Source organism: Podarcis melisellensis (assembly GCF_964234715.1).
Source record: "Podarcis melisellensis genome assembly, contig: HAP1_SCAFFOLD_210, whole genome shotgun sequence".
In the NCBI taxonomy this organism is placed as follows: Eukaryota; Metazoa; Chordata; class Lepidosauria; order Squamata; family Lacertidae; genus Podarcis; species Podarcis melisellensis.
In genome coordinates this window covers 36,936-108,579 of record NW_028112996.1, presented here as the reverse complement: position 1 = coordinate 108,579, position 71,644 = coordinate 36,936, and the positions used below count along the sequence as shown (strand labels likewise).

Genomic DNA, 71,644 nt, shown 5'->3' with positions numbered 1-71,644 from the left:
AAGCCCTGAATAAAATTTAAAATATTAACTGATGCAAAAGAAAGAGGTGGATTTGCCCTGCCAGACCTCAAACTTTACTATCAATCAGCCGCATTTTGCTGGCTGAAAGAATGGCTGCTTCATGAGAACACAGACATTTTGGACTTAGAAGGTTTCAACAATGTATTTGGGTGGCATGCATATTTGTGGTATGACAAGGTCAAAGCACATAAAGCATTTAAAAACCATATTGTCAAGAAAGCTTTGTTTAACGTTTGGATAAGATACACGGATCTGCTTGAAAATAAAACCCCAAGGTGGTTGTCACCAATGGAAGCTAAGGCCTCAATATGGAGGCCAACTGGCCAAAATATTGGGGGATATTGGAACAGGAAGGAGACAGCTTAAAGCTGCAGAGTTTTGAAAAACTAAAAAACAAAGTAAGGGATTGGCTTCATTATTATCAAATAATGGAGGTTTATAATTTGGATAAGAAAATTGGGTTTCAAGTGGAGAAATCAAAATTGGAAACAGAATTGTTAGATCCTAAAACTAAGAATCTGTCAAGAATGTATAACTTGCTGTTGAAATGGAACACTCAGGATGAAACGGTGAAATCAGCTATGATTAAATGGGCTCAAGATGTTGGACATAACATTATGATGGCTGACTGGGAACAGTTATGGACCACAGGTATTAAGTTTACGGCATGCAATGCCTTAAGAGAGAATATAATGAAAATGATATACAGGTGGTACATAACACCAGTCAAGCTTGCAAAAATCTATCATTTGCCCGATAATAAATGTTGGAAATGTAAAGAGATTGAAGGTACATTCTTTCACCTTTGGTGGACGTGCCCAAGGATTAAGACCTTCTGGGAGATGATCTATAATGAAATGAAAAAGGTACTTAAATATACCTTTCAGAAGAAACCAGAGGCCTTTCTCCTGGGCATGGTCGGCCAATTGGTGCCAAAGAAGGATAGAACTTTATTATGTATGCAACAACAGCAGCAAGAATACTCATCGCAAAATACTGGAAGACACAAGATTTACCCACCCGGGAAGAATGGCAGATGAAAGTGATGGACTATATGGAACTGGCGGAGATGACTGGCAGAATCCGAGACCAAGGTGAAGAGTTGGTGGAAGAAGATTGGAAAAAAATTAAAATTTATTTACAGAAACATTGTAAGATCCAGGAATGTTAGAAGGATGTTGGAATGAAGTAATGTGGCTTTAGCAGAAACGATATAAAAGATTAGGTAAAAATTGATTTTTTAATTGGTGAAATGAGAATGTAAAATTATAGTACACTAAGATAAATTATTAGGATAAAAACCAAGCTGGAAAGGATTTGCTGAAATATTTAATTGAACTAGAATACAAAAAAGGGAGGTGTGAGGAGGTCAGGGAAACAAGTAAATGAAAGACAAGACATGGAAAGAAGGAAATGTTTTTAATTGTTTTTATTTTGCTGTATTTTGTATTTTGTGCTCTCTTTTTATTTTTTTTTATTTCTTTTCTTTTCTCATTTTTGTAACTTTTTTGAAACTTTAATAAATATTATTTAATATATATATATATAGCAAGGCCACTGGACCCAAGAAGCCAGTATAATATTCATCTCCTCTTTTTGTGTCTCAATCAAAGCTGAGTTTTCCCTTTTCTTGTCAGGGAGAGATCTGTCGCCGCCTGGAGATTCGGAGGAAAGAGAGAGGGGAAATTCTGGCCTATCAAGCAGACCTGGACAAGGAAAGCAAAGACCTCCTTGGAAGTGTCCCTCTTGTTATTAGTGAGGGAACAAGCACTTCAAGAAGCAAGTCCGGACTGACTTCTCATTTCAACTTCTCCCCATTTCTCCTTTTCCCATATCGGTTTGCTATTTATTTATTATTCTGAAAATGAATCAAATGCTAGGGTGGCTACCCGCCTCCGGCAATGGCGGAGCTCCTCCGATCAGGAGGAACTTGCTCCATGGAAAGCAGGGTCTGACCACCACGGCGAAGGCGGAGACCCACTGAAATCACAAGCGGGAGAAGCTTGTGAACCTGGGATTCGGCTGGCACCCTTTGCGCCTCCCCTACTCGCGGGGAAACCCTGTTTTGGGGATCCAGAGTGACGTGGGGTGAGTGGCGCGGTGCTTCGAATTGACTGCTTCTTTCACGGAGTGAAGCCGCATTGCTGTTGCCGGAGAGCGCTGACTTTTTCCTGTGGACAATTGGACTTTAAACAACTACCCGTGAGTAGAACGGAAAATTGGATCTTTAAATACCTTAATTTGGCACCAAAGCGGGAAGGTCTTAAACAGGAAGTCCGCCTTCCGCTTTTGTAAATACATTGAAGCAAAGACGGTACAAGCTAAAGTCTTTGAAAGCTTTTGGCAAAGGATTAAATTTCCATCGGTTAAAATTACAAAAACCCCCTTGGAAGCAGGACAAGAGGGGGGAAATTTTGGACCTAGCGAGCCTGCAGGAGAGAGTGAAAAATCAAATTACCACTGCTCTGAACCTGGAAAGAAAAGAGTTCATTAACTGCGAACAGACCATATTTGACAGCTAGCTAAATAAGAGAAAGATACTGTTTCCATTGCCCTCTTCTGCTCTTAAAAAGGAGGAAAAGTAACTGAAAATGGAAACTATTTTTATGGTTTGAGTTGTGTTTGAAAGGATTGATACAAGTGGAGACTGTTTCCCTCTAGAGGGAGCTTTTGAAACTGTTACAGGAGTGTAACTGGGGAATCGCCAGCTGCAAGATAAGGAATTGTGAGAACCAGAGATTGACCTTGGACCATTTTAAAATGTTGACAGGAGAAGCCATAGTGACTGTATTATGTAAGATAAGCTATTCGCTGGAACAGCTTCATAAGAAGACGGATGACATGACTTTTAAAATTGATAACTTGGAACAGAAAGTGATTAATTTGAGACAAAAAGTGAGCATCAACACAGAAGTAATTCAGGACTTGGTACAGGAATCTACTTGGGCAGGACAAATTGTGGAGGAGAAGGAGAAAGCTGTTGTTGTTGAACCTAAAGTAATACAAGCGGGATCCTTAGTCTTACAGAAGCAAATTGAGGACTACAAATTGAGGCCTTTTATGATTGAATCTAGAAGAAGTCAGATTTTGAGGATCGGATCCCGGCTTGGACTGAAGAAGGAAAGTTGGAAAGATCCCTCTATGCAGGGATTAACTGACATGGACTTGGGTCTGGAGGAGATTGAAGTTCTGGGGGCCTTTGGATTTGGAGGAATCCTGAAACATGTTCTGAAACACTTTATGGATCTTAGCTTCAAATATGGAAATTTGGCTGACCTGTCCAGAAGGAATAAAAGTATTGTTAGGTTGGAGTTTTCCCGAGATTTGCTCTTTAGCATTAAAGAATATGAAGAAGACCTGCAGAAGGGACCTGGAAAAGAGTTAAGAGCCTCGGACATAAGATCTCCAGGTTGATGGACTATATGGAATTGACGGAAAGGACTGGCAGAATCCGAAACCAGGGAGAGGAGATGGTGAAAGAAGATTAGAAATATTGTAAAATTAATGAGTGATAGAAAAATGGTGGAATGATATTTTATGGCCTTAGCAGAAATGTTATAAAGAGTTAAGCATATATAAGTATTTTAGTTTTAATGGAAAATAAGGTTAAAAAATATGTTATTTATAATATGATAGAAAATAGAGAAAGATGGAAAGGATTTGCTGAAACAATTAATAGAAGTGGAATACAAAAAGGGAGGTGAGAGGAGGTCGAGGAAACAAGGGAATGAAAGATAGAGTATGGAAAAGGTGTGGTGTATGTTTTTAAATTGTTTTTGTTTTGTTTTATTTAGGGTTAGGGTTAGGGATTCGGTTTTGTTTAGTTTAGTTTAATGTGTTTAGTTTAACGGGTTTAGGTTGTGTTTTGTATTGTCTATATATTGTATTGTTTTTTTCTCCTTTGTTTTTTCTCTTTTGTCTTTTTTTTCTTTTCTTTTCCTTTTTTGTAATCTTTAAAAGTAATAAATATTTTTTTTAAAAAAAACAAATGCTAGGGTGGCTACCTTCTCGTATAAATATGTTGATACGTGCTTTACCCTCATAAATTCATTTTTTGTGAACATTACCTGGCTGGGTCAACCTTGAGAAATTCAGAGGTGTGAATTTCAAAAGAATGCTGTTTTGGTCTCCATATTTTCCCAAGAATGGTGAATTAGGTAAGTTCACCTTTGAATGCAGCTAAATGGAGTTTATTTCCCATTGTTGTTTATTATGTGAAAAGCAGTCAAGGAGAAGCCTGAGGACTTGTGAGCTGAGAGGGTGGAAGCAGTTCAATTCAAATCCCAATCCTAATTGTGAGTGGAGAGGCTGAAGACTGTGGAGAAGTTGAGACAACTGCGCCAGTTCCTGGAAGAAGAAGAAGAAGAAGAAGAAGAAGAAGAAGAAGAAGAAGAAGAAGAAGAAGAAGAAGAAGAAGAAGAAGAAGAAGAAGAAGAAAAGCGTCTGCTGAATCATGTGGAAGAGGTGAAGAAGGAGATTGCAGGGAGAAGGGATGAGCAGCTGGCCGGACTCTGCAGGAAACTCTCCTCTCTTGAGAGGATCAGGTGCGCAGGACCAGGTGCGCAGCCTGGGAGTCATTTTGGACTCACAGCTGTCCATGGAGGCACAGGTTAATTCTGTGCCCAGGGCAGCTGTCTACCAGCTCCACCTGGTACGCAGGCTAAGACCCTCCCTGCCCGCGGACTGTCTCATCAGAGTGGTGCATGCTCTAGTTATCTCCCGCTTGGACTACTGCAACGCGCTCTACGTGGGGCTACCTTTGAAGGTGACCCGGAAACTGCAATTAATCCAGAATGCGGCAGCTAGACTGGTGACTGGGAGTGGCCGCCGGGACCACATAACACCGGTTCTGTGAGATCTGCATTGGCTCCCAGTATGTTTCTGAGCACAATTCAAAGTGTTGGTGCTGACCTTTAAAGCCCTAAACGGCCTCGGTCCTGTATACCTGAAGGAGCGTCTCCACCCCCATCGTTCAGCCCGGACACTGAGATCCAGCGCCGAGGGTCTTCTGGCGGTTCCCTCATTGTGAGAAGTACGGTTACAGGGAACCAGGCAGAGGGCCTTCTCGGTAGTGGCACCTGCCCTGTGGAACGCCCTCCCAGCAGATGTCAAACCAATAAACAACTATTTTACTTTTAAAAGACAACTGAAGGCAGCCCTCTTTAGGGATCCCGGGTTCAGCCCCAGATCTCTGGAGCGGAAAGGCTCTTGGGCGTGAATATGAAAGGCAGCACCTGTCAGAATAGGTCATACTGAGCCAGTACAAAACAAAAAAAAATCCTTCCAGTAGCACCTTAAAGACCAACTAAGTTAGTTCTTGGTATGAGCTTTCGTGTGCATGCACACTTCTTCAGATACCTTGCTGAAGAAGTGTGCATGCACACGAAAGCTCATACCAAGAACTAACTTAGTTGGTCTTTAAGGTGCTACTGGAAGGATTTTTTTTGTTTTGACTATGGCAGACCAACACAGCTACCTATCTGTAACTGAGCCAGTACAGATGAACATGACTATTGGTTCGCTTCCTCGGCATCCCAGAACTGTGAAGGTTGCCTCAACTGTTGAGCAACACAGCTAAGGAAGAAGGAGTGGAGTGTCTCTGGGGGGAGCATAGCTCCCATTCCCTTCCAAACACACAGACAGGACAGTGTGGTGGCACCCAGGGAATAGTTGCAGCAGCCGGATGGCTGGCTGAAACACACACCATTGCACTCTTTTTGAATGGGATTCAATCTGAATCAGCCAGTTAGTGAACTTGGTGCTCCTGTGCAACAAACCCACTACAAAACTGCTCTTCCCCGCACACTTCCAGGTCCCTCCAGCTGGGCTTTTGGAGTGTGAAGGGTTTTTCTCACTCCAGAGCAGTTTGTGTTTAAGCTGAAGGTCACCAGGAAAGCAAGGGAGACTTAAAAAATTTGTTAATATAATAAGGTTTTAATAACTCTAATAATGACTAACTGTGGAAATGACTGGAAAAAGAAAAAAAAACGGAAAATCAAGGCTTTCGACTCTTGGTTTCCTGGAAGAAGATGAAAAGACTCCCCTGGACTAGAAGAGACATCTCATTAACAACTGGAGAAATGCCAAAGAACTTTGGATATCTGCTTGGGAAGTTTCTGATGCAGTATTAATTTAACAAGGAGCCAGGAGTGAAACCGAAAGTAGACTGACCAGCTAGCTGAATCCAATTATATTGCTATGGGGTGGGGGGAAGCCTCTAACATTTTACTTTTTGATACTTGTACTTCCAGGGTGAATTGAATGGTTGGGGGGTGGGGTGGAGGAGAGGCAGAAAGAAGAGCTAACTTGTCCGTGACTGGGGGCGCAATCTGGACGGTTCTGCCGGGGCGCAAGATCACCTAACTACTGCTCTGCGCCTCTGGACCAGGGGTGGATGGTGCTCATTGGGACTGGGAGGGTGGAAGGCAAGGAGGCCAACAGTAGGTGGCGCCAGAGCCAAGGAGTGGCAGAGCAAATGTGTTCTGTATCTGAGAAGGAGTGGGAAGGGGCTGGCGGCCACCTTGAGGCATCTAATTATAAGCCTGCATTTTTATCAAAGCTTATATATTTCAATCAAGGCTTGTATTTTAAAATGAGCTTAAAAAAGGATTTTCAAATGTTTCATGCCAGGCAGAAAACCTTGGCTATCCTCCTAGATAAGTGGCCCCCTGATTTATAGCAGGAAAAACAATTCTCAAAGTCGTTAAAAAAAAAGAGGAAATTACAGACTGAGAGCAAGGACACTGATCCTGCATGTTACCAGAAGATAAAAAAGGCTGAGAAAACACAATTAGGAATGGGCAAATAGTAAAATGATACCTTCAGCCTCTCGTTAAACCTTGAGCTAAATTTTCAAAAGCCAGGAGCAAATGGGGAAAAACATCTAGCTGGCTGAATGAGAGCATTTTTGGGAAATCTTTTAAAGCTGTTTCTTTCTTAAACTGAGAGAGTTAAAAAGGGCAATAAATGTTGGGAAAAGGCAACTGGCTTGGCTGGAGAAGAAGCTTCTTTCTACTTTATTTTTAGGCTGGAAAGGGGGGTGAAAGGGGGAGGTGTAAACTGAAGAGGTTTCTTTTTAAAAGCTGTTTTTTACTGAGTTCCTTCCTTTTTACTTTGAGAAGCTTTATTCTTTTAAGAGGCTACCTATGATAATGTATGAAATATAATAGCTTAAATATATTAGCTTAAATGTAATTATGCAAAGGATTTAAGGAATGCTAGATTCTTATTTCATATGGTTGTAAGAGTTGTATTTATCCTGAAATTAAGTCAGCCACCAGCCTAGCCCCCCTGCCAGACAGAAGACGCCATCCAAGCACTCTTGATATATAGTTGTCAGGCATTTGTTTAGAAACCTTAAATGAAGGAAATCTTTCAATGTTGATGTGAACTCAAGATCCTTGACATCTGTTGAACATAAAAATGTAAGATTAAACATTTGTTTTAGAAGGCAATAGGGCAAGGAGGGCAAGAGGTGAGCTGGTAATTAAGATTCCATGTAAGATATATTATTACTTATTTGTCATATATATAGCTCTTTGTCTCCCTTATAAGGGCAAGGAAATGGGTGTATCTTTTGTGGGTGTATCTTTTGTGATTGGTTCTACCAAACAGCCAATAGGAATTTCAACCAGGCTGATTGGACAGAGGCAGCCACAGGAGGAGCAAAGGGGGCTGGATTAAGGGAATATAAGTGCTGGCCAGGATGGCAGGAGGCCAGGCCAGAGCTTGGTAACCATATACCACTGAGCCTCTCATTTATTTGTCTGACAAATAAATTATTATTTTAATTTCTCTATTGCTGCGTTGAATATTTCATTCCAGCTAAGCGTTAACCACAAGCAGAGGTGCTACATTTTATGGTGCCCTGTGACTCGGATAAGTGGTCTGCTGGAACGCAGCCCCTTCGCCCTACTGGGCAGGGTACAAGAGAGAGGATCTCTAAACTGCTTACCCAGCGCGCACTGGTAAATTTTTCCAGGGGGAACGCAGAAGTCTCGTCTGTCTGATACCCTGCTCACTGGCGGCGACGGACCGGGGGAAACAGGGAACCAACCAAGGGTAAGTGCACAAAGGGATTTTTGGCCCTCCAATTAATTGGGAGGAAGAGAAGTCTTGATCAAACTTCTGCGTCTCAGTAAGGGGAAACTGAGTACGCTAGGTGGTTGGGTACATCAGATGGTGGTCTGGTGGAGGAAAAGGGAAAATTGGGAGGTAGAGTGTGGTGAAGTATCCAGCGCATTGTATGTGTGAGAAAGTACAGAGCAATCTGTAGCTGACCTGAGTGTGGAGTGGGCAGTACTTCGGTTCCTAGTGAGGCGACTCCATCTAGGCAAGGAAACCCACAAAGCGCGTCTGTGAGTGACTGAGTGGATACTTCACAGGGCCATACAATGGGAGTTGGGGGTTCAAAGGGGGAAAATACACCTCTTGAGTGTATGTTAAATAATTTTAAGAAAGCCTTCTCAGGGGCATATGGAGTCAAAATGACGCCAGAGCGCTTGAGAACGTTATGTGAACTAGAATGGCCAAAACAAATTACTGGATGGCCATCTCAGGGAACCTTTGATATAAATTTAGTAAACAAACTTTGGTCCGATATCGCCAAAGAAACTGGAGGGTGCCCAGAACAATTTTCATATATAGATTCCTGGCTGAGCACATTAAATAAAAATCCTCCATGGATAAGGAAATGCAAAGTCAAACGATGCAAACTATTGGCTGTAAAAGCCGAAGCTAGGAAAGGAATCTTGCCAAATAAACTTAAACCCATTTTTGAGGGGCCAGAGGAAGAGGTGCTTCCACCCCCACCCTATGCTCCACATCGAAGGGAGCCTAATCCAAACACTCCACCAGTTGTAACCCCAAGGCAAGAAAGTGGAATGAATAATGGGGGTGGAGTCACAGAGCTTGATTCCTTGATAGATTATGATAAATATCTTCAGGAGGCATTGGAGTCCTATAATAAAGCCCAAGCAGAAGTGGTTATTCCACCTGTGACTCCTAATAGACCTCCATCTACAGTCTCCTATAGTGGAACAACTGATTGCCCACCCCAAACCCCTGTACATCCAAGTCCCAGAGAAATATTACAGAAGTTACAGGGAGACCTTGATCGGTCAGCAAGCAATACAGCCAGGCGTATAAAGCTGCTAAAAGAACGCCTTGGAACAGATACCATCCCCTATGATTTGAGGCCCCTAGAGCAAAGTGAAGAAAAAGGTCACGTAGTAGCCCCTCTTAGAAGAGTATTTGATGCACTTGAGGAGCCTGTGCTGGTTAATGGGCAACCCGGACCACAGCCACCTCGAACTTCGACCCTGCAATATATTCCATTCACAACTACAGATCTGATGAATTGGAAAACACACACCCCATCTTTTGCAGAAAAACCTCAGGCTATGATGGACTTGGTGACTTCAATAGTAAATACTCATAGCCCTACTTGGACAGATTGTCGCCAGCTCCTAAATACTCTTTTCACCACTGAGGAAAGGAGAGACATAATTGAAAAGGCACAGATATATTTGCGTGAGCAGGCCAGAGTGGGAAATATTTTTAATATTGACCGTCATCTCCAAGACAACTTTCCCTTGGAAGATCCTAATTGGGATCCAAACAATGCAATTCACCTGACCAGACTTACCACCTACCGCCAGACGCTTGTGCAAGGTATCCGCAGGGCATGTCAGAAGCCCACTAATATGTCTAAAGTTTCAGAAGTAGAACAGAAACCAAATGAGAGTCCGGGAGACTTTTTAGAGAGGCTGCAGGAAGCCTATCGTATATGGACTCCTTTTGACCCTGAAGCCCCTGAAAACAGTAGAATGATTACTGCTACATTTGTGGCCCAGTGCGCTTCTGATATTCGTAAGAAAATTCAGAAATCAGAAGGATGGGAAGGGATGCTGATGAGCCAAATTATGGCCATTGCACGCCGAGTTTATCGGAATAGGGATGAGGCTGAGAAACAAGAGAAGAAGAAGTGGCAGAAGGAAAAGATGGTGATGCTAGCCACAGCAGTGAAGCAAGACCACCGCCCCTTAAATGGAGGGAGAGGGCGGGGAAAGAATCCACCATTGGGAAGGAATCAATGTGCAAATTGCAAGAAGGAGGGTCACTGGAAGCGGGAATGTCCTGAACCCTTGAGGTTGGAAGAAGTACGCCCAGGCCCAGGCCCAGGCCCAGGCTCCGGCCCAAGAAACCAGGGACGGGGACGGGGAATGATCCGAGATGGAAGATATCAGAGACCAGGACAGGGACGGAGTAGAGACAATTTCATTGGACTGGCAGAAGAGGATTTTACCCAAGACTAGGAACGACCGGACTCCATAAAGTTAGGCTTCCAGGAGCCCACGGTCACGATTCAATTAGGGAGCCATTTAATAGACTTTATGATTGATACTGGGGCTGAATACTCAGTACTCCCAGAACTATTGCAGAAAAAGGCATCCAAAAGTGTAGTCATTAAAAGTGCCACTGGACAGTCAGCTAAGAGGTCTTTCCTCCAACCTTTGGAATGCCAGATTGGGGGACATCGTTTAACCCATCAGTTTTTGTATATACCTGAGTGTCCAATACCTCTCTTAGGCAGAGATATGCTGTCCAAATTGCAGGCCCAAATCACCTTCACTCCTCGAGGTCCAGAAATGAAACTGCCATCAAAAGCAGCAGGAATAATTACCCTCTCAGTACCTAAGGAACAATCATGGCGCCTAATGTCAGCCTTGCAAGTCCAACCCACATTGGATACAGAATTAAACAAGCTCCTCCGAACTCTACAGGTGCCACCAGGAGTATGGGCCGAAAATAGCCCACCAGGAATGGCTAAGAATATAGCTCCAATTGTAGTAACCCTAAAACCTATGGCTACCCCTGTATCTGTAAGGCAATATCCCTTACCCCGGCGAGCAGCAGAGGGCATCCAGAAACATTTGGACCGCCTATTAAAATATGGTCTGCTTAAGCCTTGCCAATCAGAATGGAACACACCCCTTTTGCCTGTTCGAAAACCTGGGACAGATGAATACAGGCCAGTGCAGGACTTGAGGCTCGTAAACCAGGCTATCGAGACCTTGCACCCAAATGTACCAAACCCATATACCTTGCTGAGTTTGATCCCACCAGAAGCAACATTTTTTACTGTATTGGACTTGAAAGATGCATTCTTCTGTTGCCGGCTGGCACCACAGAGCCAACCTATATTTGCCTTCCAGTGGGAAGACCCTTTGACAGGAACAAAAGGCCAGCTAACCTGGACAAGATTGCCCCAGGGATTCAAAAATTCCCCAACTTTATTTGGCACTGCCTTGGCGAGGGATCTAACAAGTTACCCCTCAATACCGGGAGAAAAGGTGGTTCTGCAATATGTAGATGACCTTATATTAGCGGCAAAAGATTTTGATACCTGTAAAGAAGGGACAGAGGAACTGCTCCACTTGCTCTGGGAAGCTGGCTACCGAGTTTCCCAGAAAAAGGCACAGTTATGTTTAGAAAAGGTCAAATATTTGGGCTTTGACATCTCACACCAACAACGAGCATTGAGACCAGAGAGGAAAGAAGCTATTTGCCTTATCAAGGAACCTACCACAAGAAAACAACTTAGAGGATTCCTGGGAACAGCAGGGTTTTGTAGACTATGGATACCTGATTTCAGCAGTCTGGCCAAGCCCTTACATGAAAGCACTCGAGGTGCAGAAAAGGACCCATTCGTATGGGGACCTGAGCAGAAACAAGCCTTTTTAGTTATCAAACAACGACTTATGGAGGCCCCAGCCCTTGGATTGCCTAATTCGGAAAAACCCTTTCAGCTGTATGTACATGAACAGAATGGGATTGCAGCGGCAGTCCTGACCCAGAGATTAGGAAGTTGGAACCGTCCAGTAGCTTATTTGTCTAAACAATTGGACTCAGTAGCAAAAGGATGGCCTCCATGCCTAAGGGCAGTAGCGGCCACTGCAAGCCTTGTCAAAGAAGCTGATAAATTTACCTTCGGCCAGACGATGTATGTGAATGTACCTCATGCTGTTCTGACACTCATGGAATATAAGGGTAGTTATTGGCTGACGAACCCAAGGATGGCTAGATACCAAGGCCTATTGTGTGAAAATCCCAGGATTCATCTACGAGTAGTGAATATGCTCAATCCAGCGACTTTGCTGCCCCTACCAGAGGTAGATGATGAAGAATCACATGATTGTCTCCAAATAATGGATGAAGTTTATTCCAGTAGACCTGATCTGAAAGATGAGCCATTGAAAAATCCAGATGTTGTATATTATACTGATGGTAGCAGTTACCTGCATGAAGGTGCCAGACGAGCAGGATATGCTGTGGTCACCAATGAGGAAGTTGTGGAAGCTGAAGCTTTGCCTGCTGGCACCTCAGCACAAAAAGCTGAACTTATAGGCTTAACTAGAGCTCTGCAGTTGGCAGCTGGATGTAAGGCAAACATCTATACTGATTCTAAATATGCCTTCTTAACCCTGCATGCACATGGAGCTCTATGGAAAGAAAGAGGTCTAATAGGAGCCCACGGGAAGGCCTTGAAATATGGACCTGAAGTAGAAATCCTGTTAGAAGCAGTATGGGCTCCAGAACAGATTGCTGTAATGCACTGCAAAGGTCATGGACGAGGAAGGGATCCAATAACCAGAGGAAATCATGCTGCTGACAAAGCAGCCCGAGAGGCAGCCCAAAAGCCTGTGGGAGGATTTATAGCAGCCCTCATACCAGAGGTAGTTCCAGAAGAAGTTAAACCTCACTATACCCCAGAAGAGAGGAAGTGGGCTGAACAGGAAGGAGCGGTTGTGAAGGACGGTTGGATGATCCTGCCGGACAATAGGATTTATGTACCTCATCATCTAGCAGGCACAATTGTAAGAAATTATCATGAATCTACTCACCTTGGCGGTACTGCAACCAGAGAGAATCTCAGTCGGAAGTTGTATATTATTAATCTATCACAATTAGCAACTTGCATTTCACAGAAATGTGTTCTTTGTGCTAAAAACAATCCCAGGCAGGGACCGGTACAACCTCCTGGAATTCAGCATGTGGGATACGTCCCCATGGAAAGCCTAATTGTGGACTTCACAGAGCTGGTCCCTTCTAAGGGATTCAAGTATCTCCTTGTGTTTGTAGATACTCTTACCGGATGGGTTGAAGCTTTTCCCACCCGAACTGAAAAGGCACGAGAGGTAACTAAGAGACTCCTCACTGAATTGATCCCGAGGTTTGGATTACCTAGATGCATTGGAAGTGATAATGGGCCAGCGTTCATTGATCAAGTAGTACAAGAAGTATGTCGAGTCCTACAAGTAAAATGGAGACTGCATGCAGCATATAGGCCTCAGAGTTCAGGGAAAACTGAAAGAATGAATCGGACTCTGAAAACCCAATTGGCAAAATTAACCCAGGAAACGGGATTGGGATGGGTAGATGTGTTACCCATAACACTGTTTCGTGTTAGGTGTGCACCCACAAAAAGACTTAAGTTGTCACCTTTTGAGCTCCTGTATGGGAGACCGCCCTCCTTTGTTCAGGATATTCCAGCTGATCTTAAACAAATAGGAGACTATGTGACACAGGGACAAGTGCAATCTCTCTCCCGTGTTTTTGTTTCTCTTAACAGGTGGGCCCTCGAACGCACGCCGTGCAGCATTGCCGAGCCGATTCATCAGTTCCAGGCTGGCGATAGCGTATGGGTGAAAGAGTGGAAACGCGATCCACTTGCACCTAAATGGCGTGGACCTTACACCGTCTTGCTCTCTACTCCAACAGCGGTGAAGGTAGCTGAGGTGACCCCCTGGATTCATCACTCTCGTTTGAAGAAGTCTGAAGGCAGTTGGACGTGCAAAGGTGACCCCTCTAATCCTTTAAAACTGACTCTCTCCAAAAACCCCTGTATCTAGCCCTACCGGGAACGGGCTAGGTCACGGGCAACATTTGACGACCGGCCTGCTGCAGCCACAACCTGGAAGCTGGCTGACCTGCGCACGCCTGAAGCTTGAGGAGCGTCTGAACCAGCGACTGTGAACGGGAAGATTCTCTTATACAATCGATTGACTGCCCCCTTGTGGAACAATTATAAGTGATATTACTCATTGGGGATCCTCGGGATATATGTTTTGGTCTTGGTGGTTCCCCATTTCTGTCACTGGGGGAATTATATTGGGACTAATAATTATTTGCTATCACAATAAGGTAATCTTTTGTGGAAGGAATGCATATGCTAGACATCAACATGATTTCATTATTAATCCTGATCCCTTGGGAAGGGGAAGGGTCCATGAATCTGACCAAATTTGCTAAATATGGATTCCGCCATGACCACAATATGTGGGTAGGCTTAGCTGAGATGGTAGCCAATGTTGCAAATAGGACTAATTGCCTTGTTTGCTCTCTTGGGCCAGATGATTCAGAGGGAGGTATGCCCTTATTACCAATACCATTAAGTGCCATTGGTATGGTAAGCGAAATGCCACACCAAACAGAAGTACAGAATTTCCCCGGTTGGAACTCAACTAAACCAATACGAGTTATACCTGTGCAAGGGGAAATCTGTGTGCATAAATCATCAGATGCAGCTGATCCTACCATGATAGGCTCTTCTCATTGCCACTATACTTGGGATTATATTAAGAATAGTCAAACCTGGGCAAACGGTACTACGTATCGAACTCGGAATACCTTGCCCTGTGCACCTCCTTTTATTCATGCATGGAAAGTGGTATGGAACATAACTGTGACAGAAAAAGGCAATCTAACATACTGCACAGTGAATTCTCTACCCCTTTTGATATTTCGCCTTATGCACTCCACGTACCAAAAACCTCAGACCCGATGGTTGTGGTGGATATGTGGAGAATGGGCATACAAGAAACTCCCTTCCAAATGGAGTGGGACTTGTTTCTTGGGATGGGTATTACCACCAATGTGGATTATGCCCACTAGTTCGGTCAAGCGTACACGAAGAAACGCTGATATTTCTCATATAGCAGGAGGAAGTACCCAAAGTTGGAGCGGTACTGATGATTGGCCACCAGAGTGCATTATAGCCTATTATGATCCTGCCTCCTGGAATCCTGGTGAGCTCATACAAGGGGCACGGGATCCTATTTATAATCTAAATAGAATAATTCGATTGCAAGCAGTAGTGGAACTTGTAACCAATGCAACGGCCCAGAGTTTGAGACTTATTGCACAACAGTTGGATGAAAGTAGAGCTGCCATTTTGCAGCTGAAAATGGGAATGGATTATGTACTTGCCAGGCAGGGAGGCCTATGTGGAGTCTTGAACTTGACAGGGAATGCCTGTTGCTTTAACATTTCAGATAATGGTGAGGCAATCCGTGTGTTGGCCACAAAGATGGAGAATATAGCACATGTCCCAGTACAAACATGGGAAGGATGGGATATGGGATGGCTCACCAATTGGTTACCTAATGTCACAGGACTCAAAGGGATACTATTGTCTTGCTTGTTTTTCTTGACAGTAGTAGTAATGGTTTTATGTATGATGCCATGTATCATTTCATGTTTTAGAAGTACAATTAGCAAGATGGTTTCAAATGAAACTCTACCTCATATCATGGCCCTATACAGAGCTTTACCTCAGGAATATGATGAAGGTCAAGCTATCAAGGACACTTGGGATGAAGGTCCTTGAGCTTGAAAGGGGGGAATGAGGCATCTAATTATAAGCCTGCATTTTTATCAAAGCTTATATATTTCAATCAAGGCTTGTATTTTAAAATGAGCTTAAAAAAGGATTTTCAAATGTTTCATGCCAGGCAGAAAACCTTGGCTATCCTCCTAGATAAGTGGCCCCCTGATTTATAGCAGGAAAAACAATTCTCAAAGTCGTTAAAAAAAAAGAGGAAATTACAGACTGAGAGCAAGGACACTGATCCTGCATGTTACCAGAAGATAAAAAAGGCTGAGAAAACACAATTAGGAATGGGCAAATAGTAAAATGATACCTTCAGCCTCTCGTTAAACCTTGAGCTAAATTTTCAAAAGCCAGGAGCAAATGGGGAAAAACATCTAGCTGGCTGAATGAGAGCATTTTTGGGAAATCTTTTAAAGCTGTTTCTTTCTTAAACTGAGAGAGTTAAAAAGGGCAATAAATGTTGGGAAAAGGCAACTGGCTTGGCTGGAGAAGAAGCTTCTTTCTACTTTATTTTTAGGCTGGAAAGGGGGGTGAAAGGGGGAGGTGTAAACTGAAGAGGTTTCTTTTTAAAAGCTGTTTTTTACTGAGTTCCTTCCTTTTTACTTTGAGAAGCTTTATTCTTTTAAGAGGCTACCTATGATAATGTATGAAATATAATAGCTTAAATATATTGGCTTAAATGTAATTATGCAAAGGATTTAAGGAATGCTAGATTCTTATTTCATATGGTTGTAAGAGTTGTATTTATCCTGAAATTAAGTCAGCCACCAGCCTAGCCCCCCTGCCAGACAGAAGACGCCATCCAAGCACTCTTGATATATAGTTGTCAGGCATTTGTTTAGAAACCTTAAATGAAGGAAATCTTTCAATGTTGATGTGAACTCAAGATCCTTGACATCTGTTGAACATAAAAATGTAAGATTAAACATTTGTTTTAGAAGGCAATAGGGCAAGGAGGGCAAGAGGTGAGCTGGTAATTAAGATTCCATGTAAGATATATTATTACTTATTTGTCATATATATAGCTCTTTGTCTCCCTTATAAGGGCAAGGAAATGGGTGTATCTTTTGTGGGTGTATCTTTTGTGATTGGTTCTACCAAACAGCCAATAGGAATTTCAACCAGGCTGATTGGACAGAGGCAGCCACAGGAGGAGCAAAGGGGGCTGGATTAAGGGAATATAAGTGCTGGCCAGGATGGCAGGAGGCCAGGCCAGAGCTTGGTAACCATATACCACTGAGCCTCTCATTTATTTGTCTGACAAATAAATTATTATTTTAATTTCTCTATTGCTGCGTTGAATATTTCATTCCAGCTAAGCGTTAACCACAAGCAGAGGTGCTACAACCTCAGCCATCCCCTGTCTGCCCTCATGGAGCGGCCAGAATCCACTGGGCAAATGCTCATCTTGCCAGAGTCTGGGTCTTCTGCTGTTGCTCTCTCAGAAACCGTGCCCAGGTGGGATGCTTCGTTTTTCGTAGCTGCTTCATCCCCGAGGAAGTTGGAGGTGACGCAACTCCTGCATCTCTGACGTGGGAAGTTTGGGAGGTATTTCAAATTCCCCCCTTCTCCCTTGGCTCCCTGGAAAGAAGGCATCTTTACATTTTGAGCGCATCTCACAGGCCAGGAGCCCTTCCCAGCCCAAAGGCGTTCCCCTGAGATTCAGCTTCCGGGCTATGGCTAACCAGGTTAGGAGCAGGAATATTGGGAGCGGGAAGGAACTGATGTCATCTGCCAGAGCAGCTGGCTAATTGAAGGGAATGAGGTGATAACAAGGCTTTCAAATCTGAACTCTTGTTTGCGGCTGATTAGGAAAGAGGGAGGTGGAGAACAAGGGCAATCGGAAGCAGACTCTGGGTAGCTGGTTCCTTCTCTTTGTTCGGGTTCCTACGTCACACCTGCAGTTTAAATGGCAACACTCCTTTGCAAGATTGGCCGCCTTTTTAATTCTTTGTTATGGAAAATCAATAAAATGATAAGTTGCCCCTGCCAAAGGGTTGCATGACATCTGGCTGAAGACTTTTTGTGCTAAACGCTGAAGCTATGCTGGGGTGTGTGGGTGTGGGTGTGTCCATCCGTCCATGTGGCCGCTGTGTATTCAACATTCCACCCCCTCCAAAGCATCCTAAGAACCTTACTTTTCCTTTCACAGTGCTACGATTCCCAGCACCCTTAACAAACCATTGTTCCCAGGACGTTTTGGGTGTGGGTGGGAGGAGATGTGCTTTACGTGTGCGGTGTGCAGGCATCTCCCAGCACATCTGTGTGGGGATTCAAGACTGACTCTTATGCTTTTCTTCCTTAGACCAGCTTGACGTTGAACAAGAGGTTCTCTGGGTTGAGGAACACACGCCATTTCACAGCGAAGCAGAACACGGGCCGAATGGTCACTCTGCCATTGCATTTGGTGAAATCAGACTGGCTTTGCAAAGGAGCTTGCCCCTGAAGCCAGTTGGTTGCCTGCCTCTGGCTGGCTGGCGGCCTGGCATCACCAAAACACAAAGAGACAGCCCCATGCAACCTCACACCCAAAGATTTCTGCCCATGCTTCAGACATGCAGCCCTAAGAGCAGCTCTGACTCCCACTCTAGGCCCCTCTGCCCCAGTCTTCCTCCTGATGTAGGCTACAGGATCTGGGAAGTCTGATCCAGCTTTGAGGTGTGGTTCCATATGGCCGTTAGTACTGTTGTGTTTTTGCCAGAGAGCCACGTGGTAAGGAAGATCTCCAAGCACGCTTCCTAGGGGGTCCTCTTTAATCCTCAGATGGGCCCACAAAGGCATGATCCAGCACCCTCATGCCACAGCTGCCTCTGGAGTGACCCTCCCTCCGGTAAGAGGTGTGCCTCACAGCTGAGTGCCTGGTTGTTTGTGTAGGGCGGGGGCAGGGAATCTTGTGGGCTCCCAGATATTGCCAGATCCAATGGCCTTCTGCCTCAGGCAGCATGGCTGACGGTCAGGGGTGATGGAATCCAACAACATCTAGAGGGCCACACAATTCCCCACCCCTGGTCTAGTGAATTTGAGGTTCTTGGTTTCTCTCCCTCTGCCCCCTTTTGCCTGGAAAAGCACTTTGGCAGATTCCTTTGGAGGATTTGGGTGTGACAAGCTGTAGCAGCGCACTGAATAAAACAACTCTGAGAAGCTGAAACACCGGGCTGTTTTCTTTTCTAATAAAAATATGCACTGTGCAGTTCACAGGCACAAAACACAATGTTGATATTGTCCAGGAAATGGGTTTTCAGTTGGAGGGCATGGGTTGTGTGAGAGCATATTGTGTGGGATAACCAGTCTCATATAACCAACATGCTTCAGTCTAATTAGTGCATGAAGGGGTTAACACCATAGAGTAAGCTGTCCTGCCATCTTAGCCATGTCTCTTCCCCTTACCTTGGGAGTGAGTTCTGATCTATTCTGGTATTCACTTCTTCAGCGTTTAATTTTATGAAATAAATAAATAATTTTGAATAAATAAATAAATAAATAAATAAATAAATAAATAGGAAGATGTAAAACCACAACCTCCGAAATCAAAGCTACTGTCCCGCCAGACGGATGTTTTTGCCTGGAGGGGGGCCGTATTCTGCAATGTGCTATCGATGCAATAATAGTGCAGCTTTCTAATGGACTGTCCACGCAAACATCATTCTGCTTTCTCAGTTGCTCTGCAATGCTTCGCCAGGGTTACCACATCATGGCCCCCTGGGGGTGCGCTCCTGTGTTGTAGCTCAGCAAATGCAGGACAACATTCCTCTAGTATGGCTCACAGTGAGGGCTGCTGAGAGTCGGGAGAGATCTCGGAGGCCAAAGAGTTTGCTTTCCGGCTCAGTACAGGGGATCTTGCCAGCTCTTCAGCCCTGACTGGCCGAAGATGCCCATCTCTCATCCATGCAGCTCCACAGCGTGCCTGGATGATGACTCAGATGGAGCTTGACACACCATTCTTGAAGGATGCAATAATCTTGCAATTGTGGTGGACCAACTACATGCCAACAGGATGTCGGACTGAATGGGCCTTGGCCTGAGCCAGCAAGGCTCTTCAAATGCGCTTATGTTCCCCTGACTTTGGGGACGCCTTGCAGGAGTCTCACCCGTCTCATGGCTATTCTTCTAGTGTGGACCAGTTCTACAAGCTCTCCCCCGAAAGCAGGTGCACCATCCAGAACATGCTGGCGCTGTACCTGAAGAAGAAAGCGAACACAGACCAGGAGGCAGGGACTTCTAGGGGAAGCGAGGCCTTCATGCGGGAAGCCTTGACTCCTCACGTGCTCCCCGGGATCAGCTTCGACCCCACCACCCAGTCTTCTGCTGGTGTCACTCTTCCACCTGGCCCAGAACAGGAGGCTCCTTCCCAACATGCAGAATGCCTTGCACGTGATCGATGGGCCTGTGCTCACTGTGACATAGGCAGGGCCGGATTTATGTATAGGCTAAGTAGGCAGAAGCCATGGGCCTCTAGATCTAGGGGGCCTCGCTAGCCTGCCTGCTCCCCAGCGCCGCAGACAGTCTTCCCTCTCCCCAAATTGCAAACCCAAGACTTCATGCAGGGCATTTCTCCCCCATTTCAATGACATTTTGCTTCAAAAGGAAAGGTGGACTTGGAGAAGGCAAGCAAAATGCGAGGGAGATAGTGAAAGATACAGGAAATTGAATGCAGATTTCCAAAAAATAGCAAGGAGAGACAGGAGGGCCTTCTTAAACGAGCAATGCAAAGAAATAGAGGAAAACAACAGAATGGGAAGAACCAGAGATCTGTTCAAGAAAACTGGAGCTATGAAAGGAACATTTCATACAAAGAGTACCATAATAAAGGACAAAGGTGGAAAGACCCTCACAGAAGCAGAAGACGTCAAGAAGAGGTGGCAAGAATACACAGAGGAATTATACCAGAAAGATATGGATGTCTCATACACCCCAGGTAGTGTGGTTGCTGACCTTGAGCCTGACATCCTGGAGAGCAAAGTCAAATGGGCCTTAGAAAGCACTGCTAATAACAAGGCCAGTGGAAGTGATGGTATTCCAGCTGAACTATTAAATTTTGTTAAAGATGATGCTGTTAAGGTGCTACACGCAATATGCCAGCAAGTTTGGAAAACTCAGCAGTGGCCAGAGGATTGGAGAAGACCAGTCTACCTCCTTTAGAGGAAAAGGCCTTGAGGGGAGGACCTCTTGCCTCCACAATCCTTCCTAAACATGCATAAGCTGAGAGGCAATTGTCCGGCAAATGTGGTGCTGTGGGGAGGCAGGAACATTTTCCTGCAGTTAAGTATTTTCTAAGTTCCTTTCCCGAAACTTCCCCAAACGGTTCTGAAGCCTGTTACAGGAAAGTCCGAGGGCTCTCTTGGACAAATGAAGACACCGACCAGAGCAATTCAGAGCAAAACAGCAGCCAGTAGGCTCGGTCTTTATTCAAGAAAAGACTGTCGCGACAGGACTCCCACCGCCCACGAGGTGAAGCAAGATGGAAGCCCCGAACAAAGGGAGACCCTAACTTTTATTAGTTGCTAATCCCCTATGCTACACCCCCAGAATTACATCACATTTACATCATGATTACATTAATATTAGGAGGAGTCGAGGAGGGGCTACACAGGTAATCTGAGTGACCTGACACCTGGTCGGAGCCTCCTCTCCCCTCCCCATATGAGTTATTTACAAGAACAAAAGAGAAGGGCGAAGTTTCCTGCCCCCTGAGGGGAATCCGGTCAGAGTCCTTTTGTGCGAGTCCGCATGGAATACACTAAAGGGTGCAGTTTATTGTGTCCTTGATAGCCTTCTGTCTGAGCCCATCATGATGGCTATCAAGGTAGTCACGTCCGCTGAGAAGGGCCGCTGACTACGTGACCGCTCGGTCAAGGGATTATGGCTGCCCCACATCAGGTCACCCCCCTTTGATAGTCCTTGTAATATGTAGCAAAATAAAAGTGGTCCGGTGAAAATCCGATGTACGGCTGATTTTTGGTGAATTTATAAAGAATATTGTCCTTGAAGTTCAAAGTACTTTCGCCTTTCGGAAGTTACTTACTACATTTTGATTACATCAGTCACGGTCAATTAAACTCGGAAACATTGTATCGAGAGCTGTCAAAAGGTGAGGAAAAGGCGCTTGCAGCCTGCAGTACCAGTGTGGCCGCCGCAAGGGGCGCTGTTTGGCAATGTTGATTGGCTGAGGCGGCCGCCGTTTGACCTAAAGTTCAGGCGGCCGGTCTACTCACAATAAAGATAGGGCGATGTGGAGCGCTGTAGAGAAGAGCTGTCAGACTAGCGCTTCCTTATTTACGGAAGGCTGTTAAGAGATGGCCCTCTAAAGGGACATCTCTGGGGTCAGGGAGGGGAGATGCGTGCATGTGTGAGTGTGGTGCTTGTGCGTTACACGTGTTAATGGAGGGGGGGTGATTTCCGGCGACAAGCCTCTCTAACCTCAGAAGTCTTTTCCTCTCTCGGGAATTCTGGGATTCGAGGATAACTTCATGGAGAAGGAAAGAAACCTGCAGAATCAGCAAATGGGGAGCCTCCACCCCCACCGCTGCCACCAAGCAGGCTGTAAGTTGCCTTAGAGGTGTACTGTGCCCTCCCGCCTCCTTGCTTTGAAGGACTACTTGAGTTGTGTTCTCATCTCCCTGAGGCGTATCCGTGACAAGGAGAGCATGAGCAAGAAGCAACCCCAATGACCCACACTATGCGCCAGCTCTTTGTGCCTTCCACACATCCGCAGTCCGGACAGAGAGAGGGACTCATCCAGCACGTCCTCGCCAAGAGAGAGAAGGAATATGTCAACACCCAGAATTTCAGCTCAGATCATGCCAAAGTGCAAAGACCAGTGGAACCACCACAGCATAAGAGGCCTGAGAGAGGCTTCCGGGACACGGCTGCTGCTGCTGCTGCTTGCGTGAGTGTTGGGAGGACCGCTCCCTCTCCTGCCAACTCCATCCGGCCTAGGGGGCGGGGTCTGCACTACCACTACAGTTTATTTTTTTATATATATATAAATATTTATTAGGGTTTTTAGAAAAAAAATACAATAATAATAAACAGTATTGCTTTGTTTTAACAAAATTTCGTGTCATCCTTGAGCTTCCTCACGCCTCCCGCTCCCATTTACATCGTTAATAAATTTTTGTCAAGCAAATTATCATCTTATTTCCAAATTTTGTGACCACTTATTTAGTTACAATAAAATAGTTCTCCTGCAAATTTGTTTCTCTTAATCTCTCTTATCATCAAATCCTGATCTATTTCAGTGATGGCCAATTGTTTATAACCAAGCATCCTTCTTAACATTCCATTAAATCACAATATTTTTGTAGATAAATCTTGAATTTCTTCCAATCTTCTTCCATCCTTTCTTCTCCCAGGTCTCGGATTCTGCCAGTCATCTCCGCCAGTTGCATATAGTCCATCAGTTGCATCTGCCATTCTTCCAGTGTGGGTAGATCTTGAGTTTTCCAATTCTTCGCGAGTAGTATCCTTGCTGCTGTTGTTGCATACATGAAAAATGTTCTATCTTTCTTTAACACCTTCTGGTCGACAATGCCCAGGAGAAAGGCCTCTGGTTTCTTGGTGAAGGTATACTTAAATACCTTTTTCAACTCATTATATATCATTTCCCAGAAGGCCTTCACTTTAGGGCAAGTCCACCAGAGGTGGTAGAATGTTCCTTCATTTTCTTTACATTTCCAGCATTTGTTATCTGACGAATGGTATATTTTGGCCAGTTTAACTGGGGTCATGTACCATCTATATATCATTTTCATTACATTTTCTTTCAAAGCATTACATGCAGTAAAATTCAACCCAGTGGTCCACAACCTTTCCCAGTCCTCAAACATAATGTTATGCCCAATGTCCTGTGCCCATTTTATCATAGCCGACTTAACCATTTCGTCTTGTGTATTCCATTTCAACAGCAAGTTATACATTCTTGAAAGTACCTTAGTCTTAGGTTCTAACAGTTCTGTTTCCAACTTCGATTTCTCCACCTGGAATCCTAACTTTTTGTCACTTTTAAAAATTTCCTTAATCTGAGCGTAGTGTAACCAGTCTCGCACTTTATCCTTCATTTTCTCCATACTCTGCAATTTCCAATTATCTCCGTCTTTTTCTAACAGTTCCCAATATTTTGGCCAGTAGGCTTCCATATTGGGTCTTTTCCAGGCCTTAGCTTCCAAAGGTGAGAGCCACCTTGGAGTTTTATTTTCCAGTAAGTCTTTGTATTTTGTCCAGACATTAAACACTGCTTTTCTGACAATATGGTTCTTAAAGGCCTTATTGATCTTAACTTTATCATACCACAAATATGCATGCCAACCAAAAGCATTGTTATAACCTTCCAGATCTAACACATCAGTGTCTTCAAGAAGTAGCCAATCTTTTAACCAGCAGAAAGCTGCGGCTTCATAATACAACCTTAAGTCTGGCAGGGCAAAGCCCCCTCTTTCCTTTGCGTCTGTTAGTATCTTAAACTTGATTCTGGGCTTTTTGCCCTGCCAGACAAATTTAGAAATATCTCTCTGCCACCTCCGGAAACACTCTGTTTTGTCCACAATTTGCAATGTTTGAAACAAGAACAACATCTTTGGCAGCACATTCATCTTAATTGCAGCAATTCGGCCTAACAAAAAAAGCTTCAGTTTTGCCCAACTTTCCAAGTCTCTCTTAATTTCAGACCAACATTTTTCATAATTATCCTTAAATAGACTCAGATTTTTGGCTGTTATATTAACCCCTAGGTATTTTACCCTTTTCACCAATGATAATTCTGTTTCTCTCTGAAACCGTTCTGACTCTGTGTCTGTCATGTTTTTCCCTAACACCTTCGTTTTTTGCTTATTTAGCTTAAATCCTGCCACCTGACCAAAATCATGTATCAGTTGTAATACTCTTTTCGTACTAGATTCTGGCTCCTGCAATGTCAAAACTAGGTCATCTGCGAAAGCTTTAAGTTTATATTGTTTCGCTCCGACCTGAATCCCCTGCACCAGCCGGTCACCTCTAATCAAGTTCAGGAGCACCTCCAGAACTGAGATAAATAACAGAGGGGAAATCGGGCAGCCTTGTCGTGTTCCTTTTTCAATTTTAAATTCTTCCGTTACCACATTGTTAACTATCAATTTAGCTTTTTGTTCTGAATATATTGCATCAATCCCATTTTCAAAACCCCGCCCCGCTCCCATTTCTTTTAAATTTCCCTTCATAAATTTCCAAGAGATGTTGTCAAAGGCCTTCTCCGCGTCTATAAATATCAGCACTGCTTTAGTGTTTATATCTGTTTGCAAAAGTTCCAAAATGTCAATAATGTTCCTTGTGTTTGCAAACATATGTCTACCTGGGAGAAAGCCAGCCTGGTCCTTATGAACTACTTCATTCAGAACTTTTTTAAGTCTGCCTGCTAAAACATCAGCAAATATTTTGTAATCCACATTTAAAAGGGAGATGGGGCGATAGTTCTTAAGTTGTGTCTTTTCAGTTTCTGATTTTGGTATCAACGTGATAAAAGCTTCCTTCCACGATTCCGGCGCCTTCTTTCCCTCCAGAATTTCATTGCTGACCTCCATCAAAGGTTGAATCAAATAATCACTCATTGTCTTGTAATACTTGGAGGTCAGACCATCTGGTCCTGGAGATTTGCCCAACTTCATGTTCTGAATGGCATGTTCAATTTCTTGTCGTGTTATTTGAGGCCTTCCTTCTGGGCATGGTAGACCAGAGGATGGTCAAGAAAGATAGAATTTTCTTTATGTACGCTACTACAGCAGCGAGGATTCTGTTGGCAAAGCACTGGAAGACACAAAATTTACCCACATTGGAAGAATGGCAGACGCAGCTGATGGACTATATGGAGTTGGCTGAAATGACTGGCAGAATTCGAGACTCGGGAGAAGAAGAAACGGAGGAAGTTTGGAAAAATTTTAAGGACTATTTGAAAAAGCATTATAAGTTGTATGAATGTTAAAAAATGCTCCTTTCTAGGAAGGTATAGCTTCAGTATCGGCAAATTTCTGAATTGATAAATAAGACACTATAAGACAGAAGTGAGGTAACGAAATATTTTTATTGTGTGGAAATTAAAAATTAATGCAATTGTATCGAAATGTTTACATCAGATAACACGATAAAATGGAAGATATATTGTTATGTACAAAACAAGTCAACAAATTGCTGAGGTTTTGGTTACACAGGGAATGCAGTGCTCGGGAGATGGGGGAAGTCCATTGGATTCATGGAAGTATGTATTTGAAAGTGGAAATTTGTTTATTAAAAACCTAATAAAATATTTATAAAAAAAAAAAAAAAAAATTTCTTGTCGTGTTATTTGACTGTTCAGGAGTAGTCTATTTTCTTGTGTAAATTTTTTAAGACTGTTTTTTTTCAAAAATTGTTCAATCTCAACCTCATTTTGCGGCCCTTGAGTATATAGTTTCTTGAAATATTTCTGAAAAGATTTCCTGATTTCCACAGGGTTCTGAATATTTCTTCCTTCAATTTCTAAATTTGTTACTGTATTCAACTTTTGTCTCTTCTTCAACTGCCAGGCCAGCAGTTTCCCACATTTATTTGCCGATTCAAACGTTTTTTGTTTCATTGACTTAATCTTCCATTCTATTTCCTGATTTATCAGTTTAGAATATTGTGCCTGATGGAGTTTAATTTCTCTCAGAATCGGCTGCGACTTCGGGTTTCCTCTTAGCTTCTTTTCTAATTCTTTTATTTTTCCCAAAATCTTATCTTTCTTTTCATTTTGTTTCCTTTTCTTGATAGCATTCTGTTGTATTAAGAACCCTCTCATCACAGCTTTGCTTGCGTCCCAAATTGTTCTTTTTTCCACCGTTGTGTTCAAATTTATTTCAAAATAGTCTTTCAAAACTTTTTGGGCCTTTTTAATAATCTCCTGATCTCTAAATAAATTGTCATTCATCTTCCATCGAAAGGAGCCGGTTGGTAGTAATGTCAAATCCATTTTCAAAGCGTTATGGTCGGAGCAGGTCTTTGGGCAGATTTCCACTTTTCTGACCTTAGGTGCCAGACATCTAGTAATCCATATTTGGTCGATTCTTGTCCAAGTCAGATGGGCTTCAGAGAAGAATGTTCCTTCCTTTTCCAAGGGGTTTCTCGTTCTCCAAATGTCAATCCAGTCCATGTTGTCTGTCATTTCAAAAAAGGTCTTTGGTAGTCTGCCATCTTTGGTAACTTTTTGACTTTGCGACTTATCCATGTTAGTTGATACAATCCCGTTCATATCTCCCATCATGATGATGTTGTCAAAGTCCAGATATTCCAGCATGCTCTCATGCAACTTCTTATAAAATTCCGATTTCCCTTCATTTGGTGCATAAATTCCTAATAACAAGATTTTTTCTCCTTGATGCTGTATTTCGACTGCCAAAATTCTGCCTTGTTCATCTTTAAATAATAATTTGGGTGAAAGGCTCTCCTTTGCATATATCACCACCCCTCTCTTCTTTACTCTGTCTGAAGATATAAATTCCTGGCCGAGTCTTTTATTTACCAGAATTTTTCTGTGGAGCCTAGTCACATGTGTTTCTTGCAAGCAAATAATGTCCAATTGTTCCTTTTTTAATATGTGAAAGATTTTCTTCCTTTTCTCGGGAATGTTGCAGCCATTTATGTTCCAGCTCAGAAGTTGCAGAGACATCCTGTATAAATCTGGTTATTTTTCAGGGGGTGGTACTTTGTCATCCAAGGGTGCCGGTTCCTTTGGTGCTCCAGGCTCCGGCAATGATCCAAGTCCTTTATGAAGGTCTTCTCCATACTGGTTCAGAAATTTGTCTCTGTCTTCCAATGTTCTGATTTTAATCTTCCTCCCTCTAAAAGTAAACGATAATCCTTGAGGGAAATCCCACCTAAAGATGATTGAGTTGCTCCTCAATAGTTTTGCTAATTCCGAGTATTCGGATCTCAAATCCAACAGCTGTCTAGGAATATCCTTATAAATTTCAATTCTTTTACCCAGAATGTCCAGTGAATTTCTGTAATGTAGGCCCAAAATCTTGTCCCTTTCCTCCTTTGATCTCAATGTTATCAAGCAATCTCTGGGTTTGTCTTTTCTTATCAATCTTCCCAGCCTAAAAGCTGATGTAATTTTAAAGTCTTTTTCCTCAAGTTTCCACTGCACAGAAAATATTTTGGTCAGGAACTCAGCCAGTTTGTCTTCTTCTACTTCAGATACAGATCTTATCCTTAAATTAGTCTCCCTATTCTTCAATTCAATCATCGAAAGATAGGTCTGGTGTTCACCTACTTGTTTGTTGAGTGGTCTTACCTCTTTTTCCAACTGTCCAAGTCTTTGGCTAGTGTCTTCAACCAGTTTCCTGTTTTCCCCTGCAGCCTCCTCCAATTTTGCAATCGATTGAGTGTTCTGTGCCACTTGCCCAGTTATTCTATTTAGACATTCTGTGTTCTGATCTATTTTCGCAGTTTGCTCATCAGCCTTTTTGTCCAAAGATTCCACTCTCTTGTCCAAAGATTCCAATTTTTCATAGATTTTTTCTAGAATGGAAGAGGCTGATCCTGAAGCCATATCCTCCAATTGTAAATCCTCTGTCTCTCCTCCCCCTGCCTGTGGCAAGGAGGCAGCTTCTTCCTCAGAGTGTAAGATAGGCACAGACGATCTACGTTGCTGTAAAGTTGAGGCTAAAGTTGTTTGTCTCGTTCTTGGTCTTTGTTCTTTTTCCTTAGTCTCCTTTTTCTTTGCGCCACTCATTCCAAACTTATCTAATAGTCAAGGTCAAGCTGAGTTGTTCCCATGAGAAAAAGACGGCCCAGGTGCAGCACTCAGCCAGCAGGCCAAGAAATGGAAAGTAAAACAATATCACTGCCGTTAAGTCCAAAAACCTCTAGGGGGAGCCTAAAATGTCTTCTCAGGAAGGATTACCCAGAAATAAAAGTTAAAGTCCAAAAACCTTCCAATGTTAAGTTTTTAGCAGAGTTGGTATTATAAAAACACAATGTCTCAAAACAGTGCTTGCTGGTACTTCAATTGATGTTATAAAGTAACAAAGTCCAAACCTCTCAGGTTTTCCCAGTTTGTGTATCAAAATGCTTGGGTCTGCAAACTGATTGCTACTGTTACCAGGCAGTTCCAGCCCTGGTTTCCTTCTTTAAATTGTAACTTCAGCAGAAAAAGATTTCAAAGTCCATGCTAACACATAATCCAATGCTTAAACTCCTTTTCTGTCTTTAAATACAGCTCAGTAAATGCTCAGATCCAGTCAATAAAAAAATTACTCACAGCCTCCACTCCTCCAGCTCTTTGCGTTCAAGTTCAATGGCGGCGGAAGACGGACTTCCTTTTTCTTTTTCGTCCTCCGCTTTCAGCCAAATTCAATTACTTTGGTCTCAAATTGGTCTCCAATTGATTGAAAGTCTCTATTACTCACGGATTGCTGTCTTTTAAAAGCCAAATCCAGGAAGAAAGGTCGGCGCTCACCGGCAACGGCTTCGCGGCTTCTCTCCGCCGATTGCGGAACGACCCTCAGCACCGCTGCCTCCTCCGCGATCCGGAGCCCCTTACGGGGTTCCTTCAACGTTTCGGGGGCAGCTTCTGGCGCCCGCCGGGTCCCAAGGCTGCAGGCTTCTGCCGCCTGCAGTTTTCCGGTGTGGGTATCCGCTTCGCCGTAGCGGACGACCCGTTCTCGGACGGAGCACCCTTCCCAGTTAGGAAAGGGCAGCCATTACCCTTCGCGCCACCTCCGGAAGTGACTACCACTACAGTTTAGAGCAGCTACCGGCAGCAATGGACACAATGGTTTTAAATGTTTTAATCGCTTTTAATTTGCAGCACTTTAAATGGTGGTTGTTTTTTTTTTTTTTATAATATTATATTATTTCATTACTTTATTTTTGCTTGGGGTGGGATAAGCATTTAGTCAGGGCTATTGTTTCTTGCTTTGTTTTGTTTTGTTCTGTTCTGTTTTGTTTTATTATTATTATTATTCTGTTAAATTATTATATAGTTTGTATTTTGCCTTTTAAGGGGAAGGGTCATGGCTGCCTGGGAGTGGGCCTCAGCCAATAGATTGGGTGGGGCAGGTTCCACAGGGGGAGATGTATTGGGACACCCGATCTCAGTGATCACGGGCAGGAGGAGGAGTTATGCTAAGACCAGACCATGTCATTACCGAGGAGGCAGGTTTAGTCGTTGTTTGAGGACTATCCCTGCCTCCAGGTCTGGTCCTGACCGGAAGGATACAGTAATCAGCAAGGGAAACCCACATGACCTGAAAGTGTTGCTGTGCAATGCCAGGTCAATGATGAATAAAACCACTGCCATCCACGACCTGATTGTGGATGGAGGATTTGATCTGGCATGTGTGACAGAGACCTGGTTGGATGAAGCAGATGGGCCTGTCCTTGCCGCTGCTTGCCCACCAGGTTTCTCTTACGCACAGCAACCCAGGTCATGTGGGCGGGGGGGGGGGGGTTGCAGTGATTTTTAGGAAGTCATTAGTCTGCACCAGGCGTCCTATTGGGAAGACCCAGTTTTCTGAGTGCATGTTCTGGAAGTTGGGCAATAGGGGCAGTACAGGATTCCTACTGGTGTACCGACCTCCCCTCTGCACCAAGGATTCCCTGCCCGAGCTGCTTCAGGTCATGGCGGATATGCTCCTGGAGACACCTAGCTTGGTTGTCCTGGGGGATTTTAACATCCATGCCGACACGACCTTACAAGGGGCTGCTCGGGACTTCGTGGAAAGCATGGCCTCCATGGGGCTGTCCCTGAATAAGTCTGGCCCAACTCATAGCCACGGACATGCCTTAGACTTGGTGTTTACCTCTACGGATGTTGGTGATCTGACATTAACTAAAAGCGAAACAAAAGAAGTGCCATGGTCAGATCACTTCCTGGTGCAACTGGACTTCTCCGCAACCCTTCCCCTACGCAGGGAAGTGGGACCGATTCGGATGGTCCGCCCCCGCCACTTAAGGGATCCAATTGGCTTCCAGAGAGTGGTAGGGGATGCTTTATCCCAAGTTGATGGCCTTTCAGCTGATTCCCTGGTGGCACGCTGGAATGCGGAGTTAACCAGGGCTATTGACTGTCTGGCTCCGAAGCGCCCTCTCCGATTGCATGGAGCCCGGACAGCCCCGTGGTTTTCCCCGGAGCTGAGGGTGATGAAACAATCGTTGAGACGGCTAGAGCGCCGGTGGCGGAAAACTCATTCTGAATCAGACCGGACACGGGTTAGAGCTCAACGTCGAGCCTACCAAGTGGCAATGGCGACGGCGAAGAGGGCCTTCTTCGCCGCCTCCATTGCATCTGCAGAAAACAGCAGCAGGAGACTTTTTCAGGTGGTTCGCAATCTATCAGAACCACCTGTACCACCGGGGCCTGGTAGGGACCCCAAGACCTCCTGCAATGCTTTTGCAAAGTTTTTTGCGAATAAAATCGCTCAGATTCAGAAGGAGCTAGACTCCACCGTGGGAGCAGGGCCAGGGCGGGAGAGTGCTAGAGTTCTGTCTGGTCCTGTTACATGGGATCAATTCCAATCTGTTACCTCCGAGGATGTGGACAGGCTGCTTGGACGAGTGAAACCGACCACCTGTCTCCCTGATCCTTGCCCATCCTGGCTGATAAAAGCGAGCCGGGAAGGGCTGGGTGATGGGCTCTGCGGGGTGGTGAATGGCCAACTATCGCCCAGTCTCAAATCTGCCATTCTTGGGCAAGGTGATTGAGCGGGTGGTTGCTGAACAACTCCAAGCACGCCTGGAGGAAACGGACCATTTGGATCCCTTCCAATCGGGATTCAGGCCTCACCATGGGACTGAAACTGCCTTGGTCGCGCTGGTTGATGATCTCCGGCGGGCTAGGGACAAAGGTGAGAGCTGTTTCCTAGTTCTGCTGGATCTCTCAGCGGCCTTTGACACCATCGACCATAACATCCTTCTGGACCGTCTAGAGGGGCTGGGAGCTGGGGGCACTGTCATACAGTGGTTCCGCTCCTTCCTCCTGGGCCGTGTTCAGAAAGTGGTGGTGGGGGGTGAGTGTTCAGACCCCTGGGCTCTCACTTGTGGGGTGCCTCAGGGTTCTGTCCTCTCCCCCATGCTTTTTAATATCTATATGAAGCCGCTGGGAGAGATCATCAGGGGGTTTGGACTGGGTGTTCATCAGTATGCAGATGACACCCAGCTCTACCTCTCCTTTAAATCAGAACCAGTGAAGGCGGTGAAGGTCCTGTGTGAGTGCCTGGAGGCGGTTGGAGGTTGGATGGCGGCTAACAGATTGAAGTTGAATCCTGACAAGACAGAAGTACTGTTTTTGGGGGACAGGAGGCGGGCAGGTGTGGAGGATTCCCTGGTCCTGAATGGGGTAACTGTGCCCCTGAAGGACCAGGTGCGCAGCCTGGGAGTCATTTTGGACTCACAGCTGTCCATGGAGGCGCAGATTAACTCTGTGTCCAGGGCAGCTGTCTACCAGCTCCAACTGGTACGCAGGCTAAGACCCTACCTCCCCGCGGACTGTCTCGCCAGAGTGGTGCATGCTCTAGTTATCTCACGCTTGGACTACTGCAACGCGCTCTACGTGGGGCTACCTTTGAAGGTGACCCGGAAACTGCAATTAATCCAGAATGCGGCAGCTAGACTGGTGACTGGGAGTGGCCACCGGGACCACATAACACCGGTTCTGAGAGATCTGCATTGGCTCCCAGTACGTTTCCGAGCACGATTCAAAGTGTTGGTGCTGACCTTTAAAGCCCTAAACGGCCTCGGTCCTGTATACCTGAAGGAGCGTCTCCACCCCCATCGTTCAGCCCGGACACTGAGATCCAGCGCCGAGGGCCTTCTGGCGGTTCCCTCATTGCGAGAAGTGAGGCTACAGGGAACCAGACAGAGGGCCTTCTCGGTAGTGGCGCCCGCCCTGTGGAACGCCCTCCCATCAGATGTCAAAGAGATAAAGAATTACCTGACGTTCAGAAGACATCTTAAGGCAGCCCTGTTCAGGGAAGTTTTTAATATGTAATGCTGTACTGTTTTTAACACTGATTGGGAGCCGCCCAGAGTGGCTGGGGAAACTCAGCCAGATGGGCGGGGTATAAATAATAAATTATTATTATTATTATTATTATTATTATTATTATTATTATTATAACCTGTATCAGAGTTGGGGCTGGAGAAAGCGACATCTACATGACAGCTTTATTGTTGGGTGCCAGGCAAAGTCTGTCCTGTTCACTCAGGCCACATGGGTGGGTAATTGAAAGTATTAGTTGTGGTGGGCAATTTCCCTTGGTGCCACATACTGAACCGTGGCTTCATATTATGAGCAGGACGGCAGCCTCTCCTCCAGGTTTGCACACCTCTCCCCCACCCCAAGCCTATTGGGAAGCTTCCACTTGGATTTTAAATTAACCACAGTTTGGTGTGTCCAGATCCTAAGGTGGTTCATTTGACCAGCTTTGTAAACCCACGATTGGAAATGGGCTTGTTTCAAGGAGCCATGGTTCAAATGAAGCGGTTTGTGCAGCTTCAGACATTGTGACAAGATGCAGTTAATCCAAAACTGAAGCAAAACCTTTGGAACTCCTCCTAAAAGCTGTGCTGGAGGAAAGGGAGGTGTGACACCCCCCCCCAACACTTGGTGTGGGTCATCCTTATAATGCTAAGCTTACTACTTCAAACAAAGTTTTTGAGTTTTTGCTTTGGTTATTTCCTCGTACTGTTAGTAGTAAGGTAAAGTTAAAGGGACCCCTGACCATTAGGTCCAGTCGTGACTGACTCTGGGGTTGCGGCGCTCATCTCGCTTTACTGGCCGAGGGAGCTGGTGTGCAGCTTCCGGGTCATGTGGCCAGCAGGACTAAGCCGCTTCTGGTGAACCAGAGCAGCACACGGAAATGCCGTTTACCTTCCCGCCGGAGCGGCACCTATTGATCTACTTGCACTTGGACGTGCTTTTGAACTGCTAGGTTGGCAGGAGCAGGGACCGAGCAACGGGAGCTCACCCCGTCACGGAGATTCGAACCGCCGGCCTTCTGATCTGCAAGTGCTAGGCTCTGTGGTTTAACCCACAGCGCCACCCGTGTCCCACTGTTAGTAGTACCCAGTGGCCATTTGTTTTTCATGTCTCCTTTTATGATATGTTTATCAGTATGTGGTTAGCAGCTTCAGATGCTACTGTTTTACAGAGGCTGTTTAGCTTGCTCTTTTTACCCCTTTACTAGACAGGCTGTATTTCTGTGCTGTTTTCAGAGTCGGGAATGCCCATTCCTTCATGGCCAGCATGGAAACACAGAAGGCTAGCCTTTTAGGAGGTTTGCAAAGAGGACAAGGGTGTTACGGGGTAATCTTCTAGCAAACAAGCTTGGCACAACAGATCTGAGAGGTGGTTTTCTGCTCCCGGAAAGCCAGCCTGGAAACCAGGTTGCCAGGTGAAGGAAGAATGGAGAGATCAACCAACTCACTTGCCTTCAAAGAATTTCTGGTTGCCTGTGGCTACTGGGATAGTGCTTAGATATCAGGCTGGCTGACACATCTTAAAAAATACAAGGGAAAAGCTTTTTTTCTTTCATTAGCAAAGCTCCTTTGGGGCCCCGAATAGCTAAGCTGAGGAAGAAGTGGCTGGTATTACTTGTTTGTTCTTGGTCCTGATCTTGCCTGCCCTTGCACACTCCTGTTGTCTTTGCATATTTGACCAGCACGTCTGTTCCGATTGGAGTCCTATTCCTGCACTTCCACATCCTTCTCTTTGGCACTTGGGCATTCGGTTCCAGGAGCTGGACCTGAGCACAGAGGCTTTCTTCTACTTGGACTCGACAAAGGAGCAAGAGTGGCTGACAGCTGTGGAAAAGGCTTTGCGTTCCAAATCCAAGTACAAGAAAGTAAGTCCAACCCCACCCATTTCTTCAGCAGCCAGACAGCTGTCAGGAGCTGGAGTGAGGAGGAGGAGGAGGAGGAGGTCAGCAAGAAAAAACACCTGGTGTCAGTGGAGTTTTATTCAAAAGAAGCCAACATTCTTTATTCAAAGAAACCCAAACCGTGCAGGCCTCGTGATCACAGAAACCTTTCCCAACAGGTCTTGCCCCAGTGAGGTAGTTGTGAAGGCTGAAGGTTGCTACCCACCCACCACTCTCTGAAGTCTCCTCCTCCCCCTGGTCCTTCCCAAGCATCCTGAGACTCTGACACCTTGCCTGTCTTTGCTCCCTCCTCTTAATTTCTCTGTGTTCTGGGAGACCAGCAGGGAGGGGAGCTGATCGCAGCAGGATGGGGAGACCCCCTGGCTTCTTCAGCAGCCTGCCTGATCTCTGCCTCTTGACCCCCGCCTCCAGCCTCCACTTCTGCCTCGGATTCTGGGCTGCTGTTTGCCACAGAATCTTCCTGCCCTCCTGCCTCTTCAGTTTCCAACACCTCCTCTTGCTCACAGTCTGCTCCCTCTTCTCCCTCGGACGACCCCCCACCAGTTCCCTGGCTCTGAGCCTTCTTCCCTTGGGGGATCCCCAGTTGGTGCCACCTGCCACTCCTATCTGCATCCAGCCGGCCCAGGACAGCAAGCAATGAACAGAGCTGGTAGACATCCCAGTACCTTGCATCTTCTAGGTGCAGCTGGTGCTCATCTTTGTCAGGAAGGACCAGCTCAGCCGCATCAAGGAAGTGATGAGGGAGACAGTGGCCACAGGCATCATGGGGAAGATGGGGAGTAGACCCTGACAGCGGAATTCCCTACGTCGATCTTTCTGTCTGTCTGTCTGTCTGTCTGTCTGTTTTTCTAATCTCTGCCAACCAGTTCCCCCTCTTTCCTGCTTGCTCACTAACAGCCATCTTTGCTCCGCCCCTGCAGGGTAACAAGGGGTATGTGGCCGTGAGGCTTGTCTGCAACAATACCAGCTTCTGCATGGTCAATTCCCACCTTGCTGCCCACGTGGAAGACTTCGGGCGCCGAAACCAGGATTACAAGGATATCGGTGCCCAGATGAGCTTCCTGCCCCCTGACCAGGGTCTGCCGCAGCTGACAATCATGAAACACGAGTGCGTTTCGAGGGCTTGGAGGGAGAGAGCCTTGGCTGATGTAACTTGCTGGTCTCCGCTATCTGGAGAAGCAAATTGAGTCACGTTTCTGTAACTTTCCTGCCTGTGTGTAGCTCAGGGTAGGCAGCATTTGTTGTTGTTTAGTCGTTTAGTCGTGTCCGCCTCTTCGTGACCCCCTGGACCAGAGCACGCCAGGCCCTCCTGTCTTCCACTGCCTCCCGCAGTTTGGTCAAACTCATGCTGGTAGCTTCGAGAACACTGTCCCACCATCTCGTCCTCTGTCGTCCCCTTCTCCTTGTGCCCTCCATCTTTCCCAACATCAGAGTCTTTTCTCTTTTTTAAAGAAATAATTATTAAAGTTTTACAAAAACATAAGTACAAAAATACATGAAAAAATAAAAATAAAAATACAACATACAAAAGACAAAAGACAAAAATAAAATAAGAAAAAATAAAAACAAATCTGTTTTTTTATAACTTTAAACTCATTTGCTTGTTTCCTTGACCTCCTCTCACCTCCCCTTTTTGTATCCCCTTTACATAATCAAATCAGCAAATCCTTACCCTCATTCATTGTCTTATCTCTATATCTTAACATATTATAACTCTTTATTTCCAACCATTATCAATTCATTTTTGCATATTCTTAATAACTTTGTTGCTAATGCCACTTATTTTCAATCCAACATCATTTTAACATTCGTTAATTTTACAGTGTTTCTGCAAATAGTCTTTAAATTTCTTCCAGTCTTCTTCCACCAACTCTTCTCCCAGGTCTCGGATTCTGCCAGTCATTTCCGCCAATTCCATATAGTCCATCACCTTCATCTGCCACTCTTCCAGGGTGGGTAAATCTTGTGTCTTCCAATACTTTGCAATAAGTATTCTTGCTGCTGTTGTTGCATACATGAAAAAAGCTCTATCCTTCTTTGGCACCAATTGGCCGACTATGCCCAGGAGGAAGGCCTCTGGTTTCTTCAGGAAGGTATATTTAAATACCTTTTTCATTTCATTATAGATCATCTCCCAGAAGGCCTTAATCTTTGGGCACGTCCACCAAAGGTGAAAGAATGTACCTTCATTTTCTTTACATTTCCAACATTTATTGTCGGGCAAATGATATATTTTTGCAAGCTTGACTGGTGTCATGTACCACCTGTATATCATTTTCATAATATTCTCTCTCAATGCATTACATGCCATGCCATAAATTTCATACCGGTGGTCCACAATTGTTCCCAGTCAGCAAACATAATGTTATGACCAATGTCTTGTGCCCATTTAATCATAGCAGATTTAACCATTTCATCCTGCGTATTCCATTTTAACAGCAAGTTATACATTCTTGAAAGTATCTTAGTTTTGGGATCTAACAGTTCTGTTTCCAATTTTGATTTTTCCACCTGGAAGCCATTTTTTTTGTCCAAATTATAGGCCTCTCTTATTTGGTAATAATGAAGCCAGTCTCGCACTTTATCTTTTAATTTCTCAAAACTCTGCAATTTCAATTTGTCTCCTTCTTGTTCCAATATTTCCCAATATTGCGGCCATTTGGCCTCCATATTGAGTTTTTTCTGAGCCTTTGCTTCCATTGGTGACAACCACCTTGGGGTTTTATTTTCCAGTAAGTCTTTGTATCTTATCCAGACATTAAACAATGCTTTCCTGACAATATGGTTTTTAAATGCTTTATGTGCTTTAACCTTGTCGTACCACAAATATGCATGCCACCCAAAAACATTGTTGAAACCTTCTAAGTCCAAAATGTCTGTGTTCTCAAGAAGCAGCCAATCTCTCAACCAGCAGAATGCTGCTGATTCATAGTAAAGTTTAAGGTCTGGCAGGGCAAATCCACCTCTTTCCTTTGCGTCAGTTAGTATTTTAAATTTTATTCTGGGCTTCTTGCCCTGCCAGACAAATCTAGAAATGTCTTTCTGCCACTTCTTGAAACAGTCCATCTTGTCCAGAATTTGCAATGACTGAAACAAAAATAACATTTTTGGCAATACATTCATCCATCAGAGTCTTTTCCAGGGAGTCTTCTCTTCTCATAGAATCATAGAGTTGGAAGAGACCACAAGGGCCATCGAGTCCAACCCCCTGCCAAGCAGGAAAGACCATCAGAGCACTCCTGACATATGGTTGTCAAGCCTCTGCTTAAAGACCTCCAAAGAAGGAGACTCCACCACACTCCTTGGCAGCAAATTCCACTGTCGAACAGCTCTTACTGTCAGGAAGTTCTTCCTAATGTTTAGGTGGAATCTTCTTTCTTGTAGTTTGGATCCATTGGCCACTCATGAGGTGGCCAAAGTCTTGGAGCCTCAGCTTCAGGATCTGTCCTTCCAGTGAGCACTCAGGGCTGATTTCCTTCAGAATGGAGAGGTTTGATCTTCTTGCAGTCCTTGGGACTCTCAAGAGTCTCCTCCGGCACCAGAATTCAAAAGCATCAATTCTTCGGTGATCAGCCTTCTTTATGGCAGGCAGCATTGTGCTCTCCAAATGTTGATTGACCAAAATTCCCATAATTGCTAAGAATTGGCCTTGCTGACGGGCTCATGAGAGTTCCACTTCAGCAACACCAGGAGGGTGCAGTGTCGGCGATCCCTGCTGCTGCAGCTGCACCACTAAGGTTTCTACTAGAGCAGCCAGGAGAGAGCAACATAAACCGAGTGGCAGAGATGTATTAGATGAGATTATAGCAAATGTGGGCAACTTCTCCAGTGATCGGGGTGGGAGTTGCAGTTTGTTAAGGGCAGTAACGCGAAAGCAGAGCGGCCATTTTGCATGGAGAAGGTTCCCGGCTCAGTCACCAGTGTGTGCAGCTAGGGCTGGGCATGATCTCTGCCTGAAAGCTGCTGCCAGTCCATGTAGTCCGTCCTGAGCTTGATGGGTCAATGGTCTGCCTCAATATAAGGTCGCTTCCCATGTTCCTGTGTACTACAGCAGGGTTTGGAGGGCCACAAGCGCCCTGCCCATGAATTCAAGAACCAGGGGAAATTCTAAAAGTCTTTGCTGAAAGGACATCAAAGCAGGGGCCAGGTGAACCTCTTTGGGAGATTATTCTGAAAGGTCGGGTGCCATGACTGAAAAGGCCCTGCCATGCTTGAAAGAGCAGGAGTTCCCTGGGAAAGGGATTCTAGTCAGTGGAGAGGCAGTGCAAACATAAGTGGGCCTTCTTCTGGTACCCTTTCCCCAAACCTTGAAACACTTGAAAGGCCAAATGGGATGCTCTGAATTGGGCCTGGAAGCAGTTCAAGAGCCAGTCTAGTTCACAGAGCACTAGCCTAATATGATCATACTGCCCAATCCTAGTTATCAGTCTTACTACATATTGCAGGAAGTGGCAGCAGGCTGCCTCCCGACCCCCGACCCCCGACCCCGTGAGCTAGCCTGTAGCTGTGGTTGCTTTGCTTTTTTCCAGCATTGTCATCTGATCACTAAAAATGAGCTTCAGAGACTTCTGACCTACGACCAGGTGAGAGACATCTTTGTGTTATATGTGGTGGTTTAGGATATTGCCCTGTTTATTTCCTTTGTCTGGGATACCCCAGCCTAGGCTAGAGAAACCACTTTCAGGCAGTTAGGAGCAAAGTGTAGCTATAACATAGGATGACTGCGACTTCTACAAATGCTTTTTAAGGTTGCCGGTTTGTGCAACCTGAATTAGAAGCAAGTCCCAATTAAGTTGGAGGGTTGCCTTGGAATAAGTAGGACTGCTCTGCCGTTTCCCAGTTAGAGGGCTTTCCTAGCTCAGCACACGCTCCAGATGTTGTTGGACTCCCATCAGCCCCAGCATAGCTGCTGTCCAGCAATATCGAAAGGTCTAAGGTTTCCTGCTCTAGGTTTTGCATCTGTCTGGAAAATCTGCGTTGCTCACATGTTCTTATCAGCAGAGACTTCCATTAAGTCCAATTAAATTGCTGGTGCTTTTTGTTTTACATTTTTCTCTCCAAGGTTTGTGTGTTCATCATGTTGACGACCTTTCTCCCACTTGGCATAAGGAGCATTGGTATTTTGTGTTGAAACAGGCCTGATTGCTGCACCTTACGGTGGATTTAAACTCTGTGAGCGTAGTCGTGCCTTAGCCCTTTGAGAAGGATGCTGCAAGGAAGGCAAGGGGGGGACTTCCAACATATGCAAAACCATCATAAAACATTAAAAACTTCCCTAAAGGCTGTATAGTTACTTATCTCCTTGACATCTGACGGGAGGGTGTCCCACAGGGCAGGTGCCACTACTCAGAAGGCCCTCTGCCTGGTTCCCTGTAACTTCGCTTCTCACAGTGAGGAAAAGGCCAGAAGGCCCTCGGTGCTGGACCCTGATGCCTGGGCTGAACAATGGGGATGGAGACACTCTTTCAGGGCTGAGGCCATTTAGGGCTTTAAAGGTTGGCGCCAACACTGAGAATTGTGCTCAGAAACGTCCTGGGAGCCAACGTAGGATGCAAAAGGGTGGTTTTGCAGTTGCTCATAGTGTCGGGGGTGTATTCTGGTGGTTGTTAACAGTTTGTATGGATTATTGGTACATATAAGATTGTCTATTGGAGGTATAGCTAACCTGTGGTCTGCCGGATGTTACTGAGCTGCAGTTCCTGTTGGCTCCAGCCATCATGGCCAGTAATCAGGGATGATGGGAATTGTAGTTCTGCAGCATTGTGAGGGCCACGTGTCTGCTACTCCTGAGTTAGAGGATTTTCCTGTCGTGTGATGCAGCAAAGTAATTTAAGATGACATGGGGCAAAAATGCACAAGCATCCTGTACCTTTAAGAATTGGGTATAAGATAGGATCTCAGCAGGTATACCCCTTTTTTGCACTTGGCTAACCTACTAGTAGGGACGCGGGTGGCGCTGTGGGTTAAACCACAGAGCCTAGGGCTTGCCGATCAGAAGGTCAGCAGTTCGAATCCCCGCGACGGGGTGAGCTCCCCTTGCTCTGTCCCTGCTCCTGCCAACCTAGCAGTTTGAAAGCACGTCCAAGTGCAAGTAGATCAATAGGTACCGCTCTGGCGGGAAGGTAAACGCTGTTTCTGTGTGCTGTTCTGGTTCACCAGAAGCGGCTTAGTCATGCTGGCCACATGACCCGGAAGCTGTACGCCGGCTCCCTCGGCCAATAACGCGAGATGAGCGCCGCAACCCCAGAGTCGGTCACGACTGGACCTAATGGTCAGGGGTCCCTTTACCTTTACCTTTAACCTACTAGTACTTCACCTTGGTCTTCCAGCACAACAGTGGCTGTTAATAGACTCCATTGTCAGGCAACAGGGGGTCTTCTGCTTCTCTGCTGATAAGCGATTTCTTTTTGGCTTTAGCTAAACATTCAGCGTACCCAAAAGACAGCTTTTGCTGATTTCACAGAGGGAGAGATCAAGTTCATCCCGACGTACAAATTCGACTCTAAAACAGATCCTGCTTGATAGTTGAGCCTTTGTAAGTAAGTCCTCTCAATCATTCTTCTGCAAGGCTTGTTTGTTTTTCCTAGTCTGCTGAGATGCTAGTAGTGTCCTGCCTTTCCATCCTCCTGAGCAGGCTAGTAAAACATATATTTTAAACATGGCTTTCTGCTAAGCAAGCTGTTGGAGGAGGGCTAGAGTTGAGGGCTGGACGGACTTCCTTTCCTCTGCAGCCAGAATGGACACCAAGCCACAGAGGAAGAGAGAGATCCAGCTCTCCTTCACCTGCTCACTTTGCTTGCATGGAATTCCCGGTTGCCAAAGGCTGCTAGGCGAGTTGTGAAATGCAAGGCTGTGATATGTTGTCTTCCTCAAGCCATCCCTGCTCAAAGTCTCTGGAAATGCTTTGGCTCCTTTTCCACAAGCAGCCTTTCCCCCACATTTGTCCTGATAATCAGCATCCTGTTTCATGGCGTGTTTAAGCAGAGAATCCTGTTTGTGTCAAGGAAGTCTGGGAATGAGACTTGGTGCTCTCTCAAGATGAGTCTGCCAGGGCATAAGAGCATGAGAGCAGCCCTGCTGGATCAGGCCATTGGTCCATCTGGCCCAGCATCCTGTTCTCACATTGGCCAATGAGATGCCTCTCGGGGAGCCCACAAACAGGACCTGGGTGCAACAGCACGCTCCCCTCCTCCAAGCCATACTGCTTCTCTTGGTGGAGTATGTTCTCTGGCCATTATGGCTAGTAGCCATTGAGCCTCACCATCCAGGATGTGGCATATTCTTGTGGTTCTTGACAACTGTCAGAAGCCACCTAGGCCTGCTAGTTTCATTGCTCTTGCTGTGGTAATGGGGAAATCAAAAGGACAGGCGGAACATGTAGTGACGAAGCCGGAAAACGGCAGGCTCCTTTGGGCAGCATTTCAGGTGCCAGAAAGGGTCTTTTGGATCACTGAAAAAATAGTGTCTGAACAAGAATAACGGGGCCCCTTGCTTTGGGGAAGGATCATCATTTGGTGGTGTGCCATATGCTTTGTATGCAGAGTCTCAAGTTGAAAGGCACCTCCACCTGAAAAAGGATTGGGCCACAGAGAGCTGCTGCCAGCCAGAGGAGACTTAATTAATGAATTGTGGGGTTGGAAGGGATCACGAGGGTCATCTCGTCCAATCCCTTGCAATGTAGGAATCCAAACTGGGGGAGGTCAGAAAATCATTCTGACCTGGTAGAAGGCAGCTTTTGATTTCCTGACAACTCTCTCCATGAGGCAAAATGCCTGCACACCTGCAAGGTCCGCCCCTTCAGAAGTTGGACTCCCAAGCCCCATCATCTCCAGCTCTTGACCGTGGTCAAGATCACAGGCCGTGTGTGGAGCCAAAGTTTGACTGTGTGAGCCTTGTGTGTTGCCTCAGCCAGTCCAACTGTCTCCTTGCAGTGGGAAGTGCCGTGTGCCAGCATGGTGTGAGCCAATCCTCTGGCGAGGAGGCAGCGTGAATCAGCTCAGCTACCGAAGCCACATGGAATTGAAAAGGAGCGACCACAAGCCCGCCAGCTCCCTCTTCCTCACAGGGTAACACCTGCCCTGGCCAGGGCTATCGTCTATTCAGGCTTTTTAGTTGCCTGCTATGTGGCACCTCCTCGAATCTGGGCAGGCCCTGACCAACAACCAGGCCCCTTTCCACAGAGCTCCTCCTTGGCCAATGACTTCCGGTGCAAGGAGTGGGCAGGTTTTGGCTCTGTTAAATCCCTAGGCTTCCATTCTCCACTGTTCTGAGTACACGCTGCTCCTGCAGGCATGGCAGACCACATGGGCTGAACTGTATACCTTAACCGTTGGCTCCATTCATGCAATGGAGCTTCTGTGGTACTTGGCTTGGAGCATTGGGCTTCAGCCCATTGGCTCTGGAAGTCACAGCCGCTGCCATCCTGGGGAAGCTCTCAGAGTTACAGTACTTGCCTCTTTCAGGGCTGGGAACAGGGGGTGCATCAGGCCTTATTGCTCTTAACTCATGCCCCCCCTTTTTAGTCCATAGCCCCAACAAATGTGCTCTGCCCCCCCCCCCCCCGATAGGTGAAGGTTGTGGATGACCGACGGTACCGGAAAGTGATTGAGGATATTGTTCAGTTGATGGACAGGATGGAGAACGAATTCCTTCCCTCCCTGGAGGGAGGTAAGGACGAATAGGATCCTCTCCAACCCCTTAAAGAGGGTTTGCTGCAAAAAGACCAGGGGGGAAAGAAGGCCTTGGCCCATCTAGCTCAGTCTTGAGCGGTTCCCCAGGATTTCCGGGGGATCTCTCCCAGCCCTACCTGAAGATGCTGGGGATAGAACCTGGGACCTTTGCATGCAAGGCAGATGCCCTTCCACTGAGTGGCAGCCTCTTCCTCTTCCTTGCAGGCAAAGACTCCAGGGGTCGCCAGCGTGGTGCCCTCCAGATGCTGGACTACAACTCCCATCATCCCCAGCCAACATGGCCAGTGGCAAGTGCAGCAATATCTGGAGAGCCCCACGTGGACCTGTTGCATGTGCAGTCCCCTAAATGAGAGGCCGGGGCCAAGGACAAACTTCCCCCTGGAGCATGTTTCCTTGCCTCTGCTGAAGGCAAACACTCTCTTTCCTCCCCCCCCCCCCCCCGTTTTGCTCTGCAGTTTCCGTTTGAGAATGTGAAGTTCCGGCAGCTGCAGAAGGAGAGGTTCCAGATCACAAACAACGGGCAGGTCACCCTCCACTTCTCCTTTATCCCCAAGCTCAGTGACAGCCAGTATTGGAAGCCATGGCTTCGCGCTGAGCCCTGCGAGGGATACTTGGAGCCCTGCGCGTCTCTCTCTGGAATCAGAGAACTGTAGAGTTGGAAAGGGACCCCAAGGCTCATCTAGGGAAGGCCTTCCTTTTCCCCTCCTCTTCCCAACCCTCCTCCCTCAAACCTTGGGAGTTTGGTAGAGCAGGGGAGGCTTAACATTTGTGGGCTGCATTGCCCCATGCTCAAGCCTCCAAGGGCCACACGTCAAAGCAGCTGAGCCCAAAGTGTAAAAGTGTGTGTGACCAGCTTTAAACAAAGACACACAGACAAATGAATTGAAGCCAAGCAATGCTGGAGGGTCCCCAAACACCTTTTGGCATCGCAGGGAACCAGTGAGAGCAGTCCGTCCAAAAATTACTTTTTTAAAAAAATAATCGTATTTTTATGTTGTGGAGGCACAACAATATCTTGGGGAACATATAGAACTAGCCAAACCTTTAAAAATTCGATGAAATGTAAACTAAAAAAGAAAGTTACATTGGGGGCGCAAAAATCCTTTCCCTTTTGATATTCTTTTGTTAGGATCACTTTCTCTCACCCCCCAGTATCCTGTCACCATCTTCTGTGCAGCTGCTGCTTTGGAGGACTAGAGAGGAAAGTGGGGTGGGGGTGGGAACTGAGTCGCTTCTTCTCCTAATTCTTGAAGTTAAGGTTTGCCCCATACACCTGTGAGAACAGGATGCTGTACTAGATGGGCCGTTGGCCTGATCCAGCAGCCTCCTATTGTGTCCTTCTGTTCAATTCTTCACCGTCTTCACTTTTAATTTACAGACAAGCCAACTTGGCTGTGCCCAAGAGTGTATCTACCTGACCTCCTCCCGTTTTAGGTGAGACGGTGGACATTTCCCTGGATGTGTACGTCAGCAAGGAAGAGAAGATTGAGGCTATCTTTGTCCTTCACCTTGACCCTGGCAAGGACTATTTCCTCACCATCGGTGGGAGCTACCTACCAAGCTGCTTCGGGACCTCCTTGGAAGCCTTGTGCTGGATGAGGCAGCCGCTTGGCGGAGTTCCCGTCACCAGACTTATTGACCTGGTAGGGAAAGGGGTTGATTTACCTGGCAGGTTCATGTGCTGGATGTCTACCCTTCCCACTCTGCTTGCCTGCTTGGAAAACAGCTGCTCTTCCACTCAGCAATGTGGGGGCTGGGGGTCCTCCGCTGCATTCAGCTTCAGCTTCTGTAGCTGTGCATCCGCTTCCTGTGTGCTGTTCATGCCCTTTGTTTGCCTTGACTGAGTCATCCCAGGTTCTGGTCCTCCCACCTGCCCTTTCGCAGGGCCACTGAACCGTGTGCATTTCCCTGCCATCTGCCCAGATTCTGTTCAGCCAACGGGCTGTTTCTTTCTCTTCTCAGGGCCTGTGCCATTAACACCCTTGGTTGTCTGTTGCTCTTGCCTTCCACCTCTGATCTCAGGGAGAAGACGGCTTCCTAGAAAAGGTAACAGTTGGTTTGCTATCCTCTAGATGTTCTTGTAGCGGGCTCAAAGCAGGTTTACACGGGGGTTGCGTTCCGAGGTGCCGTGCATTTAAATGAAATTGTGTATATTGGGGGCAGCATTGGAAAAGCCTGCAAACACCCTCTAAACTCCCGGAAGCCCTTTTGAAAGGCCTTTTGAAAACCAGCAGCCTCCCTGCAAAACTCCTTGCTCCAACTCTCCACAGGTCTGAAAGGTCGGTGCCAAAGCTCCTGGGAGGGAGTCGAGATGCTGTTTCCATGCCACTTTGCCGCTTTTGTGCTCTTGGGGGGGGGGGACATTTTTGCCCCTTCCAGTGCCCCTTCCAGCTCTGCGGCAGTGTGCATGTGCCTCGAAGGCACGTAAATGGAGTTGCCCTTGTCAACGATCAGCAGCTGCTCCATGCAGTGGCAGCTGGTCCCTTAGGGCAAACCAGGCACTACCCCACCAACCGGACTTTCCTCTCAGGTACCCACACCTGCCTGCCTTCTGACTCAAATCCAGTCCAGGTGGTGGCTCTAGCTCTCTGCTTTGGTCTCTCCCCTAGTCTCAACGTGGCCCTTGTAGAACTCGGCAGAGGAGAACGGAGACGAAACCAGAATTTGCCATCGCTGCTTGACTCTGGGTCCGCTTGCGATTGGCAGCACGGGAGGCAGAAAGCCCAGTCTCATGATGCAGGTGCCAGCCCCCTCTGGCCCCAAGAGCCAGTTTTCTCCTTGTCTCTGTGCTCAGCAACTGCTGCACAGGCTGTGCCACTCTGGCTTACTCTCACCACCTGAGCACTGGCATTTGGGAAGCGGTAGTGGCTGCTTTGGGGTGGCTCAGGGAAATGTCACTCCTCTCGAAATCAGATCAACTTGGGTGTATTATCCTAGCCACAAGGAGACCGTGGTGACTGTCAATTTGGACAGCTGTAGACATTTAGAATCATGAAGGATATGTTGATCAGTGGCTCCGGTCAGGGCTATTTCTTGCCACTATTATCACAAACCACATGCTTTTGATTACCAGTTTCTGGGGAACATGATGGACAGAGTGCTCTTGTCCCCGTGTCCCTATGGACTCCCAAGGGCATGTGGTTGGCCATTGTGGGAACAGAATGCTGATCTAACCCAGCAAGGCTCCTGTGTTCTTTAGCATGCACCAGCTACTCTTGCACTAAGACTCTGATACAGCATGTGTCATTCCCCACACCAATACTCTCTCTCTCTCTCTCTCTCTCTCTCTCTCTCTCTCTCTCTCTCTCTCTCTCTCTCAACAGGGGCGGGGAGTATTGGCGGGGGGGGAGGGGGGATGAACTGGGTCCTAATCAACAGCTGCCCTGGGGATGAGGGGATCAAATTCTCCATCCTTGCCAACTCCTTTCAGTGATGGGCTGCTTGCCACTGCTGTGCTCCTAAAGCTCTCTTGCTCCCCCCTCCTCTCTTTCTCTTTCTCTTGAATGTGGTAGCTTGAGATAGAAATAACCACCCTGAACATTCCTGGAGAGGAAGATGGGAAGGAGGCCGGAGGCATTGTTCACCAGCTGCTGTGTGCTGCATTGCCCAGACAAAGTCGTGGGCTGGGGCTCCAGCTGTTGCTCAGTTTCTACCCCTGCCTCTGCAACGTGCTCTAGACAAGGGGTGGTGAACATGTGACCCCCTCATCTCATCATGCTGGCTGGGGCTGCAGCCCATCAACCTATGAAGGCCCATCCATGTTCTGTTGCTGTTTTTGTTACTTATTTCCTGCCCTTCACCCTAAGGTCCCAGGGCAGGTTCCAACAATTTAAATAAAATGTTAGCCAAACCTCATGTCCACAGCTGCATATTCAGTAAGCTTTTGGGTGAACTGCACATCCGGAGTGGGAGGATTACTAGCTGCATATTAATAGGGGGAGGGGGAGCTTGGATTTGGGGTGCGAGCAATTAGTTTTTTGTTTCCCCACTTGAGATGCTTGCTGTGGCTAGGGCCGGGCGATATATTTTCAAATCAGCTTGAAGTCTAGATAGTGAGACTGGTTTCATAATTTCTGACCTGGCAATATATTGCGAATCATGATGTGTGTGTGTGTACTATGCAAAAAACACCATGTGGGGGGAAACTGTGAAGCCAGACAATGCTTCTTTAGATTCCTGCAGCCCCTGTGGACTCTGCCGGTTCAGCTTTCCCCTGCCCTCCTGCAGGGGGCAGCCGAAATCACAATGCGGGGGAAACCGTGAAGCCAGCCAATGCCTCTACATAGCTCCATCTTATTTCAGACATCGTGATATATTGGTGTATTGCAATGTTTAGCTAGTGATATATCGCCGTGTTGAAAGCCACCTATCGCCCAGCCCTAGTTGTGGCCTCAGAGGGCAAGACTTGTCCACCCAGCTGGAGCAAGGAAAGAATGCATACTGGCACACATTCTGTCAGGCTCTCATGCCAGTCCCCCTTGTCATTGGACCTCCAGGAGAAGCAGTTTCTGGATATCGTACCCCAGGATGGTGATGACTCCACTGAGCAGCCAAGGAGATCTGGCTTTTGGTGGACCACCTCTTCAAGAATGCCTGCCACCAGGTGAGCTGAGGGGGAGGGTACCATTGAAAGGATGGGTGTGGGCTGGAATCCAGTACCAGTTTTGGGGTGTGCAGGTTCCAAACGTCCCAACTGATTTATATCTTAGCTACCAACTCGCTGTTACGAGCTCCTGCTGTGAGTATAGTGGCACCTTGGTGGAGCGCAGCGGGTGGGACATCCAGCATACGGTCTTCCTTAGAGCGGCTCAGAAGAACCCAAGTGTTCCCAACCATTGTCTGTCTATCCCTAGCAAAGCGGCTCTCTGAGACTCGCCACTAGAAGACGCGGGGGGGGGGGGGGAATGATTTGACTCTCCCATTGCCCCAAATCAGGAGAAGGGTAGTAGGAATGCTACTGTGGAAAGCAGGCGGGATACAATTCTCAGCCCTTGTGCCAGCTCTCTTGGTGAGGGGCTTTTCTCCATTGTGGCATTCCTCGACCTCACGTTATGCACCCCAGGGCTGGATTGTTCTTCATGCTATCCAGGATGTACCTCATCCCATTTGGAATGGCCCTTGAGAAAGGATGGTCTGCCTATAGTCAGCAGCTTACCATCTTGTTGTTTGTTAAACACTTGAATAAAAAGCATGCTTAAAATAAAACAGGAAAGATGAAATTTTGCTGGCTTCTTGAGAAAAGAATAATGCCTCATTATTTGTATCTGCTTTTAAATGTTGTTTCTCTTCTCTTTGTAATGAGTTTTACTGGGTCTGGGGTCATTTTAAGTTGCTTACCTTCACTAAAATATATAAATCTACTCGACTGGAAACTTTTATTATCCAAATTCAAACCCACTTTTCTTTCTCGGAATGTCCTCCATGGAAATGAGATGAGCAACTGGATAGCAAAATTCCTGGAGTGGGGAGGAGGGTTCAGTGTTCTAATAGATTAGATATGGACAGTCCTTCAGTACAGCAAAACTTGACACTTTGAAACCTTTGAGTCCTTTCCAAAAGGACTTCACCCACTATTTAGGGGGGAAGTATGTCAGAACTGACCTTCTGCAGTACTGATTCCACATTCTTGGACTCCTAATCTTACACGTAAATTAGAGCTGGAACCATCTCAGGCCCTATGGCTCTTGAAATGACCATGACCTATTGAGCAAAACCACAGACTCCACCTCTTTGGTGACTAAACCCCACTTGCTTTTACAAAATAAATTAACAAGAGAGGAAAATCATGGAAGAAATAAAATGGCTTTTGAAATTAACAAAGGCGATTCCTTTTATCCACATGTATTACGGGACATGTTCAAAGCGCCCCTCAGGAGAAATTCTGTAAGCAAAGGTAGCAGGCTTTGAAAAGCTTGTGCAGATACACAAGGGCACATTGCTAAAAGAAACAAAGGGATTTGGAGGGACCATGAGTGAACAGGTAGTACCAGAATGTACAGAATTGTACCTAGAAAAGGGTTACAACTGGACTACCTTTTTGTAAACAAAAACAACAACAACCCCCAAAATAAAACTCGGAAGCAGCAGGACTCCTTAGCAACTCTTCAAAAAACAAAACACAAAACTGCATATCCCTACCTAGTCACCAAATGTGAGGGGAAACGTAAACCAGCGTCTTACACTGCTTTAAATGATAGCCAGATTCTGCCATTTTTTACCACACCAGAAGTAAAAGCACGGGGCATTAATAAGTTTTTGAAAAATCATGCACTTCATTTGTAGGCAAGGGGAAGCTTTCTGAAATGTACACACAATCTGTTGAAATGACCAAGCAGCGGACGAGATTCGGGGACAGTGGTGTGCCGCCTGGGGAAATGTTCCTTTCCATTCACCTTAAGCAAAGATGTGGTGACCTTGTGCATCCATAAATAACTTTCAGAAATGTATTTCATTACTTCCCAAAGCTTCTCACTGGGCCACCAAATGGCATTTCTTTCTATTTTGGATGAAACTGGGGAAGCAGCTTGAGAAGAAGGGGTTGCTGACATTCACTGGCCTGGAGAACACCTGATGCCAATATGATGGCAAATTGTGGGTGGTGCATTGATGGAGAAACTAAGGCAACAAATGGGGACATGACGCCACCGGTGTTCTAAAGATACATTTCATGTAAAGATTATGATGGGCTTCTTCAAATGCCCATAGCCTCTTACAAGCAGAGGGTTTAGATCAATTTTCTGTAAACCTCTGTCATAAATAGTTGTCACTGGAAATACGACCCAACAATGCAATGCTGGACTCATCCCTCCCGTCAGCGTGCCTGGAAAGCACGGGTCCCAGTAGGTTCCGCCTTACTCTGCTCCTTTCTCTGTGAAAGCCTGCTCTTTCGCTTTCACATGGGAGCAAACCTCAACCCACCCCCTCCCAAAGAAACCTTTTTTATGAGCTCCCCTACTCTGCGTGTGCTTTCTTTGGCTCCTGTCTCAATGAGCAGAAATTGAGCACATGAATTTTCCAGCATCAGGAGTTTCCCCCAAGACAGTGTCGAGATCAGGCGTGTTTGTGTGGCTCCACGCTTGCAATTCTTGGGGCTTTGGCTAAGAGGAGTGCATGCTAGCTAGACAGTTTACCTCCCTTTGCTACAGTTTAAATTTCTGCATGCCATCTGCTGTTGTGGAACAAGTCATCCCCATGATCCCTCTAGCCCAGTGGTCTCTAGGGCGGCCCACAGAAGCTCTCAAGGGTTTCAGACAAAACATTTGTTCACTTCAGCATATAGCAGTCCAAAGAAATGTATGCTCTAGAAGGTCACAGGCTCCCCCGTCTTTGGGGTAGAGCTTTGACGTCTGAGACTAGATCTGCAGGACTCATAAACATTTCACTCTGTAGAGATGAGTAGTCGGCACCGTCCGAGTATAGGAGGAGGGGGGTGGGGGTGGAATACAGGGCTGAGAACTAGAAGAATGCGTTCAATCTCCTACACGAAGCCAGAGCCAATTATGAAGATTGACCAGTTGCTTATAGATCAAATGCATGGATCATGCAGCTGCAAAGAGGTCTACCCAGCCGCTCCCACAGGCAACATGGAATTCTTCTGTGCAATTTACTGTGTTGTTGTTGTTGTTGTTAAAGATGTAAGACAAGCCTATATTGCACTTCATTAAAAATGCCAGGTCACTTCACAACAATCTACTGATGGACTCAGTAGAATCAGCAAGGGCCAGAGGTCAGCAACCTTTTTCAGCCGTGGGCTGGTCCACCGTCCCTCACAGCATGTGGGGGGCTGGACTATATTTTGGAGAGAGAAAATGAACGAATTCCTATGCCCCACCAAGAACCCAGAGATGCATTTTAAATGAAAGGACACATTCTGCTCATGGAAAAACACATTGATTCCCGGACTGTCCGGCCCCCGGGCCTTCGCTTGCCTACCCCTGCTCAAGGCAATCACTTCCTGCACTTCACGTTAACGCAGAAGACGGCCCAGTTGTGCTCAGATGCTCAAAATTCCCTTTTCACCTTTGGAGGGTCTGTTTCAGTTGGCATCGGGACAGCTCACCTAGCAGTGCAGCTGCCTTTATTGCAGAGGCAGGAGGTTTCCTTCCTTTCATATTCAGGATTTCTGTACTCACATAGAAATAATAAAATGGTTTCTGCTGTTTGTTAAAAGTCATGAATGAACTCTCACAACTCGTTGATAAGGTAGCTTGCTTGTGTCTCGAGAAATCGTATAAGAGGAGCATTCATAGGAAGTTGCACTTGACAGAGTCAATCTAGCCTAGCACTGCCTACACTGACTGGCAGCAGCGCTGCAGGGTTTTCAGACGGGGGCAGTCCCAGCCCTGTCTAGTGGAGATCCTGGACTGAACCTGGGATCTCCTGCATGCAAAGCAAGGCCTCCCTCAACTTGGGAGGCGTGAGTTCTCTACTGTATTTCAGCAAATGCTTTCACTTTATCATTTCATTTTCCTCTGTATATTTTGTGCACCTATTTTCCTGTATACTTTAGACAGAGAGGAGTAGCAATAGGGTTGGAGGCAAGGTTCACAGTTAGTGTTGTGTGAGCATTTTAAAGCAGTTGAGTTTAAACAGGAGGGGATTTCAGCTGAAGAGATGGCCAGCATTGTGAATCTGTAAGTAGGATGTCTTCTGCTTCTTTCTTTTAATCTTCTGGGGCGAGGGCTTGGGGTCCCCCACACGGCCAGCATCCCCATGGAATTTAACCCCTTCCTGAACAGCTTAACTTCTCTTCCCACCCGCCTTCCCATTCTCCCTCCAATCTCATTGCAGCTCAGCTGGTTAGAGGGAGCTGCAGATAGCACCAAGGTTGCAGGCCCGATTCCCAGAAGGTACAGCTGCAGATTCCTGCATTGCAGGGGGTTGGACTAGACCTTCCATGATCATTATTTGGGGATGCTTTTTATTACATTCGTAGCCCACTTTTCATCCAAGCAGTTCAAGGTGGCATTGATGGCTTGCCTTTCCCCCTGTTTCTCCCCTCACAACAAACCTGTTAGGCAGGCTAGGATGAGAGTGACTGGACCCAACATCAAACAGTGCACTTCATGACTGAGTGGGGATTTGCGCTCGGATCTCCCAGGTCCTCCTAGTCCAGAATTCTAGCCACTATACCCCCCCCCTCTCTCTACCCCTTCTCCGTTTCTCAACTCTTCAGCCATCAACTGCAACAGACAGGGGTTCTGTCAGTCTTCCTGTCAGTCACTCTGACTCCAAGAGAGTTTTCATTGCATTCTTTGGCTCATCTATGCCTTGATGCTTTGACGACCTTCCTAGCAGCCCCCTTCGCTCTCCAGGCAGGGCTGCTGTCCTAACAGCATTGTGCTGAGGGCTCTTTTAAATGCTGGAAATGCTTCCCTTTCCTTTGCTGGGGATGGGGGTGGGGGGAGTGTTGGAATCCCCCCCACATACATGAGATGCACCACTGTGTTCCTGTGGAGAGCCGTTTGGGGTCTGTGGGTGCATAAAAAAACAAAAAGAGCCCTATTGCGTGGCGAGTTCCCGCCCCCCCCCCAGGGGAAATAAAGACACACGACACAATTATTTCAGGTTAATGGGCTAAATATGGCCACAACTTTATTGGTTACAGGTGATGAGTGGCATTGGCTTAGGCATTGGTCCTAACCGACTATCCGACTTCAGCCCGTCCGCTTGAGGTCCGGGAAGGGTTAACCACCAGTAGGGGGAGTCCTGCTGATGCACGTCAACTCGCACCCCCCCTCCCCGGGGTCACCACTCAGGGGCGTGCCTTAGGCCCTCACCTCCATAGGCTTCGGACAGGGCCACGCCCCCGGAATCCTTTATCGGACTACCCTTCAATATGCGGGGCAGGTGATGGCGCTTCCTCCCCTCTTCCATCTACAGAACAATACCAATACCAATGCCTAACCGCCAATACCCAGAAAGTTGTGACGATTTGCTACGAGGTAGGCGGCGATAAATAGGGCTGGTCACGCCCCCTGAGCCAGCCGATTGGCTGTCCAGGGGCTGACGCGGCCGGGGATTCCCTCAGTCGCCCGCAACTCCACCTCCTTTGTAGGTGGAAGTGGCTTTGCTGGATCAGAGGAAAAGCCCATCTAGTCCAAACTCACAAGCAGTAGCCCACTCCTGCTGCTTCTCCTCTAGCTGTTGGCTTCAGAGGTAGAGCGCCTCTGTTCCTGGAAGCTCTATATTGCTATGTTGAGTGATAATAAGAGATGCTGTTGTTCTCCTCCAACGGAATCGTGGGTGACCCCAAGGCTCCACAGGCAGCAGTACCGCCTCAGGCAGAGTCCTTGGAGTTGAGGCTTTCGGGGTTCCGGGGTCATAAGGAGGCACTGGAACCCGAAGATCAAGTTCTTGGAGGGGTGGTTTGAGTCTGTGTACACATTTGTGGCCCCTCCTACCTCGATCTCGGTCCAATTCGGGCTCCTTGAGACTTTGCCGTTGCCATAAAGAAGGTAGGTCCCATTATAGCACTTCAGCCAGTAGTAGGGGTGATCAAAGGTGAGGGCAGCTGACCCAATGCGTTGCAGGTTCTTGTCTCGAATAAAAAGTTCCCAGTATTCGTTATCGGTGAGCCGGGGTACTAGCGAGTGGCGCAGCAGGGTTCAGGACTCTGGAAGGCAGAAGTCAAAGTCTCCCATTCGGTCGGGGTTGGACTTTCCGCCGGTCTCGATCCTGTGGTAATCCAAGAAGTGGTAGTCTGTTTGTAGTCCTGTACAATGGTCCGACGGAAAAGCGGAGATCTCAGTCAGGGTGGTGAGGATAGGAAAGGTGGGGATCAGGTTCATGGTCGGCGGTTGTGAGAGGCTGAAGGAAGGGAAGAAGAGGCGAGCTGTCAAATGTGGAAACGGAGTGGTGAGCATAGAAGTCAATGGAGCTGTCAAAGGAACTGTCAAACTAGCTGTCAAACACGCTGTCAGGGAAGCGGGGAGGAAGGCAGTCTATGGAGCTGTCAAACGAGCTGTCAAACCCGTTTAAAGCGTAATTTGATGGCGTTGGTGTCTGGGATGATTTCGGAGGTCCAGTTGGGTGATGTGGTTTCTGGTCTGGTCTGTTGAGCCCGATTCTGGCCCTGATCTGGTCCGGTCTGTTGAGCCCGATTCTGGCCCCGATCTGGTCCGGTCTGTTCCTCGTCCTCGTCGATGTAGGAGGTCCCCGAAAGAGGTGGGGTTTCGAAGGTGTAATCCTCTCCGAGGCTCTCCTGCGTCTCCTGGGGTGGTGGTGCCGCCTTGCACCTCGTGTGATGTATCCACGTGGTTTTCTCCCCCACTTTCACAGCAGTTGGTGAGGTCAGAAGTACTTGGTAGGGACCTTCCCAGGCAGGCTGGAGGGTTAGCTTCTGATAGACCTTGACCAGGACCCAGTCACCTGGATGGAAGGAGTGGGCTTGGACGTCAATGGGCAGGTTCTGTCCCTCGATAGCCGCGTACTGGTGGAGGCGCTGCAGCTGTTTCTGAAGCTGAATAATATAGTTAGTAAGTTCTGCTTCCCCCACCTCGAGTTCTGAGAGGGGGAATAAGGTGTTATAAACGGGAGGGGGTCTCCCAAATAGGAGTTCAAACGGGGACAGTTTCAAAGGTCCAGTTGGGGCACTCCGTATGTTATGGAGGACCAGTGGGAGTGCATTTACCCATTTCAGTCCAGTGAGCCTGCAAAGTTTTCCCAGTTGTGTTTTTATCTCTTGGTTCATACGTTCTACTTGGCCAGAGGATTGTGGATGGTATGGCGTATGGAGATCCCACTTTATTTGGAGGGCCCTGGTCACCTGTTGTACTACATCGGCAGTGAAATGGGTTCCCCTGTCACTGTCCAACCGGCGGGGCACTCCATATCGGGGAATAATGTCCTGTAGGAGGGCCTTAGCAACTACTGATGCGGTGGCTTTTCGGCAGGGAAATCCCTCCACCCAGGAGGAGAATTGGTCTACTATGTAGCACCTTAAAGACCAACTAGGTTAGTTCTTGGTATGAGCTTTCGTGTGCATGCACACTTCTTCACATGCACACGAAAGCTCATACCAAGAACTAACTTAGTTGTTCTTTAAGGTGCTACTGGAAGGAATTTTTTTATTTTGTTTTGACTATGGCAGACCAACACGGCTACCTATCTGTAACTGGTCTACTATGATTAGGGCATGTTTGAAGCCCTGACATTGGGGCAAATCAATAAAGTCCAGTTGTAAACTTTCAAAGGGTACAAAGGCCCATGGTCTAGCCCCTGGCGGTTTTCTGGGCTCACGCTTGGGGTTGAAGTTGTGACAGGTGATGCAGTTCTTTGAGGCTGCTGTAGCTGTGGCTGCTCTCCCTGGAGCGTACCAAGACCTCTTAACATGCTCTATTAACCTCTCTTTTCCCCAGTGTGTTTGTTGGTGAAGGATCCTCACCAATTTTGGAGTCCAGGCTTTTGGCAGGACGGTTCTGCCGTCCTGGGAGAATCCAGATGCCATTTTGTTCAGTAGCACCCATAGATTCCCACATCGTTTTTTCCTCCTCTAGGGCCAATTTGTATATTTGTGTAGGGTCAATGTCGACAGGAAACTGTAAGGCTTGGAATTCGGACTCATTGTTTGGGGGCGAAGCGCGGCCATCTGGGCTGCTTTATCAGCCCGTCTGTTACCCCTTGAGACTGAATCCCTTCCCTTGGTGTGTGCCTTGCAATGGACGAAAGCTATGGCGGTGGGTAAGTGGATAGCTGTTAGCAGTCTCTCCACTAGGGCGGCATGTGAAATTTGAGAGCTGGCTGCAGTTAAGAAGCCTCTTTGGAGCCAGATTTGGCCGGTCGTGTGTACCAGCCCGAAGCAGTATTTGCTGTCTGTGTAAATGGTGGTCCTTTTGCCTTCCGCGGCTTGGGCACTATACTGTGGGTTAATTGGGTTTGATTCTAAAACTTCAAAGTCAGAGACAACGGCATATCCGGTCTTTCTTTCCCCATCAATGACCTTAGAGCTGCCATCAGTGTAAAGTATTAGGTCCGGATTTTCTAGGGAAAGGTGATCTAGATCCTCTCGGGGCTTCTCGGCTTGGCGGACTATTGTGGTGCAGTCATGGTGTGGGGTGCCATCATCGGGGGGGGGAGGGTAACAAGGTAGCCGGGTTGAGGGAGTTGACTCGTTTAATGGTGACGTTAGATGGAGTTAGCAGGAGGGCTTTGTATCGGTTTAGGCGGGAGTTTGAGAAGTGGTGACAGCCTCTCAGGGTTAGAAGGGTGGAGACGGAATGGGGAACATGGATGGTGATTTCATGTCCCAACACTGTTTCCTGAGCCTTTTCAAGGAGGATCGCAGCAGCGGCAATAGCTCTCAGGCAACTCACTGCTCCCTTTGCGGTGTTGTCTAGCTGTAAGCTGTAATAGGCTACTGGCCTTTCTTGATCTCGGAAGGGTTGAGTTAGGACCCCTGAGGCTACCCCCATTTGTTCGTGAATGAACAGATTGAAGGGAATCCGGTAGTCTGGCAGGCCCAAGGCGGGGGCAGATCTTAATTCTCGTTTTAAGCGTTCAAAAGATTTATAGGCTTCCTCCTCCCAAACCAGTGTATCTGGGTGGTCTTGGCGGGTCATAGCAGATAAAGGTTTCGTTATTTCACTATAACCAGCAATCCAAGCCCGGCAGAAGCCGGCCATTCCGAGGAAGCCGCGCATTTGCCGCTTTGTCTTGGGGAGGGGAATTTTGGTGACAGCTTCGATTCTATCGGTTGCTAGGCTTCAGGTACCCACTCCTAGGATGTGCCCGAGGTACTTTACTTCCTGTTTACAGTATTGCAACTTTTGGGGGGCACCTTGTGTCCCTTGCGTGCTAGTTCTGAAAGGAGGTGTTTGGTGTCTAATTTGCATGCCTCCTCACTGGTAGAACATAAAAGCAAATCATCTACGTAGAGCAAGAGGGCGGAGCCAGCAGGTAGGTGTATATCCTGTAAATCTTGATGTAATGTCGCAGAAAAGATTGCAGGTGATTCCACGTAAGCAGCCTGGTCCAAGTTAATTGGCTGGGTCCCCAGGTGAACGCAAAAATGAACTGGCTGGCGGGGTCTAAAGGTATACTGAAAAAGGCGGAGCATAAGTCCGCAGCGGTGTACCACATTGTCCCCGCCGAGATGGCGTTTAGAAGAGAGTTTGGGTTGCCCACCACTGGGTGGCAGGGTATTACAAATTGGTTTACCAGTCTCAGATCTTGGACGAAACGATACCGGACTAGGGCTCCCTCTGCTGAAGGTTTCTTTACGGGGAGCACTGGGGTGTTACAGGGTGACGCACAGGGGACCAGGATCCCCTTTTCGAGGAAGTTCTCTATCATAGGCGTTAGTCCCTCAATGGCTTCCTTGGGTAGAGGGTACTGTTTGGTGCAAGGGAAGGGCAGGTCGGTTCTGTAAGTGATCTTTACTGGAATGGCTGATATTAAGAGTCCTACGGAGGTTGATTCTGTGCCCCATAATGAAGGAGGTAGTTCACTCTCTAGTTCAGGGGGGAGCTCGGGAAATTGGCGGTCTGATTTTGCTTCTTGTATCATGCCCTGGAATGCGGGGACAGAGTCTTCAGGCATATATAAGTAGATGCCATCCCCAGAACATTTTATTGTAGCATTTAATTTACAGAGTAGATCTCTGCCGAGGAGGTTTACGGGACCGCTGGTCAGGAGGAAAGTATGTTCCGCCAGTAGGGGTCCGAGAGTGACTTTAGCCGGTTGTGAGAGCGGGCAAGTGTGGGGTATCCCATCCAGTCCCATGACCTTTCTGGTTTCCGACCCTGGTTCCAGGTGGCTGTTGGTTAAGGTGGAGTATGTGGCTCCTGTGTCTAATAAGCATTGGTAGGGATGGCCATCGATCTCGATAGTGCGAACAGGGTCTTCTGGTGATAATGCCAGGACGGGACAAATGGCCTGGGTTGGGTCGGGATCCCCTTTTAGTTGTCAATATGTCTCCTGATCGTCGGGGGGTGGTTGATTTGGTGGGTGTAGGGGAGGAGTGGTGGCGTTAGTCCAAGGGTGAGTGGGTGGATTTATGGCGGGCATTTGAGTCCTTGGACCTGGTTGAGGTCGTTGGTTCTGGGGTAGTGAATTCGGGGGCACTTGCGAGCTGTAGGGCGCAGAGGGTACTTGTGGAGGATAGGTTGTAGGTGGCTGGTTCCCATATCCCTGGCTGGGGTTAAGTTCCATGCTCAGGGCTAAGATCTGTTCAATTTCAGGCTTGGTTTCCTTTCGCTTCCTCTCATCCCGGGAATTGTAAACCGATTTGACTAAAGACAAGATCTCGCTAATACTTTTTCTGTCATATCTAATTTGGAGGTTTAGGGCTTTTCTGATGTCTGGGCTGGCTTGGTCCTTAAAGAAGCCCTTTACGATAACTTCATGCTGGGAGTTTTCCGGGTCTATCCCCCCCCCCATGTCTTAATAGCTGATACCAGCCTGGTGTAATAATCCGATGGGTGCTCATTTGGTCCTTGCAATACTGTTTGGACCTTCGTCCAGTTGACGGTACGCTGTCCAGCAGCCTTTATGCCGTCTAATATTGCCTTCTTAAATAAATCTAAGCACCAGATCCCGTTGGTGGTATTGTAGTCCCAGGTTGGTTCAATACGTAGGCATTGAGCTGTGAAAGCCGCTACCCCTTGGGGTCGTCCCGCCTGGTAGTCCGGGAGTTCTATCGCCTCTCCAGCCTTGGCCAGAATGTCCGCCTTCTCGGCTTCGTTAAAGAGGGCATTCAAAAGGACATGGATGTCTGGCCAAGTGGGCTTGTGAGTGGAGAAAATAGCACTGACGTGACGGTGGCACTTATCCGGATCGTCCCTCAGGGAAGGCATTTAATTTGACCAGGTTACTAGGTCAGCCGTATAAAAGGGTTGGTGCGTGTATACCATCCGGGGGGGGGGGTCCGTCGGGTTGAAGGGGTGGAATTGGCAATGCCCTTAGGGGCATCTGGTTTGCTGTAGGACTTATTTGGCTAGAAGTCCCCGGGGTTTCTATGGGTTTTTCTGCAGGACTAGGGTCCTCTGGGGTGGCGCTCTTCTTTGCTTTGGCTTGCAATCGTGTGAGTCTTTGGTTCGTGCCCCCCCCCCCGTGCTCCTTCTCCCCCCGTTTCCTCGTCGCTATCCAAATTGTCGTTAGGGGCGGGTGGCGTGGGCTCTCTATAGTAGAAAGGGATCAGGGCTTGTTCCATAGAGTCGTCTGCAGGGTGTCCCTCGTAGGGAGGGGGCAGAGGCTGCCTTCCGGGATTTAATATGGGCAGCTGGAAGGATGGGGCTCCTCTCGGAGCTTGGAGCAGTCCTTTGACCGCCTCGAAGGTGGCTAAATATTCTAAGTGACAGGGCTTCTCCATCAGGTATTTTCTTAGGTGTTTCAGGCGGTCTTCATTAAAAGAGCCTCCTGTTGGCCAACGTAGTTCTGGTTTTGCAGAGGCGGTACTGGCGGGCCAGGTCTCTCTGCAGAGGTCCTCTAGTTTTTGTTTTGACAGCAACTTATGGCCAGGAATCAACTTCCAATAGGTGATAACAAATTCAAGAGGGGAGTCGGGGTCTCTCTGGGACTGGGATGGCTTTCTAGAAGCCTTCCTCCCAGAGGGAGCCCGCTCATGCTTGGAAGCCTGGGTACCCATGTTATGATTCACACGTGTCTGGGTAGAGAGGGGAGAAAGAGAGGGGTCGGTGAGGATTTGGGTAACTTGTACAGGGGTTTATTTAGGGTTTTCCTATCTCTTGTTCCTTGGCAACCTCCTAGTGATTTTAGTGAGCTCTATGGCGGAAATGACTGGCAGAATCCGAGACCAGGGAGAAGAGTCGGTAGAAGAAGATTGGAAGAAATTTAAAGATTATTTATAGAAACATTGTAAAATCAAAGAATGTTAGAAGGATGCTGGAATGCAGCTATGTGGTTTTAGTAGTAATGCTATAAAGGATTAAGTAAAAGTGGATTGTTAACAGGTCAGAATGTAAAGCTATAATATATTAAGATAAATTATTAAGATAAAAACAAGGTGGAAAGGATTTGCTGAAATAACTAATGTAACTAGAATACAAAAAAGGGAGGTGTGAGGAGGTCAAGGAAACAAGCAAATGAAAATAAGACATGGAAAGTTGGATGTGTTTTTAACTGTTTTTTATATTTTTCTTTTTTTGTATTATGTATTTTTTCTGTTTTTTTTTCTCTTTTTTATTTCTGTAAACCTTTTTGAAACCCCAATAATTTTTTGTTTTTTAAAAAAATATTTAGTGAGCTCTAACTATCCGGTTTCCTTTTGTTCCTTTCCTTACTTCCTATTCCACAACCTGGGGTTCCTTTCCACTCTGCCAAATCCTGCCCAATTCCTCCTGGGCTATCCCTCCTGGCAACCTCCTACCTATCGTCACAATCTCAGGAAAAGGGGCCCTACTGAACGCCCGCGCCGTACGGTGCCAGATCGGGTGATCCCTGGATAGAGTTTTGAACGGAAAATCCCCCTTGCTTTCAGAAGCGGGCTCACTTACGTGGCACCGACCGGTGCGGCTGGGATTAATGATAGAAAGCGAGACCCCTTCCTGCCCCCTTGCCGGGCGCTAGGGAAGTTCAGAAAGAGAGCTCCAACCCCTTGCTTTCAAATGGGATGCCCGTTGCGGTGAGTCGGCTGTCTTTCAAGCCGGTTCTCTCCGTCTTACTTTCGGGCTCCCAGTTGGTGCGGCTGGCTGGAGATTTTAAGAGAAAGAGATAGAGCTCAGAACCCCCCCTTTCGGGTTGAGCAGCGGTCCATGGTCTCTCTCACTAAGCGGACCAAGAGAAAGGTAAGAAGGAGCGATAGAGAGGAGGGCAGAGAATTCAGTTGCCAGGAGATTACCACCCCCTTCCAACCAGTGCACTGGATTTCCCTTTTTCCTTATACTCACGCGTCTTCAACTTTGATCCTGGGATCGATGAATAAGCCGGCTGGATCCCTCTTTGCTCCCCGGCTGAACTCCTGGGGCGTTTGATTACCGCCCGGAAGATGGCCGGAGGTCCAAAAGGATCTTCCCAGGCAAAATGGCCCACAGCCGGCTGAAGATTTCAGGGCCCCCGGTCAGCAACGCAGGCGAACCGCACGTCCCTGTTCAGGCGCCAAATGTTACCGTAAAATCTGGGTGCGAGGCTGCTCTGCCACCCAGCTCGTCGGACTAAGTCCGCGGGTCCCTGCGGAGGAAAATGAGCTCAGCCGGAGACAGGAGCAAGCTGCAGAAGATCCAAGTTTATTGCGCAACAGGTTCAAGGCGAGATTGAACAGCGGGAAAGGGGTGACATGAACTTTTAAAACTTCCCTCCATGTCCCAGAATACAGTGCAAAATACATCACAGTTACATCATGAATACATTAAGAAGAGGTTGGGTTACACCGGATTAACATATGGAGGAGGGAGGGGGGAATATGCAGAGCTGGAAATATGCGCAGATAAGCACATCCTGAGTACCGGTGATGAGAAGACAATGGTCCATGTATGCATAGTCTGCCACCTGGCATTGCCCGGAGGAAAGGCTTGGCAGAGTGATTTGACAGGATTAGGGTCTTCCTGAGTACGTGACACCTCGCTTGAGGGATCTTGGAGGGCAGGGGAGGTGTCATGGAGTCCTGGAGAGACTGAGCCGATTGGCACCAAAAGCAAGAAAATCGGAGTTGTGGTTGATTTTATACGAATTTTTAAAGATTTTAGTCCATTTTATATTGATAATTGAGGTCGGAAACAAAATGGATACATTGTAGCAAGATTTGACACTTTTATGAGTTCACAAGTTTCGGTTCCATTGTTCTCCCAGCGGGGAGCCGTCAGCAGCTTGTCAAGAGGTTAAATGAGGCGTGCAGGAGCTCGCTGAGCTAGCTCTGCAAGGCGAATGCATGGTTCTGATTGGGTAGAACGCACCCATTGAAAGGATAGGGAATACAGCTTCATACGGTCGACCCATAGTAAAGATAGAGCGGGAGGGAAGGCATAAGATTTTGGGCTTATTTCGCCCGTAATAGCGGATCAGTGTAGGAAAGGGAAAAAGGCACTTTATTTATGGGGCTTGGGGTAGAGTGTGGTGCTTGTGCAACGGTGTGGGGGCTGAGGGGTCCACGTGGGGCTGGGTACCCTTGAGGTCATCGCCTCAGACCCTCTGGTGACCGGCGGAAGGGTGAAGAAAGGCATGCCCCCCTTCCGTATCAGTAGTTGTGTTTTCTACAGATCAGTTTCATTTGTTGTGAGACATTAGTGTTGCATGCAGTGTTGGGTTAGGAAGAACAGAGGGGGAAAGAGGGGGAGGGTGGGGCCGGGTGGCAATGCTTCTCTTCTACTTAGTGTACAGGGGAAACCTGGAAATTAGAATATCGTGGAAAAGTTCATTTATTCAAGTAATTCAACTTAAAAGGTGAAACTAATATATGAGATCGACTCATGACATGCAAAGCGAGATATGTCAAGCCTTTATTTGTTATGATTGTGATATTATGGCATACAGCTGATGAAAACCCCAAATTAACAATGTCAAAAAATTAGAATACGAAATGAAATCAGCAAAACAAGGATTTCAAATAGAGCAATATTTGACCTCTGTGAAGTAGAAGCATGCATATGTACTCACTACTTGGTTTGGACCCTTTTTGCATCAATTACTGCCTCAATGTGGCGTGGCATGGATGCTGTCAGCCTGTGGCACTGCTGAGGTGTTATGGAAGACCAGGATGCTTCAACAGCAGCCTTCAGCTCTTCTGCATTGCTCGGTCTCATGTGTCTCATCTTTCTCTTGGCAATGCCCCATAGATTCTCTATGGGGTTCAGGTCAGGCGAGTCTTCTGGCCAATCAAGTAATCCCATGGGCATTGAACCAGGTTTTGGTACTTTTGGCAGTGTGGGCAGGTGCCAAGTCCTGCTGGAAAATGAAATCAGCATCCCCATAAAGCTCGTCTTTGGAAGGAAGCATGAAGTGCTCCAAAATCTCCTGGTGGACTGCTGCGTTGACCCTGGACTTAATGAAGCACAGTGGACCAACAGCAGCTGATGGCATGGCTCCCCAAATCAACACTTCACACTGAACTTCCAGCATCTGGCATTGTGTGCCTCCCCATTCTTCCTCCAGACTCTGGGTCCTTAGTTTCCAAATGAGATGCAAAAGTTGCTCTCATCAGAAAAGAGGACTTGGGACCACTGAGCAACAGACCAGTTCTTTTTTTTTCCCCCTTTAGCCCAGGCAAGATGCTTCTGACGTTGTTTCTTGTTCAGGAGCGGCTTGACAAGAAGAATATGACATTTGAAGCCCAGCTCCAGGATCCTTCTGTGTGTGGTGGCTCTTGATGCACTAACTCCAGCCTCAGTCCACTCCTTGTGAAAGTCCCCAACACGTTTGAATGGTCTTTTCCTGACAATCCTGTCCAGGCTGTGGTCATCCCTGCTGCTTGTGCAGCTTTTTCTTCCACACTTTCCCCTTCCGCATAACTTTCCATTCATGTGCTTCGATACAGCACTTTGGGAACATCCAACTTCTTCTGCAATTACCCTTTGAGGCTTTCCCTCCTTATGGAGGGTCTCAATGATGGCTTCCTGCACAACTGTCAGGTCAGCAGCCTTCCCCATGATTGTGCTTCCTACTGAACCCATTGCAGGTGTTATGGATTGAATAGCTACTGCACCTTTTCACAATATTCTAATTTTCTGGGATTGTTAATTTGAATTTTTTATCAGCTGTACCCCATATTCATCACAATTATAACAAATAAAGGCTTGACATATCTCGCTTTGCATGTCATGAGTCTATCTCATATATTAGTTTCACCTTTTTTAAGTTGAATTACTGAAATAAATGAACTTTTCCACGATATTCTAATTTCCCGAGTTTCCCCTGTATGTGTGGGGTTTTGTGTCAGCATCACTTGTGTGGGTTCACTTACTATTCCCTTGTTGCATTTCCTTGGTGGTGAGAGAGGTTGGGGGTGACCTAGGGTGTGGTTGGTGGTCTTTGGTTGGCTGCAGGGAGATTTGTTTTTGTGTGTGAGTGGGCACCTAGGGTACAAATAACCAGAAACCTCATCAAACTATACCTCCACAACTACAACCCCTCGTGGCGACAAATCAACAAATACCCGAGGAGATGCAACAACACCAAATGCTCCTTTCCTTGTTGATACGATGTCCTGCAGCCAAAGTAGTGTGTGAAATGACACGGCTCTGCCTGCAACTGTTAGGCCACCCGTATTTGTGTTATGGCTATGCTGCAAAGACTCCCTGCCTTCTCTTACACACACACACACACCATTTTGGTTGTAGGCTTCTGTCTCAGGTTTTGAAATGTGTTGGGGAGGGGGCTTTACTGGGTTTTTTTCACCTTTATTATGCATTTTGTGTTTCTATATTGCAATTTTTATGTTGGAACCAGTGCTTTTTTCTATTAAAAAAAATGTTTGGGGTACTCTCATTTTGACTCAAGAAAATCACCATTTTATAGTCCAAATTGGGGAAAATAAATGCAGTACAGTAAATGGACAAAAGTGCAAAGATTCACAAAATGTTTCGGGGTGTGCGTACCCCTGCATCCCCCCAGAAAAAAGCACTTGTTGTAACTGAGACCTGTGGGCATAGGGCAGTATAACAACAACAACAACAACAACAACGACAACAAGGTCTGCCCCTCTCCTTCTCTTCTAGGTTCAGGCGACTGAGGGACATGGCAGCCCGCAAGAAGAAGGGGACCCGCAAAGTCCCCAAGAAGTCCGGGGTGGCGCCATCGGCAAATGGCTGATTCCCCTTAATCGGAGGGGACTGGCTCCGCGGAAACTGGGTCTTTACCGCTACGGCGCAGCGGGGACCCTCCAAAAATCACAGGCGGGTGAAGCCTGTGACCGTGGGACTCGGCGGGCACCTTTTGCGCCCCCCCCCATCGGCGAAGGAGTTCAGTTCTGGGCTCCAGAGCGGAGCGGCGGAAGTGGCGCTGTGCTGTGAGTCGTCTGCTCCTTCCGTGGAGTGAAGCCGCGAAGCCGTTGCCGGAGAGTGCTGCCTTCTTCTTGGAACATTCGGACTTGAAAAGTAACTACCCGTGAGTAGGCTTATTGACTTAATTGGAGAAATTTAGAGAAATTTAGAGCAAATTGGCTGCCGAAACGGAAGGTATAAACAGGAAGTCTGCCTTCCGGACTTGTAAATAGATCAAAGCAAAGAGACTGTAAAGTGGAAGCCTTGAAACTTTAATAAGACTGTTTAAAAAGATGTTATCCTGTCATCAGAAGGTGGATTCCCCTCCAGTTTGCAGGAGTGGAGGGGAAAAAGATTTTAAGAACATTGTCTGCAAGAGAAGGGGGAAGGAAAGTTAACATCCGCTGCCAGTGTGGTGGCAGTGGTTAAGAGCGGTAGTCACGTAATCTGGGGAACCGGGTTCGCGTCTCCGCTCCTCCACATGCAACTGCTGGGTGACCTTGGGCCAGTCACACTTCTCTGAAGTCTCTCAGCCCCACTCACCTCACAGAGTGTTTGTTGTGGGGGAGGAAGGGAAAGGAGATTGTTAGCCGCTTTGAGACTCCTGAAGGGGAGTGAAAGGCGGGATATCAAATCCAAACTACTACTACTACTACTACTACTACTACTCTTCTTCTTCTTCTTCTTCTTCTTCTTCTTCTTCTTCTTCTTCTTCTTCTTCTTCTTCTTCTTCTTCTTCTTCCTCTTCTTCCTCTTCTTCCTCTTCTTCCTCTTCTTCCTCTTCTTCCTCTTCTTCCTCTTCTTCCTCTTCTTCTTCTTCTTCCTCTTCTTCCTCTTCTTCCTCTTCTTCCTCTTCCTCTTCCTCCTCCCTGGGAACGGCTTGCCCCCAGACAGGAAAAGCCGGCTAGTAGAGAGCCTCTTGGCAATTTGAGAACTTGAAAAGTGACTCTGTGAAAAGATACAGTGTACCTGGATTCTTCCCGAGTGTAAAGTAACATGGAACTGAAACTGTTTGTCTTTTAAGGGAGTTGGGGACTTTAAAGAGCTAAATTTGTTTCAAGAAAGTTGCAACTTTTTACTGTGTCCCCCTAGAGGAATACTGCTCTTGTTGCAACAACAAGGGATAGGAAATTTTCCATCCAAAACAATCTCTATCAGTCGTGGGAGCGACCTTGGACTCTCATGAGAGTGTTATGGCAAATGATAAAGGAAAAATAGAGTTGACACAGGAAAAGACAAGGTCTGGCAGACCATACCGAGTTGACACTACACATCAGCGTAGGGCTTCAACATCTGGAGCATCCGGTACTCTAGGGGTTCCACCTTCACAGGCTAAAGTTAAAGTTATGTCTGAAGACGTATTGGCACAGGCACTTGGAAAAATTAATGCAGCTTTGGAAAATTTGGCTAAGCAAATAGCTGAGACAAATAAACAAGTGATTGAAGCATCTGCTAAAATTGATGTGAATACTACAAGTATAAATAATTTGGGGCAGAAGGTGAACTCTAATACACAGTCTATCGAAAAATTATTAGAAGAATCTGCCTCGACCCGAAAAGTAGCGGAGGAAGCAAGGGAAATTGCAACGGCTACTCAAGAGAAGATACCACCAGTATATAAAAAATTGGAGGACCATGACCTGACATTTTCTATGATTGAATTACGAGATAAAGAAAGGAATTTAAGAATCAGGGCGGTACCAGAAAGTGAGAAAGATAATTTGGCTGATTTTTTAACACAAGAATTTACAGATTTTTGGCAACAGGAACTAGAGAAAGAAGAATTTAAGATAGTGACTGCATTTAGACTTGGCAAAAGACAAAGGAAGAATAGAGTAAGAGATTGTTTGATCATCTTTCGAACAAAAGAGGAGAGAGATAAAATTTTGAATTTGCACTATCAAAGAGCTTTGGAAATTGAAGATTCAAGAGTGGAGATTTTTAAGGATATACCAAAGCAACTTTTGGACTTAAGAATAAGATACGGAGACCTAGTTGCCCTGCTGAGAAGAAACGGAATACCCTTTAGGTGGGAATTTCCTCAAGGCCTATCGTTTAAATATAAAGGAAGAAAAACAAGAATAAGAACAGTCGGGGATAAAGACCGATTTTTGAAAGACTACGGAGAAGATTTACAAAAAGAAGCAGAATCCGGAGAGGAGCCAGGAGCACTGGAAAAAGAAACAATTGACATAGCAAACTTATCTTTTGGATTGTACAGTCCAGGGAAAGAGACACCACCGACAGAACAAGAACAGCTACTTGGAGCAGTAGGAGGTAAAGTGAAATAACCCCAACACCATGGCTCTGCAACTTCTAAGTTGGAATTGTAACGGTTTGAATTCACCTCAAAAGAGAAAAAATGTTTTTCACATATTGAAAAAAGAACAATTGGATTTGATTTGTCTACAAGAAACACATGTAATGAGGCTACACAGGAAAATACTTATTAATAAGAGACTGGGACAAGAATTCATCTCATCTGACAAAGTTAAAAAGAGAGGAGTTGTGATATATGCAAAGGAGAGATTATCACCGAAATTAATTTTTAAAGATGAACAAGGAAGATTTCTAGCAATTGAAATACAAATACAAGGAGAGAAATTTTTGATTGTAGGAATTTATGCACCAAACGAGGGAAAATCTGACTTTTATAAGAAGTTGCATGTGATTTTGTTGGATTACTTGGACTGTAATATAATTCTGATGGGTGATATGAATGGAGTAGTATCTACAAATATGGACAAAGCACAAAAACAGGTAGTCACCAAAGATGGTAGACTACCAAAAACCTTTTTTGAATTGACTGACAATATGGACCTGATTGATATCTGGAGAACTAAGAACCCCCTGGCGAGAGAGGGAACCTTTTTCTCTGAAGCCAAGATGACATGTGTAATGGTTGTGAGGGGTTACTTGTGCGTAACCTTACTTCAGTTCAGTTAGTTTGCTTGCCCCAACCATGCCTAGGGTCGGAGCTCGCCCTCCGTGACCTGTTAGTCACTTGCAGAATCCGAGAGTGGGCGTCTCTTGAACCTCTTCAAGCATAGAAGCTGTTTGACCCCGAGTCTCCTCCTATGTTCTCTGCGCGGAACGCGTCTGCGCAAGTAAGGGGAAGGCAGGGGCGTCCCAGCGTTCTCTCCACTAGTGTCGGGGGAAGGGTCTTGGAGCCCTGTCACCAATTCCTCCATTTCCCTCTCTTCTCTATGGGTGTTACGCTGAAATCCTTCCCCCCTGCTCGTCCCCTCTCCGGCATCGCTGGGTGGCCCTGCCTCCGTTTCTCGCCCTGATGGCAGTTCCCTGACATCCACCTCCTCCCCAGGACCCCCTTCACCCCCGGCCTGACCCTGTGACGGGACCTTGTCCCCTTCTTCAGCCGACGATGCCGGGAACCCCTGAAAGGAGCTGCTGTCATCGTCCGTGGACTCAAACCCCACTTCCCACCTGCTCCAATTTCTCACGGGCAGGACTTCCCAATCTGACTCCTCCTCTCCTGACGATTCTCCTCCTTCCTCCTGGGAAGCCGGAAAACCCACGAAATCCTCCTCCTCCTCATCGGTGGTGGCAAATTGATCCTCCCAGAATCTCTCCAGGGGTTTGGGCTTCCTCGGATACCTGTTGTGGAACTCTTCCACCAGATATCCATCATCTATTTCCCCTGCAGGCACCCACGTGTTTTCTGACTTGGGTTCCCCCTCCCAAGCCACTAGGTACTCCACCTGCCGCCCTCACCAGCGCGAATCCAGGATCTCCATTACCTCGTGGTGGCGTTCCCTCTCTCCCATTAGTGGGTGGGTGAGCCCTTCCCCTCCTGCCTCCCGGACCCTCCGCTCCCCTCTGTACGGTGAGAGCAGCGACCTATGAAATACCGGGTGGATCTTCATGCTGTCTGGCAACTTGAGCCGGAACGCCACCGGGTTCACTTGGTGGGTCACCTCAAATGGTCCCAGCCGTTTTGGCCTCAGTTTCTTACACCCGCCCTTGAAGGGTAAGCCTTGTGTGGATAACCACACCCGGTCCCCCACCCTAATGGTCTCCCCTTCCCGGCGACGTTTGTCTGCTTGTCTCTTGTACACTTCCTTGGCCCTATCCAGGTTCATCTTAAGCTGCTGGTGCAGAGCTTCCATTTCTTCCACAAACTGCTCTGTGGCGGGCACGCTCCACCCTTCCTCCCCTCTCCCAGGAAAAGCCCTGGGGTGCAACCCATAATTAGCCTTGAACGGGCTCATCCCCGTGGACACATGCTCAGCGTTGTTATACGCAAACTCTGCTAGTGCTAGCTTCTCTACCCAATTGTTCTGTCTCTCGTTGACGTAGCAGCGTAGATATTGCTGTAAAATGCTGTTCGCCCTCTCTGCTTGCCCGTTGGTCTCCGGGTGTCTAGCCGTCGAGAATCCCACTTCCACCTGCAATAAGCTCATGAGTTTCCTCCAGAACCTCGAGGTAAATTGTTTCCCCCGGTCGGAGATAACCCTCGACAGAGCCCCATGCAACCTGAAGATGTGATCCACAAACAACCGGGCAGTTTCCTCGGCCGTTACTGCATGTGAGCACGCTATAAAATGGCACATTTTGGTTATCAGATCTACTACTACCATGACTGCTGTCTTCCCTCTAGATTTAGGTAAATCGGTCATGAAATCGATAGACACCTCCCCCCATGGTCTTCCCGGTGTGGGTAAGGGCTCCAGTAACCCTGCCGGGGCCGCCCTCTCTCCCTTGGCCCGTTGGCAGCGGTCACACCCCCGTACATACTCTCGTACATCTTCCCTCACCCTTGGCCACCAGAATTGCCTCGTAACCAGTAACATGGTTTTGTGTTGCCCAAAGTGCCCCGCTGTTGGGTTGTCATGAAGCTGTCTGAGAACCCTTTCTCGCAGGGCTTCCCCGGGCACATACATTGCTCTCCTGTAATACAGCAGTCCTTCCCTCTCCTCAAAGCCTCCCTGATCTCCCCCCGTTCCCCTGAGTTCCCTGATTCTGGTTTGGGCGAATTCGTCCTGGCGAATCAGCTCGGTTAGTTCTCGTTTCCCAACCAACGCTCCCCCACAAACCCATCGTTCCTCAGGGAACACGTGTCGAGCTTCCGGCGGTCCTTCTCCTTCCGTATACTCGGGCTTCCGTGAAAGCGCGTCTGCCCTCACGTACTTGATCTCAAAGTTGAACTTGGAGAACTCCTGTGCCCATCGAATCTGTCTCTGGTTGAGCACTCGAGCTGTCACCAAAGATGGTAGACTACCAAAAACCTTTTTTGAATTGACTGACAATATGGACCTGATTGATATCTGGAGAACTAAGAACCCCCTGGCGAGAGAGGGAACCTTTTTCTCTGAAGCCAAGATGACATGTGTAATGGTTGTGAGGGGTTACTTGTGCGTAACCTTACTTCAGTTCAGTTAGTTTGCTTGCCCCAACCATGCCTAGGGTCGGAGCTCGCCCTCCGTGACCTGTTAGTCACTTGCAGAATCCGAGAGTGGGCGTCTCTTGAACCTCTTCAAGCATAGAAGCTGTTTGACCCCGAGTCTCCTCCTATGTTCTCTGCACGGAACGCGTCTGCGCAAGTAAGGGGAAGGCAGGGGCGTCCCAGCGTTCTCTCCACTAGTGTCGGGGGAAGGGTCTTGGAGCCCTGTCACCAATTCCTCCATCTCCCTCTCTTCTCTATGGGTGTTACGCTGAAATCCTTCCCCCCTGCTCGTCCCCTCTCCGGCATCGCTGGGTGGCCCTGCCTCCGTTTCTCGCCCTGATGGCAGTTCCCTGACAACATGGACTAGAATTGACCAAATATGGATTATTAGAGGAATGGCACCAAAAATAAAGAAAGTGGAAATCTGCCCGAAAACTTGCTCCAACCATAACGCTGTAAAGATGGAGATGAAGCAAATAACAACCGGTTCCTTCAGATAGAGGATGAATGATACCTTATTTAGAGATGAAGAAGTATATAAAAAGGCCCAAAAAACTTTGAGAGATTATTTTGAAATAAATTTGACTACGAATGTTGAAAAAAGAGTAATTTGGGACGCAAGTAAAGCTGTGATGAGAGGGTTCTTGATACAACAAAATGCAATAAAGAAGAGAAGCCAAAATGAGAAAAAAGATAAAATTTTGGAGAAAATAAAAGAAGGAGAGAAAAAACTGAGAGCAAAGCCAAAGTCGCAGGAGATCCTGAGAGAAATAAAACTATACCAAGTCCAATATATGGAACTGATGAATCAGGAAATAGAATGGAAAATTAAACAAATGAGACAAAAAACATTTGAATCAGCGAACAAATGTGGGAAATTACTGGCTTGGCAATTGAAAAAAAGTCAAAAATTGAATACTATTACAAATTTGGAAGTAGAAGGGAAAAATATATATAATCCAATTGAGATTAGAAATTGCTTCCAGAAGTATTTTAAACAATTATATTCACAAGGGCCACAGAAAGAAATGGACATAGACCGATTTTTGAAGATAAATGGATTACAAAAAATCTCTCAAGAAAGTAAATTAATGCTGAACTGTAAAATATCTGATCATGAG

The 71,644-nt window shown here is 46.7% G+C and overlaps 1 pseudogene across 1 annotated transcript; it reads left to right on the top strand.

Moving 5' to 3' along the window:
• The first annotated feature begins 19,605 nt into the window (after nt 1-19,605).
• LOC309362425 (inositol polyphosphate 5-phosphatase OCRL-like) lies at nt 19,606-47,862 on the top strand (annotated as a pseudogene). Its single transcript has 14 exons — nt 19,606-19,644; nt 22,117-22,234; nt 22,317-22,511; nt 34,342-34,524; nt 35,240-35,339; nt 35,458-35,708; nt 39,090-39,143; nt 40,978-41,081; nt 42,492-42,626; nt 43,128-43,238; nt 43,706-43,871; nt 44,685-44,893; nt 45,273-45,296; nt 47,747-47,862. The product of its transcript is annotated as an inositol polyphosphate 5-phosphatase OCRL-like (transcript).
• Nucleotides 47,863-71,644: the final 23,782 nt, after the last annotated feature.